At 35.7% G+C, this 63171-nt stretch overlaps 1 protein-coding gene across 1 annotated transcript; it reads right to left on the bottom strand.

Annotated features, from left to right (window-relative positions):
* Positions 1-5166: 5166 nt before the first annotated feature.
* On the bottom strand, positions 5167-61719 carry SYT14 (synaptotagmin 14). The gene is made up of 6 exons (XM_070948634.1): positions 60843-61719; positions 57850-58068; positions 22585-22853; positions 18971-19420; positions 10813-11002; positions 5167-5480 (listed from the first exon to the last, which is right to left on the bottom strand). The coding sequence occupies exons 1-6, from the start codon at positions 61717-61719 to the stop codon at positions 5167-5169; spliced, it is 2319 nt and encodes a 772-aa protein (XP_070804735.1).
* Between the last annotated feature and the right edge of the window lie 1452 nt (positions 61720-63171).

Below are 63171 nucleotides of genomic sequence, written 5' to 3'. Positions count from 1 at the left end.
TGTGCCCTGCGATCTCTACTTCTTCAATCCTTGGGATTTTGAAGCTTTCAAGCCGCTTCTAAGTAGCGAAGCGGCTCTACGGGCGGCGGGGCTGGCGGAGCTCCGAAAGGCACCGCCGTCGCCGAGGCAGAGAAACCGGAAGTCCCATAATCCATTTCTTAATGAATTTGAGAAAGTGAGGTTGATGTTGAACCAAAATGTGAGCCTACCCAGATTAGCTCTCTTAGATCAGTCAGAGGACATTTCCTGATTTCTCTGCTATCTGTGATCCTTTTAATTGGAGTACCAAGGTTTGAATCTGGGGTCTTCTGCATATAAAACTTCCCTTTCCTAGTAAACAAATGGTCTTTCTAACAGGCAAATTGGCATATAGCAAAAATCACTAAAACTAGAAGAATGATAGATCATATTCAAGGGGTTGAGTGCCATAACTTGGCTTTCCAGTCTTTCAATTAGCAGCAACATGCTGAAATTATTGGGGGCGAGGGGCTTTTTTAAACTTTGTGTTTTGAAGACAGAAATTGAATCTGTGAGGCAAACCACTTCCATTTATATCTTTAATCTCATATGAAGCAACCCCAAACCCCAACTTCAATGTCATAAATTAAAGACATTTTCTTCTTTTTCTAGAAGATAGCTTTTTTTGTCGGAATGGAAGAGGTTTGTCTCATTCTTTCATACATAACCTTAATTTTATGGCAGCAATTTTAAAAAAAGTGCCACCAGAAATCAACTATTTTAACTCAAAATTTTTGGTGGCACAAACGTTACTTGTTTAGGGGACCAAATGACACATTGAGAGGCTGCCTGGACCCATGGCAGGATTGAAAAATAGGATAATTTTAAAAAATAGTTAAATTTAAAGCAAAGTCAACCATATATCTAAAGTTTCAAAATAATCCAAAACTGGTACATTAAAATGTGTCAATCCCAAAGACTTGTATAAGAATCTGAAATTAATGAGTGTTGTACATGAGCTTTCAATGACTTTCTAAAAGATCTCTTTAAATTATAAAATGGTCTGATCCATACGATGCTATTGTGTGGATATGGCCACAATTCTACTTCCGTTTGACTAGCTCTTCTGCCATACTACAAATCTAGAAATTCTATAAAGAGGTCAAGAAATCTACTTTTGGAAGCTGTCAAACTCTACCAAAGAACGCATATGTTATTTTTAAGAGTGATTTTCCTGTTCATTTTTATTTGCTGCTTCTCCTGCCATGTAATTAATATTTTATCAATTGGACAAAGCAATTTAACCTCCACCAATAGGTGCTATTACATGTATAGTATTTCAATTCCCAGCATCTCTAGTTAGCATATCCAATAATAAAATGAGATGGAAGTTGTAATCCAATAGCATGAAAGATATCGAAATGGAGAAAGATAAACCAGAATATGTAGGTATTTAAAATACTTACGTGAACTAAATGTTAGCATGGGGTATGCCTATGTGAGGGTCTGTGAGACCAAATTCAAAGGAGCAACTTTATGATGGCAGCTAAACAAGATACCTTTAATCAAACTCACCAAATTTGTGTGTTAGTGCAACCCAATTCTGATCCTGGAAATCATATATAGATATAAATCATATATTTTTCTCTTATGCATTTGCCCCAATGACCAGTACTCTGAAAGCGGCGTCAAAAGGTTCAGTCTTGAACTAAGAAACACCTAGTTGTGAATTAAGTGTTTTGCAGACTGATTGTTTTACTAGGAAGCACACAACTGTCTATTAGGGCTAGTCCAAGTGGTTAAAGGCAAGACTGACTCTATCTCCAGGGTGATAGATGTGGTATTTCAAAAGTACATGTATGACCAACTAAATAATCAAGCTGCACAATTCTGAGAGCTGAAGTCCCAGCTAAATGATTGTGCTGCACAATTCTGAAAGTTGAAGTAAACACATGCAGGGAAGGTGATACAGATGGGTCAGTATGGCTTACCTATATCAAAAAAGCTATATGTAAAAAATATTTTAGGACATCAAATGTATAAAATGTGTGCTTTATCAATAGATCTCATGACCCATTCAGTTGAAAATGATACTACTAAAAAAGAGCAGTTTGTATACAAAACCTCCTTACTGGCAGAAGTCTCTGATCTAACAGAAAGGGAAACGTGTTTGTAGAAATCCATAACAAATAAACCTCAGTAATAAAAGAAACAAAAAAGATCACATTTATACAATGTTGTACTGCTTTGATTTTATGTCATTTTTTGAGTTTTGAATTCACTAGGTCTTCCCAATATCTTGTGGTAAACTTTAAGCTGTTTTATAGAATAATCCTATAAAAAACAACAGATGTTTTCCATTCCCGGCACCCATCCAATGTTTTATGCCAAATCAAAGGTTTATTATGTTTACAAGACCATCAAACATTATTTATGTATACATTGTAATTTCCAAGCAAGGTGTATACCATTTCAAAATTAAGACAAAAGTATTGACATGACAGTGGCAGAAAAACAAATATATATTTTTAATTGCTCCACATCTATCTTGCTTTCCAACAAAACAGTTCAATAGTTGTGTCTATGATAGACTATATTTTAAAAATAAAAATATAGAGGAACAATTCAGACTAAGAAACTTTCAGAATCAGGAATTTCCTGGATCATAATCACAGTTTTTCATCATTTCATTCTTCTGTAAAAATACTTTATCCATTCTTCAAGGCACTGTGATGTTGCAAGTCGTAATTCTAAACATGCATTTCAGAAGTAAATATTTTATGGTAAGCAAGTTTGGAATTGAAGCTAAAATCCATAAATAAAATCCAAATGCTTAAATTTTAACTGAAATGCAACCTAGTAAGGATTTTCAAAATACGAAACAAGGCTTGTATGAAGGCAAATTAACAAGATTTAGAACTGGAAATAATACAATAAATTGTAACATTATTTATATTTAAGTTTGCAAAAGATCCTGAACAGTATTTATTAACAAAGTTACATTTCTTGTGCTATACATTTCATGCAACACAGGAAAAATCATTTGATAAACTTTTAAAATCAATCAATTCAGCATCACATTATAGTTACAAATTTAAGTGGTGAAACATGAAAGGCACTGAATAACAATTTTAAGACTACGGCTGAGAAATTTTAAGGAGGTTGTTAAAAATTTTGAAACTGGGAACGTTACACACCTTCACGTGGCGGACTTGAATCCATTCATGCAAGTCTGCAACGTCTTTGATCTCAAACATAGCAGCATTCAATATTATTGTGGGTAGGAGTATTAAACATGTACTTAATCAGTCTACTTTAAGTATAAAAGGAAATGCATTGATCCTTCTTTTTTTCAGCTTCTCTAGAGCCAAAGCTAGCACTTGAATAGAATTCATCACTTCTGGCTATGTTTAGAACCAATATAGACTCCATAGACATCATGGGTGTTTAAGTTATACTTACTTCTATCATGATCTCAATACTATATTCATGGCAAGCAGTATCTTAACCTTCAACATAACTGAAATCTTGCAATTGTTGAAAAGAAAGAAGTCAAATCATTTATTGCAAGAATTCTTGAATAAACAAGCTCATAATACTTCCTTGGATATATCAACTGTTGTAATTCACAAAACTGTCTTTTTCAAGCTTGTGTGCATGTGTGTGTGTGAGAAAGAAAGCGAATTAACTTCTGGGATTAATTCATTATCTAAAATTACCTACGGTAATTTCTAAAACTTTCTGTTTTAAAAAATATTTATGTGTTTCTCAGATTCTGAACTGCCAATAATCATAATTCATATAAAGACCAAATATCTTAATTAAAAAGCATCTATCAGTGAAATCTTTCCTTTTTTCTTACTTAAACTAAAGCATCTCTCACTAAGAAATCCATGAGAAGAAACTGCCTGCAAGTTGTCATCAGCTTCTCTAAGCCTCTTATAAATGGGTAAAGGGACTACTTTACTTATGTCCAGGAACTTCTGGCTGCCCAGTGAATTGTTTTACCTTTTTCCTTTGAAGAGCAGACCTCCCACTACATCACACTGCTTTGCCCTACTGCATTCATGGAATTTTATGGAGAAATTAGATATTATTGTCTTCTACTTGTAAACCTCCACGCTTTTTTCCTCAGTTTCTCTTTCTTTTTTTTTCTGAGCATAGAAATTTTATTAAGGAAAGATGGAACAGTCATACAATATCTTTTGATTAGTACCATTAGAAACATCTATGTGGAAGCACAGTTTCAAAGAAAAGAATTATGCTTTTCAAAATCACATATCCAAAGCTCCCTTGTGCAAATCTTTGGATCCTGTGCTTTCAAGCTGGCAAATGAGGAATCAGAAAATTGAAAAGTGCTCAGTGCTTACACTGGGTCCTATTTCATTAAGATCCAAAGAAGGCACACAATGAATAATCCTGCATCGTAGATATGTTAAAACTGAAGACACCATCCCAGTAATTTTTAAGAGGTGAGATTTACAGTCTGGTCAAACACGTTTTACAGCTTTTGAAATAATACAAAAGCCTATTTATCAAGAATGAAAGTTATGCGTCTTTACACCATAAATGGTAATTCTCTTTCAAAACAGTTTCAGCTCTCTGGGGGGAAAAATCATGTTTAAAACAGACACCAGAGAGAATCTCATAAGTAGTCAGCATCTAGCTTTCCTTGCATAGCAACTCTTCAAACTGTCAGAAATATTAAATCACTAAGAATTGAAAAAAATAACACTTCTACTATTGCAAACCTACAATATTTCTCTCCTATCCTTGAGCTTTCTTCTGCCATTTAACCATTCTTCTTTCCCCCTCTAGATCTGCTTCTTGATAGATCATCTACAACATGAAGCTTAACACTACTAAAAGGAACGGGGGCGGGGGGGGAACAGTCAGAGAATTTCATACAAATAAAGGATTTACATAAAAGTTACATGTTAACTAAAATAAGAATAGGTGAGAGAATCCTAAATGTTTCATGATAAAGACTTGTGGTTGCTGTCTTCTGTATCTGATGCTTAAAAAAAATATCAGTAATATTAAATGAAAATGTGAATGTTTATACTTCTTCACAGCATTTTGTGCATTTTTTTAAAGAGGAATGTTAATTTGAAATACAAAAACTTGTAATTTCTATAAGAGTCTCTTAGCTGTACGAAAACAACAATCTCATTGTATGTTGACATTCAGTGGAGCTTCAATTCTATATTAAGATTCTAATAAAGAGTGCCACCTACATATTTGTTGTCCTTTTGATTCTTTCATTTCAGTCCAGTGGTTCAGCTCCTCTTCACCAGAACTGTTCAAACCTAAAGAAATCCAGCCTATCATTTCCTTTCGCTTCATGCTGCGTTTGTTATACACAGATAATATAAGTGTAACATCGGAAAGCTGAAAGAGTGCCACTTGAAAAATAAAGGTTTCCTTGTAAACTGGATTTGGCTGTCCTCTTCGGATGGATGTCTTGCATTTGGACATCTCTTGACCCATGGAATTCAGCAATGTCAGCTTAACAAATGTATCTACAAAATAGACAATTTGATACATGAATTGTATTGGACAAAACATTTCACCTACCAAAATATATCAGACTATCTTTAAGATTATGGTGTATACCATATTGGATTTGAACAATTGACTAAACTTGATAATGTGACAGAGAAAAAAATATTTTATTATGACTTTTACTTAATTGTACCTATTCTCTCATAATAAATTGATTTACAGGTATACCTCATAATCCTACTATTATCCCTTGCTCATTTGCACCAAGCAGATACATATAGCATTAGCAAGCTACAACTGGCACAGCACCGTAAAGCATATCAGAGTTTTTAGATCATATAAATAGGTGTATAATGACATGAAAAAAGAAATTACAGGTAAAAGAATGGGAGTGGAGTGCAGTGATAACATCACAGTGTTCATGATGAAATGTTTGCTTAAAAATCTCTCTGCATGGATGTGGTTTCTTATCAAGATTTTTTATTGGACTTTGTACAATTAAAGTGCCAAAATATAAAATTATCCACATAAAAGTTTATATTTACTCATGTGAATAAAGCCATGCATGATTTTTGCATGCAGATATGTGGTGCGATAAATAATTAGTACATAATTCTTTTGTACTAATTCTAATGAATAGTAGTCATACCATACTATTCAAGTACAAAATCTTTGCAATGTTTTTGTACAGGAAGCAGTATAAAATAGATTTAATAAATATAATAGTTAAAATATTCAGAGTACAATAAAAAATCCTAGATGCACAGAGGATACATTCGATACCCAGAGAGGAAAAGGAAGAAACCCCCCTTTGTCTGAAGCTCCATATGCGCACTGGGGCTACTAGACTATGAATATGAATTTAGTGAAATAGCATTGATATTCAAAATTTTCATTGTTACTGTTGTGTGGAAACACTTTGTATGAGAAAATACAGTCATAATTATTGAATTGTGTATGTACTTCAATATTTGTTTTTATTTAAAAACAGAAAGATTTTCTGTCTTTTGTTTATTTTGTTATAGGCATGAATTTGAATTTTTAAAAAAAGAAATTTGGATTGTTTAAAAAAAGAAAAGAAATGCAATAATGAAATTGAATGTCCAGACATTTATTCACATGTTTATTTTATAAATCTTTGAAATACCACCATCCATAGTCAGAGATCAGCTCTGTCTCCAATATAACAGTGAAATAACTACTGTACATCATGGTACATCAGAAACCAACATGGTAGAAAGTGGTGGAGAGCTTTGAAGCTGGCAGATTTCTTTTGCATGAAAAAGACAACATCTAATTAGTCTCCACAGGAACTCACCTCGTATTATATAAACCTGTCCACCTATCAAGTGTTTTAGACAACAGAACAGTCCATCTGACAACGGGGGTGGGGTGGAAAGCAGTAAAAGAAATAATGACCAGATGTCAATAGTTGGGTGACACAGGATCAAAGGTTAAAGTTTAAGAGGAAACACTATTCACCAGAGTGAAAGAAAACAGCACCTTAAGAAATCAATTTTAGAGAAAAGAATTGAGCAAAAGGATGGGTAGGTAGATTAATGAATGAATTTTGTTATGTTCACTGTGTAATCTTTAACAAAAAAAATTACACTGTTTCAAATAATGTAGTATCTTAATAGTAATTTCTGTTGGGTTTAAAACACAAGTGCATGGAGATTCATGCAAAAAATTCAGGCTACCAACTAGAAATCAAATATGTTCTTTAGCAGACCTTCCTCTTTTTCATGCAAACTCCAGCTTTCTAAGTAAGGATCAATTAAACAAACTCAGACTAGAGAAGGTCAATAGAATTACAGTAAAATAAATGATTGCTGAATGGCATTCTGTGTGTACTGTAAACAAAATAATGAAATCTGGTTAAATTAATTTACTTTGGCTACTTTACTCATTTAATGCTACTCTGCTGCATCTTTCATTTGAGAAAATGATTTAGGCTAAAATGCAAGTTTATTAGATCAAAGTTTTTTTTAAAAAAATTCAAAGCTACATGGTTTCCTCAGTGCACATAAAAGCTTCCCATAAGTTCAAATTTCCAATTCAAATTGTAACATTGGGATAGCACTAAATAAACAATGATAATTATTAAACAGACAATGCCCTATGTGCACAAGATTCCCTATACTACTATAGTGTGAGTCCACATGAAATGGAAAATAAACAAAATAAGCAATTTTTTCTTAGTTCTATCAAGAATATCAAAATAGGTTTTTATTGGTTTTGCAACAAAGGTCATTTGCTACTTTTATCTAAAAATGGTGTGGATATTCCCCAGCAATCTCTTTTCTCCGCCATGACAATTGCTTTCATCTTGTCTTCAACCCACACATGTGACAGCTTAAAGTCATCCTTTGCTAGTTTTGGCATTAAACTAGTATTTTAAACAGCCAACAGGCAATTTTAGTACAGTCACAGTTTGATATACTTTACTAATCATTTTGTCAGTTGTGCTGTCAGAGGACTTCTAGGAGTTTTATCAGCTCAGGAACTAATGGCCACTTAAGATGGGTACATGTACACTTTTGTGGGCCCTGGGCATTGTACTCATATACAGCTTTGAGTAACAACGAGTTCTGTGTTGTTTTCTAATGCCACTATGTCTTTCCTCTGTACATGTTCTACACATCTCTCTGATTCAAGGAACTTGAATTGGCCTGAATAATAGTTGACCAGGGATGCCTGTATGATGAAATATACAAAGAGATAATTAATTTTCAGACACTTCTGATACAATTCCTCTCTCACTAAGCCTGTCTATTGCTGTTTAGACTGCTTCTAAACACAGATTTTCAGCATTTGCTGAAAAGTGATAAATCTGTAATTGAAACAATCTGAGAAATATCTAACCAAAAGCGATTATGTACACTGAGAGCATATGCACCAAGACAAATTCCTTGTGTGTCCAATCACACTTGGCCATTAAAAAATTCTATTCTATTCTATTCTATTATGAAGTTGTGAAGGGAAGTGCATGCACGCACACACAAACACTCTGAGCTGATTCAAATCTGGAACGGAGGCAAATGGCATGGGCAATGAGACTGCAGACTTATACCAGTTTAATTTTTTGCTGGCTCAAGGAGAGGAGAACGCTTGTGAGCTATGCAAATATCCTTATAAATTGATTTGGTGTAATGAAGAACTGTGAAATGTAAGATCTTCCTACACCCCCACCCCCCACCCCAGTAATTGGTAAATAGGTAGACAGCCAGACAGGCATCACACCATCTAATATGTAGACTGATCTATTGGCTTTTATTCTGTTCCTGAGTTGCTTTCTCATCTGAAATACATATTCTGAAAGTTTGCATCCAAAAAATGTGTTACACTTTTGTATGTCTTCTAGACAGCTATCTGCAATCTAGCATGTAAGAGACATTCAGAAATTCTAAGGAAGTTTTGATTAGAAATAAGGAGTATAAGAAACAGGAAGCATCTTCTACAAATTTTGTACTTGGCAGACTCAACAAGATTTTTAAAAATATACCAATAACTATGGAGGAGAGGAGATTTTCATTACGACCATAATGCTTCCATTAATAACCTGAATGGAAATTGATCCCTACTCTGCAATAATGTCTAAGTAGGGGAGCGGTGAACCATGAGTGCAAATGAGGACTTCCTTATGCTAAGTAATTTTAGCATGATAAGTTTTGTATTTTGATCATGGCTGGGAAATGAGATATTTGGACTTCCTTCTTTATTAATTCTGGTTAAGATGAAAATTGGACTTCTCCACATTTAACATTAAATGTAATGATGTTGCTAACCATATAATTTAAACAATATCTAGATCAAAAAGCAGAAATGATTAACAAATAACTACAAATGTTATTTTTAGGACAATATAAGCATAACATCAGAAAGCTGAAACTGCCACTTTTAGACATGATTTAGCTGCTCTTCAGACCAACCTGTTTGAGCATTATAGCAACCTTAAAGCACAACCATATGTTTCTTTCAATAAATAGCAGCTTGATGTCATGTTCATATCATTTCATGCATATTTATTAGTATAATTTTCTTGGTCCTATATCATAGATTAAAAATATTTTTTAAAATATTTGCTGTCAAAATGGATAAGCAATAGATAATAGGTCTCAATATTATAAGGGCATATTTCTGTCCTTATAATATTTTGGAAACAGCATCATGTCAAGTGCGCCCTTTGCTCTCATTGTGTTACTGAGAAAGGACCTTGTCACCTGAAACATGCCTACCTGCAGGCATGATAAAAACTACGGTGTACCTTTTCTGTGGCTGCCCTCTGAGACCGGACAGGCTTCCCTTTGAGATTCAAAGGGCTCCCAACCTATTAGCCTTCTAGAGGGCTATGAAGATCTGGCTCTTCAACCAGGCTTTTGACTAGGGGGAGATGGAAGCCCAGCACATCTAAGACTGTGAAGAGTTTATGTGATATTATAGCACCACAACCAGGCTAATCATGTATATAATGGGATTTGGTTAGTTTTGTTTATATTATTTTTATTTAATATTATTGTAAGCACCTAGGATTATGTTATATAAGATAGGAAGTCATATAAGTTTCCTAAATAAAGAAATAAATATTGGTCTTGTTTAATTGTACTTTTTCAAATGGACTTTTGTAGATATATGGTAGCTAGACTGTTTTGTAGTTTTACAGACTTTTGTAGGAAGTCTGGATCCAGATGTCAGATGTACTTCTGATTCCTTTTTGCAGAATCTGGTTATTAGAAATGTACAAAAAGTTACATCAATTATGCCAATTTTAACTATTTTTCTATTTAGCTGTGGTCATCTTACTGCATTATTTAATTTTATTCTTGAAAATTATACATCACACAAATATACATGACCATTCATGCATATTTACTTGGAATGAAGAATAAATACTACTTTTAATCACCACAGAGAATATCAAATGTATATTACCACATGCTGATATCAAATTCTCATAGATTTATAACATCTTATTTTAGTATTATTAACCACAGAAATGGCAACACATTTACATAAACATTTACCACACAACTTTTAAAATACATTATAATTTTCTATAATGGCTTTGTTATATGAGACATTAATAGTTTAGTAGTTAATCATTAAGATAAAGGCAATTTATCAGCCAGTCAATCATAAAAAATTAAAAGGATCTTGTTGAATCGCAACCAATATTTAGAATTTTAGATTACTGCCATTTCCCCAATGAAAACATGAAACAGATTAGCTGATGATTATACTATTTCAGTTTGACTGGGTAAGGCTAAATGATAGGACTGAAGTCCCTACCAGTGAACTCCCCCCAAGTGCAGAAGTATTAAGATGAAATAATATATATATTCTACTCACTGGGTGGTCTGTTTGCTGCCAAGTTTTTGAAGTGGCTGCCTTTTATCACTTCTGCTGCTAGTCTTCCAGTTGTGGCATTATAAAGCAATCCGATGAGAATTTCGGGAGCTGAGCCATGTGCCAAAGATTGACAAGAGGAAATACTTTCACTGCAGGAAGCCTCTGACATACTCATTTGGGACTCACAGCCCTAGAAGCAAAAGCAGCGTTTGCAATCATTTTAAGTCATCACAATAGTGAGGAATCTGCTCCTAGTATTAATTTCCAGAATTTTTCATTCCTAATGGTGCATAACGTAATGGAAATACATAAATAAATGAATGAATAGGGGGATGCTATAAGCCATATTTATAGCATTAAATGCAAACTACATCTCCACTTTATATGCCAAAGAAAGGTGTATCACAAAGACTTACAGAATTATTGGCAAATGCTTAGCACGGCTCTTTGAGTAGAAATGAGTTTATCTGCTTGTTTCTTTGTTTACTGGGGTTAAAGATATATAATCATAATAGATTCTGAATGGTGGCATACAAATCCAATATAGTAATCAGATTAAAAATAAATAAAATATGTAAAGTATATAACTGAAAATATTCAGGTATCATTAACAGGACTTTGCACACAGGCGTTTCCCTTTAGGGGAACCAAAATAACATATGAAGTCACAAAGACACATTATAAGAAAAAAATAGGTCAGAAAGCGGGAATCCACAGCATCATGACATAGGATATCTGCTAATTTGTATACTGTACATACATTCATATGTACATACTGTGCATATGAAATTAAATCATATAGTTAGTGAGGCGTTTTTTTTCACAAACAAGAGAAGCCCTGATTTTTGTTCGCTTGGTTTTTGTTTAATTAACAGCACCTATTCAAAATTCGGGATGCAACATTTTAGCATTTTCTTTATCTTTCTGCTTACGCAAACAGCAACAACAACAACAACAACCCATGTGTCTGCTACTGGTGCTACATAGCTGGCAAAGTCAAGTTGAGCTGAGTCAAATCTTTTTCAATCTTAATTCATCTTCTAGTAATTAGGTATTTTTTTAACTCCCCACATACATACTAAAACTCTTGTTTCTATAATCTTTAACTGTGCAAAACAGTGTATCATAGGGCAACACTTTTTGAGCCTGGGTACCCAAAATCTGTGACCCATGACTCCCAACTGAATGAAATTTGGAAAAGTTGTGACTGCTTCAGCGCTACTGTTACTATGCTGCTGGGTTGCTGCTTCAGTCACACAATCTTCATTTTCAATGTCTGTGACAGTTTCACAATCAGTTTCACAATCCTTGCTTGGGTGTTAGGAAGGGAAGGGGGAACAGGTGAGGAGGGGAGGGAAGTGAAGGAGAGGATAGAAAGGGACAGACAGAGAGAAAGGAATCCCCATGGAACCCCTTGATATATGTCACACCCCAAGCACTTTTCCTGACCCATGTGGCACCTCTTGCACCATCCCTATGCACCTTTCCTGACCTATGCCATTTCTGTGTGCCCTCCCCAATCTGTGTGGCACATCTCTAACATCTCTGGGGTCCTCTTGAACCCTTCTCAACCTGCACTGCACCCATATGCCTTGCCCAATCCACAGAGCATCTCTTGCACGTATCCACACTCTTCTTGCACAGCAACTCTCTAACATACACCCATATATCCTTTGCTCCCTCCCTATCTGGTAGCAGCCGCTTACTTGCCTGATGCCTTAGACTTGGATCTTCCAGCTGACTTCCCCACTGGTTTTCTCCTTAAAAACTTCTGACAAGCAAAGTAAATGGGGAAGCTGGCGAGAATTCTAGGGAGGGAGGGAAGAAAAATAATGACAGAAGAAAGGATGGGAGGGAGAGAGGAAGGATGGGAGAGGAAGGAAGGAAGGAAGGAAGGAAGGAAGGAAGGAAGGAAGGAAGGAAGGAAGGAAGGAAGGAAGGGAGGGAGGGAGGGAGGGAGGGAGGGAGGGAGAGGAGGAAGGAAGGAAGGGAGAGGAGGAAAAGAAGGAGGGAGGGAGGAAGGAAGGAAGGAACATGAGGAAGGAAGGAATGGAGAGAAGATAAAAAGAAAGGAAGGATAGAAAGGAAGGAGGAAGGGAGGAAGGAGATTTTTGAAGCTCCCTGCCAACTTCCCACAAGGAAAGTCAATGGGAAAGCCGGCAGGAATTTGGAAGTTGCCCCCACTCCCACTGCTTTTTTTTTCCTCCTGCCTGCTGTTTTTTTCTGTTTCTCTGTTTAGGTAAAGAAATAGCTTTGAAAAATAACTTAATGGGACACAAGTTACCTAATCCAATTTATAACCCTGGGTTTTCCTGGTAGTCTCCAAAGCAAGTTCTAACCAGATCCAACACCATTTTGATACCCTACCCTACCTCCCCCAAGAGCAGTCATGTTTGCCAATGTGATGCCTCTGATTGTGAGACACAGTGCTTCTACCTGTTATTAGATACATAAAAGAAATCAGAGAAGACCATTAATGGGCTGTCTTATATCAATATCTACCTGCCTTCTTGAAATTCTGTTCCACCTGATTTCAACGGTGTGTTTGACTCCTCAGTAAAGAGCCTTAAAGACATGCTATCTATCTTTTTCAGGCTTCCAACCAAAAGATTAAAGTGCACATGGCATAGGCATAGCCATCTCTTTAGATATTCCCTTGACTATCATGAAACAATGAAATTCTTATATACAAACCTCCCCCTTCCCCATACAAGACTACTTAAGGTAAAATCAAATTTTTAAAAAAACACAGTTCTTTAACTGAGTATAACCAGGAGACTGAAACATTTCAATATTATTATGTACAGGCTTAATTTATTATTCCAGAGTCTATAAAGCTATATCAAATTTTCTTTCTGAAATCATAAGTGATATTGAAAATACATACATAGACAAATTATTCTACAGACAAAAGCATCACACGATTCATAGATTGTTTTATTCCCAAACTTAAACTATTAATGTATGTTGAAAATGAAATGACAAGCAGGCTTGATATACTGCAGTAAATCCGTGTTCCAACTTCCTTAATAAACATTTGATGAGGTAACAATAGGACCCTTGTGCTACTTTTCTCATTTGATACTTGATCTACGATACCTTTATAAGATTTCCAATAAAACTTACATAGTATGTCATAGTGAGATAAACATTAAGAAGATAAATTATTTAATCTCTCTGGAATGTGATGTGACAAGGCAGTGAAATTACTGCTTAACTATTTTTTATATTTTGATGCCTGACAGACATCTATCATATGTTGCAATTTTCACTTATAAGTCACAGACAACTTTCCAAATCAATGCCTGCCCTCCCTTGAGACACATTTTGGATCTCAAACAGGAGACTAGAAAGAGCAGGGCCCAAACCATCCATTACAGTGAATGCACTCACAACTATCTGTATAGCACCATCTACACCAGGGCTGTCAAACTCGCGGCCCGCAGGCCAGATGCATCACGTGCTGGCCATGCCCACACCCAGTTTAGCGAAGGGGGGGAAAGTCCCAATCCATCACGTGATGCTACCATGACGACGTGAGTTTGACACTCCTGATCTATATCTATCTGCTGCATAGTGTCCTCAGAGGCAGAAGAGCCTAATATGTCAACTAGGTTCTCATACAGAAGGAAATGAGTAGATCTCTAGATCAATGTTTCTCATCCTTGGCAACTTTAAGATATTTAAGCATATTGACTGGGGAATTTTGGGAGTTGAAATCCACACACAAGTTGCCAAGGCTGAGAAACACTGATCTAAATAGCTCACATGCTCTCTTTGTATATAAAATGCTGAAGTTGGAAAATAGCCAGCATGTCTCTCTAGGCTGGTCACTGAGGAAGAAAGCAGGTCTACTTTTCAAAATACCTAACAGATGTCTTGTTTTGAGGGACCTTTCCTCAGAAGGAAATACTGTGGACAGGAAGGCTGGCATACTGTCTATGTTCTCAACCTGTGGCTCGTGGAACCCTGGAAAGCCGCAATGTCGTCACAGGGGGTCCACGAATGCTTGAAGAAATGTTATGATTTAAATCTTAAATTATGGCCTGTCTATGACCACAAAAGGTATTTAAAGGGTGGAAAATGTTGAGAACACTGGTCTATGTTACAGCAGCACAAATGGTCTGACAATGCTTCGTTTTAAGGAAGGGTCCCTACAAGCAGAGTACTGAGAGATGGGATTATATGCAATGTGACTAAGGAAGGAGGAAGTATATGTTTCAGGGGGCAGAGTTTCATGTTCTGGCATTGGAGCTGCCTATTGTTTAAAGGAACACAAACTAGAGCTTTTTCTAGGCACTATCTACTAAAATCCAATATTTTAGGTGGTCTCAACACACAGCTAGGTTATAGACTCTGAATATTCATATCAAAGTGGTGGATATCCTAATTATCGTAATTCAGCCTATGAAACAGAGTTCAAATCAGTTCATCTAGGGACCGGAGGTAGCTCTGTATTCCCAATTTAGAAGCACAGTGGAGGTACCTTGTTTCTGTGAAAATAAGACATCCCCTGATAATAAGTCCAATTGGGCTTTTGAGCACATGCGCTAAAACAAGCTTCCCCCAAAAAGTAAGCCCTCTCCGAAAATATTTAAATGTAGAGCTGGAAATCAGGTAAGATGGCAAGAGGAGCTCCATCTTGCTTCACGTGCCCCAAAATAATAAGATCTCCCCGAAAATAAGGCCAAGTGCTTATTTTGGGGTTCAAAAAAATATAAGACAGGATCTTATTTTCAGGGAAACATGGTACTTGAAATCCATTGTCCATTAGTCCTTGATAGAGTCCTTGATAGAACCAGTTTGGTGTGGTGATTAATACATCAGGCTAGAATGTGAAATTAGTCCTGCCTTAAGTACAAGATCAGCTAGGTAACCTTGGGCCAATCACTTTCTCTCAGCCCTAGGAAGCAGGGAATGGTAAATCGTTTCTGAAAAAAACTTGACAAGAAACTGCAGGAACTAATTCAGGAGTCAAAAACTGACTCAAAGGCACAAACACACAACACACAAACAGGAGCACAATCACTCTATCTGAACATATCAGGTGGAGACAAGCAGTCTTCAGATAATCAAGTTCTATGCCACGAAGAGCTCTATAGGTGACAACCAACACTTTAAATTGCACTTAGAAGCTGACTGGCAACCAATGCCATATGTCTATGAGTTATGCCATATAGATATAACAAGATGTATCTATTATGGATCATACTGCTACGTTTTGAACCAGCTACAACTTCTGGCCGATCTTTAAGAGCAACCCCACATAGAACATTTTGTAATAGTCAAATTGCAAAGTAACCAGGATGTAAGTGACAGATTATTTGAAGATTCAATCATTCTTCTCAAATCCTGCTAATATGTATGCCCAATGGCATATCTATCTTGTGCCAACACCTGCTTTGCATTTTGAACTTCTTAGCTGGGCTAATTCTACACGGTTTAGCATTGTATAACTAATCTGAATTTACTTTAGGACCATTGAAAAAGATTTCCTCATGGAGTTCTATGGGAACTGTGCAAGTTTATATAAGGATCTTTTTTATGTCAGTTCAGCACTGTGGAAAAGAGTACAAGACCAGGTAATTCAGAATGTGCCATATGCTTTCTATTCTAAATGTTAATAGCAAGAACATTAAGCTCACATATCTATTGATACGGGGAATTTAACACATAGCAGAAAACTAGGCTTCACTATTTCCATACTAATGAAAAGCAGCAATATGTTTAGAAACAGCAGCTCCCGGTTTCATTTGATTCAATGGATGTATTTTTGCGACAAAAAATTTCATGACTAGAAATATCTGAATAGTCCATATGAAGTATTTAATGTTAGCCCTTACCCCTCTCAAAGGAGAATCAGAGAGAAGCGAGCTCTAACAGAAATATTTACTCTATTGCATGTTTTCAGATATTCATAGAAAGATGGGTGGCCACAGATAGATCAATTTCTTTTTCCTTTGAGTGATCAGAAAATGAGCTGACCAGAAAATGAGCTGAGTCAACCCCTGAGCACTCCACAATTGGGGTTATTTGGGCCTATAGCCCACTGGACAGATTCACTCATTGTTCTGCTACTGAAAAAGCTCTCTTCACAAATTGCTGTCTAAATGAATATTGTAATCTTGTGTGGGGTCTTTAGGGGAAAATGGGTATCACCCCAGAGCAAGGGTTAGGGAACAAAGAGGGAGAAAGGAAAAATATCACTGCTTCCTTTAAAGGCTACTAATGCCATTCCCCTCTACTATGAGATCAAGCTCTTCTTCCTTGTCGTTGCTCAATTGTTTCCTTATATCTCAATTCTTTGTCCAAGGTTGCCTTTGGGACCAAATGATGCCGAGAAGAAAGAAAAGTCCCTCTTTTCTAGATGGCAGAGCTAAGACTGAATTCTAACAGGCTATCTCCATAGAATGCAGAAGACTTAGCCCTGCGGAAACTGAACTTAATTAGAAAATAAATAACTGGAAGAGGTGGACTTAACCCTTTCCTGTCAGCTCCATCTTTAATTATTGAGAATAATCTCCAGCCATCCTGTCAATAGATGCTTAAACTTGATCAAAAGTCTTCTGCCAATAAAGGACACTGATGTAAGAGTTTTGTGCAAAAATTTAAATTAAAAAAAAAAGAATGGAACAGTTGACCAATGAGAACAAATTATCTCACTTAAGAAAAGAAACTATATAATTCAAAACTAAATATTTGTTAGTTTAGAAAACAAACTTATGTAACAATACATTTGTTTATGTTCCATTCTCAGTAGAAAAAACCTGAAACCTAAAAGAACTGGCTGTCCACAAAATTAAGCAATACTATATGATCACATTGGACAGTTTATGACTTCAAAGTAAACATGGAACAGAACAGTTTTTAATAATGAAGAAATTTGTTACTTATGGCTTATTAATGGCATATAAATATATTTGAAGAAATAATAATTTCAAAATAATTCTAGGAATTATTTTTAGGAAGTTTAAAATTTAACCAGGTTCCTCTTTAAAAAACCATTTTCCTACTTTTTATGCCTTTCCCACTATTCCCACTATTTCCCACTATTAGTTACAATTTCTTTTCCTGCTGTCTCCAAATTATTAGCAGCTTTTGATTTCAGTGGTAGTTTTTCACTTATTCAGCTAAGCGATATACTATTACTTCTGGTAGCTCAAACATTCTGCCTAGTAATACATGTAGTATTCTATGTTGTACATCTTATGATTACATTTACAATAGTGGCCAATTTTAAATGTTGGATTTCAGTTAACACTTTCTTCTGCTTGAAATAGCAATCCTTGAATGAACTTTTCCTGAAAGTATTCTCAATGTTAGAAAGGATTAGAAGGCAATTTCTGTTCCCCAGCCTCACATTATTTTATCAAGTCATTCAATTCTTTAAAAGTAGATTGCAGAGGCATGTGGGGATAAAGGAGAAGAGGATACAAGCTGTCCTCATTTCATTCTCTCAGAATCAACATCTGAATCAGAAATAGATTATCTGTTTTTATATTATTATCAATATATTATACAATATAATGAAAAAGAACCAGAACCAATCAACAGAAAGAACCAATCAGCAGAAACAAATGATTTAATCACAGCCATTACAGTAGCATCAAATTGCTTTGAAATGTCTGGGTAAATACCTATGTTTTAGCCAGGCACAAAAACAGCCCTAAGATTAGCATAAGGCATACTTCTAGCAAGCAGCACTTCTTGGGAGCAAGCATTACTCATAACTAGAACACAATACGATAATAATAATAATAATAATAATAATAATAATAATAATAATAATAATAATAATAATAATAGATTTTTATCAATGTGCTTTGCACAGTAGTTGGATGAGGCAAGCTAGTTGGAAAAAAAAGAGAGATCTTGTCTTATACTTGGGTCTCAAATCTTTTAAGGGCTTCCAAATCAAAATCAATACCTTGACACTGACTTGAAAGGAATCTATGACCTTCATGGTCATAGCTTCCAACCAGCATGATCAATGATAAGAGATAATGAAAGGTGATTACCTTTTCTTGTTCTTACAACTACTCTGCAGCAACACTTAGCTTCAAATTTCTAAGATGTGTTTAATTATATTTACTAGTAGCACCTTTGTTCAGAATCAATTGAAAGACTGAACGTTTATTCAATTTGATTTAATACTTACAGAAATGTTGTATGCTGGTTCTAGAGTCACCGGTACTGACATCTTTCCTTGAAGATTTAATTTGGTTAAGTAAAATATCTTTTCTCCTAAAATTCTTTCTCTTTTTACACGACGTATACTGTATAGTCTAAAGCGTATTGCATAATTCCCAATCATCTCAGACTCAATATGATTAAATTTAAATGTCTCGGTAAAGACAGGGCAAGGACCACGCTGGATGCTGGTTTTTGCCCTCTGTTTCTTGATAGGAAGGAGAACTAGGTGTACTTGCCACAGACTTCCACTTGTCTTGCTATAATTTGGAATGTCTGTGACAGCTGTGACTGTTATCAGAAGCCTCTGTTCCTGTGAGTCATAGTCGAAAGTCACATCCAAGGTACCATATTTAGCTTCTGGTTCTGGATCAAAAGATTTAGGGAGCTGTGATGATGATCCTTGAACTGACAGATTCTAAGTGAGTGAGACAAAAAAAAAGTAGGTTTACAGTCATGCACATGTGTTCAAATATTTATATTGCTATTGATATATATGAATAAAAGTAATTTTCATATATCTATATCTATCATATATATATATATATATATAAAATTCAGTGTGTGTGTGTGTGTGTGTGTAGACACACAATATATACATACATACATACATACATACATACATACATACATACATACATATATTTGTTTTCGTAGATTTTCATGGGTAGAGGTATGCAAGTTTTTGTGTATTTGGGTCTTTTCCCGTGTAAGATTGAGCATATCTTGATGACGTTTCGACGAGGTCCCACTCGTCATCTTCAGGCTGGTGTTTTCATCTTCGTGCTTATGCGAGGAAATTCGTGCTTCCTCGCACAAGCACGAAGCCGAAGACACCAGCCTGAAGATGACGAGTGGGACCTCGTTGAAACGTCGCCAAGATACGCTCAATCTTACATGGGAAAAGACCCGAATACACCAAAACTTGCACACACACACACACACACACACACACACACACACACACACATATTCCAAAAATATCAAAATAATATCTTTCCTTGCATTATACAAAGTTTTTGTTTATTTCACATATAGAGCAATCAAACAATCTATTAAGGACAATATATGCACAGCAACAAAAATATACTTTTATAGATTGCAAAAAAAGTAAAATGGGATATGGGAAAAAGAATATCCAAAGTCTTATTGCATCTTAGAACAGAGGGGAAAGTTTAAAGTTTTACAGGAGATGTGTTTAAACCAAAGAGATGTATAAATTGATCATTTATTCTTTAAGTATTTTCTGCTAGAAATGTAAAAAAACATTTTGAGATTGAAATGTTCCACTCCCCAAATATCTAAACTGTCCCATTATCGGAATGGCTCATTCTGACCGTATTAGAATAGGTCTGATTCAAAATAAATTGTTCTTACCTCAATATAGTGCATTTCAAGAATTTTGATAGGATCAAAATGCACCCCCCTCCAACCTCAAAATTGGAATGACGTTTCCAAGGACAGAATAGAACATTTCGGGTTGTAACATAATAACAACAAAACATGTGCACATCTCTACTAATATATCTGCATATATATTTTATTCCACTGCCAATTGTTCACATGGCTTTTGATTTGTGGTGTACATTCTAAGTTGCTTAACTGTTGCAGGACAGAAACTCCATACCATTTGTTTGATCCTAATAAAGATATGTACTAGGCACTAGGGAATGCAATTTTCTTAAATTCTAAATGAAATATAGCATTTTTATTTTGTATTTTAAAGTTAGAATGAGGGCTTCTTGATTTTTAGTTAACTTGTAGAATTTGGATTATCATTATTTATGAAATTAATTAATATTGTAATTTTTGTGTTGACATAAAGCCTTATCTAACAGTTCTAGTTGCTGGAAGACAGGAAGACTCTTCTAGTTAAGAGCTGCTAGCTGACATATTCACGCAGCTATTTCACTGTTAGAAACATGCATGTTGATTCGCAAAGCAGCTTCAAAACATTTTTTTCCTATGAAAATTCATTGATGCAAAACATCTCCTCAAAGCTCTGCGCAGCCCTGATGATTACTATGTTTTATAATCCATGGTTAGAGCAATCAATGTATTCTGATTCTGAATGATAATATTCCCCTTCTATGGATTATGAATTTTTCTCTCATGAAGCCACACAGTTATCAAAATTTCACATAGCTGCAGTATTTGTGCTGAATATAAAAATGCAATAAGGAATAACAAAACACACTGTTTTTAACAAAATTATACTGATTGCTATAACAACAAAATAAATATAAATATAAAACAGAAAATTGCATGGTCAAATTTGGTCAAATTGGTTATTACATAGAAGCAAGGACCACAAAAATAGAAAATTAAAAGAAAAATTAGATAAGATGATATTCACAATAAAACTTTTATGTGAATAGCTTTTAAAAGTTAATGGTGGTGATAATCTGAATTTTGTGTCTATGAAGCAGGCAGGCAGGTTTAAATCATGATTTTGCATATATAAACAAAAGTGACAGATTTTGTATAATGTAAAGCCATTTTGATACAAATGCTGGATCCTACAAATGCCTCTGGATACTTGTATGAATGACAACTTGTCCAACTTTCCTTAATTCCTTGAGTATCTTTTACAAAATATGCATTTAGAGGAAGGAAAGAAAAATAGGCCTAATTTTAAATGAAATATTGTGAAGTTAAAGAGTGAGTATGTATGTATGTATGTATGTATGTATGTATGTATGTATGTATGATAATTTTGTCTTCTTAAGGCTGAACTCCAAATCTCAGCCTGTTATGTAAATGTAAACGGTAATGTTTTATCTACTTCAGCTTGAGTTCTGGTGATTTTGTGGACATACCTACATAGATTTTGAGGCAACAAAGGGAAGTGGTTTGCCGCTGCCTTCTAACAGGATATTTTATAATTTCCATTCTAGTCTATAACCCTGGATTTTCAGGTCTCTCCTATCCAAGTTTTAACCAAGTCATACCCTGCTTAGCTTTTTGAGAATAGCTCAAGTCAGCTGGTGTGACATCCTACTGGGTTGCATATTATGCAAGAGGACAGAAGTAAGCAACATTTTGTTAATACTTGTCTTAACAGGTGTTAAGAAGACAAATACCATATAGTCAACAAGATTTTGTTGTATTATTTTTGTTGCAAATTGTGATAAATATACAATCTGGCATAAAATTAAGAACTTTTATGAGTTTCCTGTTCGAAAATGGCAAGAAAATGCACCAGGAAAAGAGGTAGAGCAGTGGGGGCACATAAAGTAGGGAAATGTAACTCTTAGCTCAGGAGCTCTACTTATCCTATGGTATATTTGTACAGGACCTAGACCTTAATACTTCAATATGAACACTCTAAGACTTTACTATGCACTACAAGCATTGCTTTTACACTGGCCTTCTTTTTGTAAACAGAAAAGACCTTTGACATCTCTGTTAACCTGAGAAAAAATGTTTAATGAGGGTTTTTAAAATTGTTTTTCAGAAAGCACATACGTAGGTCAATCAATGGATACCTGTCAATACATAATAGAAAAGAGCTTAAAAAATTCATGCTTCATTTTATGCTAAACAGTTTTGGGAACTTTTTTTTTTTTTTTTTTACCTCACCTCTGGGCTAAGGACAGCAGTACTATCACTAGGCACATCTTCTTCATATCCTTTGTTATGGAAACTTTCTATTTCATGCCCGTTACTTCCTTCACTTGGGCATTTATAAGAACATCTTGGGCTGTTGCTGCACTGAGAGAATTCACATTTGCTCTCACCAACTTCAGAAGGTGTACAGGAGAGATGCGGAGAGCCACTATCATCCATGTATGGTGGAGGCTGCAATTCATCAAGAGGAGGTGTTTGTCTCATTCTTTGAATACAGTCTGCTGTGAAGAAATGACAGCATAGACTTTCATTTTGTAAGTAATATGACTAGAGGGTAGGCAAAGGATTTGTTTGGCTAGACCTTATTCAAAGTAGAGTTCTGATTTAAAAAGAAACGCATTGAACTTACTCCATGTAACTTACTAAGGCCTGACAGATCCAGATAAGTGTTGTTTGCCCAATCTTCCAAAATGGTCCACCTTTGCTAATTTTCACTGCTGCTAATAGTTTTGTTCAACTATATTTTGACCTTGTATATGAAATAGAAACCATTAGTACATTCTGATATATTTTAACTGTGCCTTGAATAATAAGTTTGTACCTACCCTGTTTCTCCCAAAATAAGACATCCCCTGATAATAAGTCCAATCGGGCTTTTGAGCGCATGGCAATAAGGCCAAGCGCTTATTTCAGGGTTCAAAAAAAATAAGACAGAGTCTTATTTTCAGGGAAACACGGTATCAATATGTATAAAGCTTCTTTGACTATTATTATTTAGCGCATGTCCTGATCCTACATTCAGTCGTAGTTTTGATTTTGCAAAGTATACTAAAGATTTTTGTCTTTGTGGCAAAACCCACACCCAAATGATCATAAATGATTTTATTTATGCTATTAATTAATTACTGAAATGGATCAACTGAAACATTTTTACCCAATTAAAAACATAACTCTGCATAATAAGATACTTTAAAATTTATACTCATTGAACTGGCATTCCACCTTCTATCTCCATTACAATAAAAGGGCTGCATCTTTTAAAATAAATCGCTTGATATATTACACATAAATATGCATATCTAAAAACAAGCATATAATTTCTTTCAAAAACTTTTTTTTTTTTTTGCTTTAATTTATATGTTGCCCTTCTCCAGAGACTCAGGGCGGTTTACAATGCGTTAAGCAATAGCCTTCATACTTTTGTATATTTATACAAAGTCAGCTTATTGCGCCCACAATCTGGGTCCTCATTTTACCTACCTTTGAAAGGATGGAAGGCTTGAGCCTGGTGAGATTCGAACTTGCAGTAATTGCAAGCAGCAGATGTTAATTACAGTGCTTTAGTCCACTGTACTACAGGCTCTTTTTTTTTAAATTTCTTTTTTAATTTTTTTAAATTTCTCATCAAATTAATTAGCACATTAACAAAAATATAGTTAATTCTTCAATTTAACATTAAACAAAACTCAAATAATCTTCCAGTAATTTATAGTTTGCAAATCAGTGTGGCGTACCATAATATAGTTTAAAGCAGGAGACACAGAAGGTACTCTAAGAAATAATCAAGCAAATCTATATGGAGAAATCCATTTAAGAATGCAGAACATTTACCATTCTCCTACCCATTTACAAGCAAACAAAAAATTTAAAAAAATCATTATCTAGGATTTATATAATGAGAGTTTCAACTAAAATGTTTGAGAAAGTTTATTTTTTGAAAAGGTATGTACTGTCAACAATAACTGACTCCTAGTGCTGGCCCAGCCCAACACTAGGTTTATTCACTTGCCAATGAAATACATTCAAATACAGGAACCAAAATCCAATTTTTATTCTGTACAAAAGAACAGAGATGTATTGGAGCAGGTGCCACAAAGCAAGTGTGCAGGTTTGCAATTTTGCAGCATACTTATACAGTTTTAGGCAAAGAAGATAAACGGCTATGATTATTATAGGTTAATGCAAATAGCAGGTCCCTGCTTAACATCAGTCGGCAGATAATAAAAGTATCTTTTCATTATCTAAGTTCTTTACCTCTGGGTGTGATCTTTACTGTTCATTTACTAATGATGAACTTTCATGACCGTGGCACTTTCCAGCTCTTTCTGCCTATTTGACTCAAGTTCTTGCAGTTTTAACTGTCATTCTAAAAGAGGACTAAACTTTTCAAAATGGCTTCAAGCTACTCCATTATTGGCACTTTACAAATATTAGTCCTTTCTAAATTTTGCCTGAGATAATACTCCAGAAGACGTCCATTCTCTGGAGAAAAAAAGAGTATGAGAAACTATTAATGATACTAGCCAATTTCGGAGGGTTGTGTTTATTTATTTTATTAATCAAATTTGTACAGCTGTCCATCTCACCAAAAGTGACTCTGGGTGAGCACAACAATCAGATAAAAACATATATATAAAAACAACAGATAGAAAAAGGTAGAAAATTACATTAAAAATAAATAGTATAGAAAAAAAATATTTTTTCTGCAGGAGAAAAATAATGATCTGTAACTATTAGCATTAATGTTTAAACTGTAATCTCCATACTGTCCCCTCAATTTAAAAATGTTCAGTTGTTCAGTTTTTCTTTAATTTTGTCTTCCATATTAGCTCCTTCCAAAAGCAGAACATTAATGTCAATTATTTTGTATGCCTCGCAGTGCCCCTAAGGTCTCTGTCATCGCTTCCTATTTTTGTTCTAATATTCAGTTTTTGCAAACTATTTTTTTTTTTGTTTCATTAACATCTGCAAACTGTTTCCTTATTATTGTAAGTACCGGTAAATCAAAACTTTTAGCTAAAGAATAGCTATATCAAATCCCATTTTGCATATTAACTTAAGAGGTTTTTTTCTTATTCTTTAAATTAGTATATGAAGACATACATGTTATTTATTATCATCCTGTTTCTATCAGCTACAGTTCTTTAGCACTGTACAGCTTGATTATTTTTGCAAGTAATGCTTTGTAATCAGGCCTATTTTCATTCTCAGTGGTATACTCTGATACCCCTGGCCTCCCTTTTTCTACTATTCTTTCTATGCAGCATTCTTCATGTCTATTTTTAATCTAACCTAAGTTTCAAAAGTTTTAATCCTTCAGGGGCTTCTAGCAAATGTTAAAACAATTTAAATAAAACATAAAATGAAATACATGTTGAAAAATTAAACAAAATCCTTTATTCTGAAATATTAAATATCCACAGAGGTTTCTACTATGCTACACCAGTGTACTAAGTGTAAATGGAATTTTCATTATTTTAATATTTTTGGTGTTCATCTCACCAAATAACCCTGCTCTGTATCAAGTGTACAGGATATCAATGATAAATATTTAATGAAGATATGCAACATTTTATTTCCCCCTTTCTTTTCAAACAAAAAAAATATACAAGTGAAATTACACAAGTATATGCAGATGTCTTATAATGAAAGAGTTATCTCAGGTTCCACTTGCAAAAGTTTTACTTATAAAATCTATTTTCCCAATGAAAATAATAAATATGAAAGACAACTTACAAAGTGAGAAAAATCAATATGTGTTGTGAGAAGTGAAAGCAGGTAATATTGTGGTAGTTGTAACTTAATAAGCAAAAACAATTTAAGAATTATCCAGAAATAAGTTCCACCTAGGGTCAACGTTGGCAAGCTATAGTATTACAAGCCAAATTCTACCTCAAACCTGATTTTTGAAATCTCCAAAGCTGTCCCAGATGTGGGTGCTGCAATTTAATAAGAGAACACAAAACATGGATAATGTGGTTTTATGTGATTTTAATTATTTAGCTGTTTAAAAAAATAAGATAATTTTTAATATTCAACAAAATCCTTTTAAGTGGTTAGAAAAAAAACAACAAGAAAATCCTGGCTACTGTATATACTTGTGACTAGTTTCACTTTTTTTCTGGAGAAACTCCAGTGAATGAATAAAATATATGCAAAAGCCTACTTAGAGGAATAAAAGTCAAAATGGGGATTTGTTTAGCTATTTTTTGTTTGGAAAATCTGCTAAAATGTAAAAAGTATAACAAATACTATGACAGTTTCTTATTTGTTTAACCAAAGAAATTAAAATTTAGTTTTTAAAAAAAAAACTTCACCAAAAGCTAGAAAATTAGTTATGAAAGACATGATATAATAAGTTTTTCCATTACTTATCAATTCTATACTAGGGAGAAGAAGGAAAAGAGAAATTGGCAGAATGAATGAAAAAGGAAGAGAGAATAAAGGAATGAGGGCTGCTTGGAGCTTTCTGAGCTTGGTGGTTTTCTTGAAGATTTGGTACCAAACTAGGTAACATTATCAGTGCTACATATTATCATATTAGCATTGAATTTGGTAATGAAACATCTGCAAGAAAACCACCAACCTCAGAGAGCACCAAGGATTCCACAGTTCAATCCTGAGCTACAAATATTCTATTGAAAGGAACAAGGACAGCCATTTCAGTGCAATTCATATAAAAACTACCTCATTAGTGAAAATATTGAAATTGGTAAGAAGTGTGTACTATGTATGATATGAATTAAACAGTTTAATTTCCAGTTCATTTTCTTATCCCTAAACTTTCTGCATTAAATGTGAAAATATTTATTCTGCATCTAGATTTTAGCACACTCTTTCCCCACTTCACTCACAGATATTTACAAACAAAATCAATTGGATCTTCATCACCAATGCAATTAATTAATATTGGCTAATTAGCAGCAGGGAAAGTCAACAAGAAGGGGGAAGAATCTTGGGAACATCTCTCCCGAAAAACCTTAGCATATGAATCTACATTAAGGGTATTGTCAAGAACTTGCTCTTGTAAAATTTATTTTTTGTAAAATAATATATGGTATGTAGGTTTGTCCCTCAACCCTCAATTAAACTTGCAAGAAACGATTTCATTGGTAGAAAATGTTTTGATGCGTAAATTGAAATTACTGTTTTACACAGCTTGTAAATCAAGCCATTTGAAGGTGGTTGATGAGTAGCTTAAGTGCTAAGAAATCTGATAGTTACAGCTGTAAAATGTGGGAATAATGATTCTGAAATAAACAAACAAAAAGATTTTATTCCATTTATAAGCTAAGTGATTTTATATTTTATTAAAATGTTCCAATGGTCTCTTATGACCAGTTTTATTTTTTCCATTATAATATATTGTTATATTTTGGAACTAATCTGGCAACAAAAAGACAAAAACAAATGGATTTTCTTTCCCTTAGTGCAAGCAAAGTATTATATTAATCTGCTCTAACAAATTTTAAAATGTTTCCATTGCCAATTCTATGCAAATATCAACAAAGACGCAAACTTATTTAACCAAAAATTGTGAAACAATATTAGATAAGTATTTTCTGTAGTGTCTCAAAGGCATAATGACTACTCACAATATTTTCTTCTGAGTATTACGGGGAACATTAAACTCCTCCTCTTTTCTTTATATATATTCAAAAGTTAGGGAGGAAAAAAATTGTAGTTAAGTGAAAGAACACGGTAATATGAATGAGATGGAATAGGTATTGCTAAAGGTATTGCTGAATGTTGTCCTCAACAGATATATTAGATATAAGGAAGAAGTATAAGAAGCTTGAGAAATACCAGGGCTTGAAAAAGAAAGTAAAAAGGATGTGGAGAATAAAAAAATCAAAGTGGTCCCAGTGGTGGTAGGAGCCGTAGGAGCTCTGACTCCTAAACTGGCAGAGTGGCTCCTACAGATCCCAGTAACAGGGTCAAAGTTCTCTGTTCAGAAGAGTACAGTGTTAGGAACAGTTAAGTTATTACAGAGAACCCTAAAACTCCAAGGCCTCTGGTAGAAGACCAGAGATTGAGGAAGACATATACCACCATGGACTGAGATTTATTATTTACACACACAAATTCCGATGAATATTTTATATAATCCTAATTTTCACGCTCACCAAAATAGCAGGACATACTATCCCCATACTTTTTCATGCAGACAATGCTGCTATTATATCATGGACCCCTATGAAACTTAAAAGAGCTATAAGCAAGAAAAACCATCTTGTACCTAATTTCAAAACAATTCAAAACAATTTCTAGTTTTTGCCATGAGAACAAAAGCTGGATAATAGAGGGGAACTGGTTCAAACAAGTCAGTATCTTCAAATATCTCGTGATAGTCTTCTATTCCAAATTATGAGTACACATGATGAAGCACATCTAGTACCTAAGGCTATTAATACTGCATTTGTTTGTTTGTTTGTTTAAATTTCAATACTCTTTTGTTGCTAAAGGTGACCAATTTACTACCAACTTCATTAAAGCAAAATCTTTGGCTCAAAACTTAGAAGGGGTGCAAATAGAAATTTATTCCAAGAAGAACAAACTGGAGCCAGTGCAAATGAAATGTTTAAGAACTCTCTTTTGTGACCCTAACAGGAAAGCCAACATCCAGATTAGATTGGAGATAAGAGTGCCTACAATTCAAAAATGAGCTTGGAGGCTGATCAATTCAGTTCTTCCCAACAGGCTTGCCACTTATAAACTAGAAATTGGTGGTAGAACAAAAGCCTACAGCATTTGGACTTTCAGTACTATTTTTAATGTTTGGTGGGGGGGGGGGGGGATCAGGTTTAGCAAACACTCACCCAAATAATGAATGATATGGAATATCATGCTGAATTAAATAATAAATAAAGTCCCAGAATAACAGAATTTGGCTGGTAATGGATGTATGGTAACTAGTGAACTATTTACATACTGTCACCTTCCCCCAAGCTGAGAAAAGCATTCTTTATCCAGTACTTAGATACATCCTTGCTCCTGCATTGCTGCAAAGCAGGTATGCTAAAATTCCATTAACTGAGCATTTCTGGCATTTCTGGCAAGTGATCTTGAGATAAAGATATAATACAGAATAACAGACTTGGAAGGAATCTTGGAAATCTTCTGGTCCAATCCCCTTCTCAGGCAGGAGACCTGATGCCATTCCATACAAATGGCTTCCAATCTCTTTTTAAAAACTTCCAGTAGAGGAGCAACCACAACTTCTGGAAGCAAACTGTTCCACTGATTAATTGTTCTCATTGTCAGGAATTTTTTCCTAGGTCAATTTCTCCTTGATCAGTTTTAATCTGTTACTTCTTGTCCTGCCCTCAGATGTTTTGGAGAATAGGTTGATTCCCTCTTCATTCAAAGGGTCTTCATCCCAAATTGTATAACTAAAGGTCTGTAGAGATTCTCAGTCATCCAGCTCAAGAGGCAATTGGACTTTCCTGTTGTTTTTTTCTTTGAACATGTTTCAACAACAAGGAAAAAAAATAAGAAAGTCCAGTTGCCTCCTGAAAAAGTAGGAGACAACCATGATCTGGATGACTGAGAATCTCTACAGACTTTTAGCTATACAATTTGGGATGAACACCCTTTGAATGGTGTGGGAGTAGGAATGGATTTCAGGGGGGGGGGGGGAGAATGGAGACTACAGGAACCAGGAGCACTACTCAGGTGACCCAGAGGACACAGATAAACCTCCAAGTGCTTCAACAACCCTCTAAAAGGATGCAAATGATCAGCTGTCTGCAAGGAATATAAATCCTTCCATTTTCCACTATTCTCTCAGATCTGAAGAAGCTTCTTGGATGAGAAGCAAAACGTCTTCAAAGAAAAAAATAACAAGAAAGACCAGTTGCCTCCTGAAAAAGCACTTTTGGGACAACTATGACCTGGATGACTGAGAATTTCTACAGAAATATGATTCAGTGATTCCCAGGTCATGTCTGCCAGATCCTTCAGATTTCTGGGATATAATCCACCTAGTTCTGGTGATTTGAACTCATTTAGAGTGGATAGATGTTATCTTACAGTCAGCCATGTTTGCTTAGTTCACCCCAGTTATGCAAGCATGCTGGAAGACTGGACTAGCAACTTGTGAATTTATTTTAGAAGATTTGAAACTGCTACAAGACTCTAATAATAGAGGAGGCTTTGGGTTGCCAGATTGGGAATTGTATTACCAAGCATCAGCACTTACGTGGTTAAAAGAATGGATAACTCTGAGACACAGACAATTATTTTGGAGGGACATGATCTGCAACTGGGGTGGCACGCCTTCCTATGGTATGGGAAAAACAAAATACACAAATATATCCGAGGACACTATATTAAAAATGTTCTGTTCTGAGTATCTGCAAAAATTAAGGAAAAATACTATTTGAAAATACCAGTCTGGCTCTCTGTGATGGAGGCATTGATACATCCAAATATGATTGATATGGAAAAAATTATAAGATGTAAAGAGATTTTGAATGAGAAAGGAGAACTGAAAAACAAACAGGAACTGAATAGTCAAGGGATAGATTTAGCATGGTGGTTGCAGGTACAAATACAATCAAGATATGAGAAAGACATTAATACATATGGTTTTTACAAAGAACCAACAGAATTGGATGAGATTTTAACAGGAACTGATGAGAAACTAATTGAAAGAATTTATAACCACTTAATGAGCATTAGAATGGAAGAAGAACAAGTAAAGGAAACAATGATAGTGTGGGCTAAAAACTTTGGTTATTCTATAGAATTGGATAAATGGCAAAAGCTGTGGGATAGAAATTATATATTAACAATGTCTACTGCATATAAAGAAAATTTATATAAAATGTTTTATAGATGGCATTTCCCACCAGCAAGACTAGCTAAGATGTTTAAAGATATGTCTGCAAAATGTTGAAAGTGTAATCAGATTCCAGGCTTGTACTACCACATGTGGTGGACGTGCCCAAAGGCAAAAGCATACTGGACAAAAATACATACTTGGATAGAAAAAATGATAAAGGAACATATAGATCTAAAATCAGAAATATTTTTGTTGGGCATTATATCAGAAAAATATAATAAAGGGATTATGTATCTAATACTACATATTTTAACAGCGACTAGAATTGTATTTGCACAGCATTGGAAAGGTGTGGAGATCCCTTAAGAGAAGATAATAGAAAAAATACTAGAATGTGCAGAAATGGACAGACTAACACTTGAAATTAAAGAGAAGGAAGATATGGAATATTCTGAAATATGGGATTTGTTTTATCAATGGTTAACTAACAAAAACAGAAGTTTCAATGTAAATTATAAGAGAACTAATTTTACTTTGAGAGAATTATGACATGTTTACTATTAATATGAATTAGTATTAACAATTAATAAGTATTATTATTATGATGAGAAAACACTGTTATTGTAGGACTACTATTAAGGAACATTATTACTATAATGATGTTGATTGCTCCAACTAAATTGTAACCAGACAATATACTGTTTATATAGATATTGAAACTGTTGCTCTTTCTTTATATAGCAAAAATAAAAAATTAATTTGTAAAAAAAATAAAAAAAGATTTGATATCCTACATCAGTCACTCAATAGCTAGGTTTTGTACTGCCTCAGTCAAAATACTAAGCTGGTTATAATGATAACCTTCCTTGCTTCCTATTTCATTATGCTGCACTTTTTTAGATTATAGTTATGTATTTCAAAAAACATTATTTTTGGATTTTGGTCTATTTTATAATGGTCTTAGGTTCATTGTGCTTTAGTCTTATATAGCATTAATATTATCCTTGAGAATAACTCTGGTATAAATATGCTCTAATATACTATCACAATACTCTCTGCTGCTATGTGAGGTGTTTTTCGGATTAGGGTTGTAGTTTTGTATTTTCTATTTGTTGGTGACAGATTTTATTTTCCTAGGATCCAAGCAGATTAGGACTACAGCCAAGAAATTAAAAGACACTTGCTCCTGGGGAGGAAAACCATGGCAAATCTAGACAGCATACTAAAAAGCAGAGACATCACCCTGCCAACAAAAGTGCATATAGTCAAGGCTATGGTTTTCTCAGTTGCAATGTATGGCTGTGAAAGTTGAACCATAAGAAAGGCTGAGCATCAAAGAATTGAGGCCTTTGAACTATGGTGCTGGAGAAGACTCCTGCAAGTCCCTTGGACTGCAAGGCGATCAAACCAGTTAATCCTAGAGGAGATCAACCCTGACTGCTCTTTAGAAGGCCAGATCCTGAAGATGAAACTCAAATACTTTGGCCACCTAATGAGAAGGAAGGACTCACTGGAGATGACCCTAATGCTGGGAAGGATTGAGGGCAAAAGAAGAAGGCGCACAACAGAGAATGAGGTAGCTGGATGGAGTCACTGAAGCAGTCAGCGTGAGCTTAAATGGACTCCAGGGGATGGCAGAGGACAGAAAAACTGTCCATGGGGTCGCGATGGGTCTGACACGACTTCGCAACTAACAACAACAACATTTATTGGTCTCTTATTTTACTCTGATCAAAAATAAGATTACTATGTCTATGGTTTCTATCAGTTCTACTTATTCAACTTGTTTAAAAAAATACAATTTCCTTACAAACTTGCTAAACATGTAGAAAAGCATAGTTCTGGAAATATTCAAAAATAATTACATTAACACTTTATGCACTCAAATTCATTTGAAACATAAAGGCCATGGTTTAACCACATAGAATACAGCACTTTGCTTGACTTATACTGAGAAATACGTATTGTAACATCACTTTAGTTAATGTTACAATATTAAGAGGTGATCACACAGCTGCAACAGAATTAGTTTCTATAGCAACCAAGAAGAAATGATGTGATGAAGTGCATTGTAATGTATAAAGATGGGTTCTTTACAAACAGGATTATTTTGATAATTTTTAGCTGGGAATTTTTTTTCATTAAAATATTTCCTCTAAATTACTCTTCTATCTTTTAGATATCCCAAAGATGCTTTTCCAAAAGGCAACTGGACTTTCTTGATTTTTTTCCTTGAAAACCTTTTGCTTCTCATTCAAGAAGCTCCTTCAGTTCTTTTAGATCTTTAAATCTGGTTCAGCTGCCACACATAGTAGCTTGCAATTTATTTTCTCTCAATTAAATTCAAGACATCCTCCTCCTCCCTAGTGAGGCACTAACTTGATGGGGCTATGGGGTTTGTGCTTTCTGAAGAAGATGAGAGCAATGCCAGAGGTTCAACCATACTACACATGTCTTATCAGAGGTTCCAGACAAAGAATGCCTCTCCTGTAAAAAAAAATATATATGGTGAGATACAATTACAGAAACCCATGACAGATCAGTCATCACTATGGTCAACAAGGACCATGGTAGGTGTTCAAGCTCCCATTGTCACATTTGGTGGCAAAAGGGTTACAGGACTGAGGACTGTTGACTTAGCAACATGGGCCAGCAGGTGCAGAACTACTGTGGAAAGGGCATTTACTCATCACAAATAGACAGAGACCAAAAACAAAGAAATAATTATCTGTTATAACAAATCAAGTCCAATAAGAGAATATTTGAAATGAATGCACCAGTTCTGGAAAGAACAACATCTATAATAATAATAATAATTTTAAAAAAAACGGAACAGAGACTAGCTGACTAATAATATGAAATAAAGAATTCACTGAAACAAAACAGAATAGAAAGAATTGCAAAGATCTACCCAGGGCACAAAAGAAAACTAATTAAAATGCCCTCTAACTAAAGAAGTAGAAGAATTGAAAGAGAATAACTGAGTATCTGGAACAGTGCAGAAACAATTGAATAAGGTTAATTACACTGAAGCTTGTTCCAAAAAACTCAGCTAGCACAAGCATTAAAAGATGCCAATACTGTAATATCAAATATGAGGACCAATTCATCACAAGAAGGAAACTAACTAATGCATAGCACAGCTGCAATTATAATTGAACACCTAGGAAGAAGGAGGAGGAGGAGGAGGAGGAGGAGGAGGAGGAGGAGGCCAACTAGTGCATCATCAAAGTGGAAGTTCAAGCTGAAAAATAAATTCAGCAAGCTACGACCAGATCCAAGCAAATTAGAACAAATGAAAGAAAAGAAGGTGAAGAACCAAATAATACCTATTTTTTAAATGATATTTCTTTGAAATGAAAGAACTTGTAATAACAGCAGAAATGGTGGAAAAAAGAGCAAGGAAAATCAAAACTTGATCAATACCAGGTGAAGATAAATTATGTAGTCTTTGGTTGAAACATCAACTCATTACTAAGCTTAACAAAATTATTGCAGGAATGTGAAATTGAAGATGGGTTAACATCTGGCAAAACCTACCTGATAATGAAACAAAAGTGGCAATATCAGGCAACTATAGATCAATTATCTACTTATCAACAACTTTCATATTACTAACTAGTGTGGTAGTCAATGTAGTTCAATAGCACCAAGTTGAAAACAAGAACTTCCCACCCGAGCAGAAAGAAAACTGCCCAAATACCAGAGGAACAAAAGATCAGCTCCTAATTGACAACATGACTTTGGAAAATTACAACAGAGGGAAGACCAATTTGAATGTAGCTTGGATTGATTACAAGGCATTAACACCCTGTCACATAATTGGATAATAAAGTGATTACAAATAACAGGAGTTAGTAGAAACATTAGTATTACATCAGAAACATTGATATAAAGATAAATGTCTCAGTAGAAGACACAGTTGTTGGTCAATGGTGACAACATAGGAGAGATTAATAAAAGGATATTCCTAATAAAAATGAATCTTTTAAGGACATTATTACCATTACTGTTTGTCATTGTACTAATCCCTCTGTCATCAATACTGAACAAATCAGACCATGTATATCAAACATCAAAAACATCTGCCAGCTATCTCACCTCCTTTACATGAACTATCTAAAGTTACATAGAAAAAGAACATCTGAAACAGAATTGCTGCTCAACACTGTTGATATATACAGCCAAGATATTGCAAGGGAATTTGGATTGAACAAATGTGCTGTCCTCACCATCAACAGTGGTGCAGCAGACTAAAGTGCTGTTAAGTAGCACCAGCTGCCTGCAATTACTGCAAGTTCAAATCTCACCAGACTCAAGGTTGACTCAGCCTTCCATCTTTTCAAGGTAGGTAAAATGAGGACCCAGACTGTGGGGTATAAGCTGACTTTGTATAAAAAAGAACACCGCTTAGGGAAGCCGAAAGCCCTACTAAGCAGGTATATACAAAAGTATGAAGGCTATTGCTTAACGCATTGTAAGCCGCCCTGAGTCTCCGGAGAAAGGGCGGCATATAAATCGAACCAATAAATAAATAAATAAATAAACAGGGAAAAAATAGTGAAAACAGAAGAAATCAAGATGCCTTATGGAAATAACATCAAGAGACTGGATTAAGTCAATCACTATAAATAACTCAGAATCCTTCAATTGACAATATCAAGCACATTGAAATCAAAAGGTTAGAAGTGAGTATACATCATTAGAGTAAATATGTTAAAGTCCAAAGTCAGTGGAGGAAATAACATCAAGACAATTAACACCTGGCCAATTCCAGTAATTAGATATACACCTGGAATAATGAACTGGGTTGATTAGAACTAAAGCCCGTGACAAGAGCAGAAAAATAATGACAATAAATCATATCTTTTATCCACACAGCAATGTTGATAGGCACTACTTACTGATGAAAATAGGTGGGTGTACACCAATAGTTGAAGAAGAAAAAAGGGCATTAGATGAATATCTGAAAGACAGTGAAGAAGATGCACTGAAGCTAGTATACCCTGAGGGCTTACTGAGTACTGGAGAGACCAAACTAGCCTACAAGAAAGACTAAATGAAAAACAGAAAAGAGACATGGCAAGGTAAAATATTACATGGCCAGAACATTTTTTAAAAATAGCAGGCAAAGCAGATAATAATGGCTAAAAGCAGGAAAATTGAAGAAAGAGACAGAGAGGCTAATTCTGGTTGCACAAGATCAAGCCTTAAGAACAAATGCATGCATGTATAAAGCCAGAATTGAGAAGACAGCAACAGACAGCAAGTGCATCTCTGCAAAAAGCTGAAAGAACAGTGGACCACCAAGTTAGCTGCTGCAAGAAGATTGCATAGATGGCATGACAAAGTAGCAGCAAAGGTGCTTTGGAAGATCTGCAAGAAATATTGTTTGCCTGAAATCAGAATAGAGCTGGAAGGGACCTTGGAGGTCTTCTAGTCCAACTCCCTGCTCAAGCATGAGTCCCTATATCATTTCAGATAGATGGCTGTCAACTCTTTTCTTAAAAACCTCCAGAGATGAAACACCTACAATTTTTGACAGCAAACTGTTCCATTGGTTAATTGTCCTCACTGTTAGGTTTCTCCTTAATTCCAGGTTTCTTCTCTCCTTGGTTAGTTTCTAGCTATTGTTTCTTGTTTTGCCTTCTGGCGCTTTGGAAAATAAGTTGACCCCTCTTCTTTGCAACAGCCCCTCATACACTGCTATATTACCCTTAGTCTTTTTTTCCAGACTGCCCATACCAAATTTCTGCAACAGTTCTTCATACATTTTTCTCTCCAGGCCCTTAGTTAGCAACTAATCATCTTTGTTGCTCTTCTCTGCACTTTTTCCAAAATCTCAGCATCTTTTTTGTAATGTATTACAAGGATTGTACTAGCTTTTCTGGTTGCTGCTGCACACTGCTGGCTCACATTTAAGTGATTGTCCGCTAAGACTCCAAGATCCCACAGTTATTGGTTTTGAGCCAGGTTTCACCTAATCTGTACTAGTACCTTTGGTTTTTCCTGCCTAGGTGAAAACCCTTACTTTTCTCCATATAAAATTTCATGTTGTTGGATAGGGCCCATTTTTCAAGTCTGCCAAGATCTTTTTGGATCCTGAGCTTGTCTTCTGGGGTGTTGGCTATTTGTCAGATAGTTAAAAATCCATCTGGTGGTGATGCTGTCTATTCCACATTTTTCTAGTTTGCCAAGAAGTAGATTATGGTCTACTTTGTTGAATGCCTCACTGAAGTCTAAGTATACTATGTCCACAACATTTGCTGGTCTACTAATTTAGTCACTTTGTCCAAAGAAAGAAATAAGATTGGTTTGGCATGACCTGTTTTTAACAAAGCCATGCTGGTTACTAGTTATAACTTTTGTCCCCTCCACCCACCCATATCTTCTCAGATATTGATGTTAGGCTTTTTTTTTTTTTTTTTTTTTTTTTTTTTGAAGATGGGAAGCACATCAGCTCTTTTCCAATCCTCTGGTAGTTCCCTGGTGCTCCAGGATTTTTTAAAGATATGGTACAATGGTTCTGAGATAACATCTGCCACCTCCTTCAGAATTCTGGGATATAAACCATCAGGTCCCGATGATTTAAATTCAGAACAGACAGGTCTTCTCTTACCATTTTCTTATTTTAATTTTTATTTCTAGTCTGTATTCTAGTCTATGTTTTTGGTAGGTTGATCTGTAGTTTCTTTTTGCGTGAAGATTGATGCAAAGAATGAGTTAAGCAGCTCTGCTCTCCCTCGACTGCCTGTTACTTCCTTGCCATTTTCTCTCTTTAGTAGATCGATTGTATTCTTGACTTTTTTCTTGTTATTTATATGTTGAAATAAACTTTTTTTTTATTTTATTTGACTTTTGTTCCAAGTCTTTGTTCTTCTGAGCCTTTGTTTTCCTGACTTCATCTCATCTGATACGTATGTGTATCAAACACACCTATATAATCTTATATACTAATAAATTGGCTTGCTTCTAATATATACAGTATATTTTAATAGCAAGATTTTAAATTTATTTATGAATCTATTCATTTTTAAAACCAGTATATCTTTAGGCTCTTAAATGCCATTTAAACTGGCACATCTTCTTGTTATCACAATTAATTACAAGCATGTCTTAAGCCTTTTATGAATTTTGCCCTTATAATGTGACCCATTACTGTGGCTCACTTTATCCCCTTGAGTTCTGAAGTATCTTTGGAGTTGCCATGGATACCAGTGACATGCTTTCTCCCAAACTGCTTTGTGTGTCTTATCAAATACTAGAAACTCACACAGGAGGAATCTGAGCCATCTATGTTTTCTGCTCTCTTGATACCACTCCTTAAATTTGCTACCCCCTCTCAGAAACAAGCTGCACAATACCTACTTAGGTTCTAGATTAAATACATCAGTAACTGTTTTTGTTTTAAAAAACAGAATTAAATAGATTTCAGAGATAAAATTGATAACATTGATCCCTAATGTGCCAATTCAATGAGAGATTGAGTTTTTACTTTCAATACTGCTGTTTCTTTTGGTAGTAATTTGTGAATTTCAGAAATAACAATGAAGTTCTCAAGTAAAATACAAGCAGCGTTCAATTTAAGACTCAGTTTAGAACATGGGTCACCCACCAGTCCTACTTATAAATGTAACAGCATAGAACATTTTACATATTATTCAGTGGAACAAACTTAACAGATTCAGATTCATCTTCAACAAAATCTGCCTTTTCAGGCTATATTCTGGAAGCCAAAATCATTTTCATCATTCTTTGTCTTCCAAACTTTCTTCTAAAAGCAGAGGTTTTACCCAATGTTATTTTCATACCTTTTAGAAATTTTGTTCTCTTTCTCTTAAAGTTAGATACTTCTCAGGGGTATCTGAGTGGGACAATACAGTTAAGGTGGTAGCTGAACCATACAATTGAATTCCAATCCTTTTTCCACACACTTGTGGAAACCCCTGATCTTCCTATACTGATTTGCAAATTGATCCTAAAACTACCTATTACATGCATCTTCTATAAAATATGGATAAGAAGAGACAACATTTATGTATTCATTTTTGCTTTATGTCACCCTTCAAAAGGAGATTATAAGAACATTTGATGATCTGAATTTATTGTATATAAACAAACAAGAATAGTTAACCTTCTAGATTAAATTGCAACAGATGGTTTATTTTATGTAGCTATAGCATTTGTGAAGAAAGCACACACTTTGTCTCTTTCAGGGTTACATGAGTGGCGATCATTTTTTTCAGATTCAACAGCTGATATATCTAAGAATGCACTCTAAATAGTAATCCTCATTGTATTCTACAAGATTAACTCTCCAATACAAAAATGTGTGATATTTTAAGGCCTAAGGGATACACTTGGCATCTGAATCACAATGAAAAACAAAACAAAATCTATAGTTAATTTAATTGTATTTACATTTCATTAAAATTGAATTATTTCTATGGTATTGGTTACTCCAGGGTATTTCATGATTCCAGAACTGTAAATTAAGAACTGTAAATTTAATGGCTACTTTTTGATGGGTTTGGAAAATCATATCAAAGGTTCTATGAAGTCCCAGGCAGGAACATCTACAACAAGCCGATTTTATCAAAATACACAATAGGCAACAGGCTAGCACAATAAAAATTCTGTCTCTTACATGTGTACATTGTGATGCAAGTACAAAAGGGGCCGAGTTTGCATTACCACATGCTCATATACATTTTTTTCATTTGCACTATGGATGTCCATACCCCAAGGCCTCAGAATGTATAACTGTCCTCTATTAAATAACCTGATTAATCCATAAATGGATAATAGCATAGTAGGAGCCAGGTGTACAATGATTTGTCCACCATAATGAAGTGGAATCAATGGAATCAAAGAGTTAATGTACTTTTCAGAGAATAAAGATGATCTCAAGACCATTTCAATTTCTATTTGTTTTTATCTTAATCAGTTTTAGAGCATATCTAAATGCAATCAGTTTTTTGGAAGTTGTCATTTGCATCATCTGCATCCAGCTAATGAGTAAATGTATTTCCTGGATTCATAATGAATGTATTGAATAATTATTATATTAGGGATTGGTAAAGTGAAAATTTATTAGGACTATATGAAATTTGGATGACACTGACATTACACTTAAGACTGTATTAGAGTTACTTAATATACAATTGAAGTTTGTCAGCCTTAGAACATGTAGCTAAAATTCTTCTGCCAGCTCTGACTGAGGAAGTGAAATGTCAAACAGAATTAAAGATAGAAAAACTCCAAAACCAGGTTGCCTTGAAACCCACAGCCACTCAATCTTGACAGGCTAAAACCTATTTTCCTCTGTTCAGACCCCCACAGCTTCTGGGCCAGTGGTGGGTTGTCCCCGGTTCGGACTGGTTCTATAGAACCGGTAGTGAAACTGGCAGGAGTTCCACCCACTGACCCTGATGTCATCAGAAGCGATCTGTGCATGCGCAAGCGAAGCAATCCCGTTGTGAACCGATAGTAAAGTTAAGTAGAACCCACCCCTGCTCCAGGCACCAAGAAAGGACCTTGGTAACCCAGGGCAATGATATATAGTTGGCTATCATCAGCATACTCATGATCGTGCACTGTCAACAGATAACTTTCTTCTGAGGCTTCATGTAGATGGAACCACTATAACATTGTACCTCCCAATTCCCTGAGCCAGCTCAGGAGGATACTATGAGCAATGATATTAAATGCTGCTAACAGGTTGAGGGCCAAGATGGATGCACTATCCCTATCCTAACCATACCAAAAGTCATTGACCAGTCTTGAACAGTACCATCTCAGTACTATGACCAGGCCTGAATCTTGATTGAAAGGAATCCAGATAATCTGCCTCTTCCAGGTCCTACTATAGCTGTAAACTGACCACCTTCTCAACAACTTTTCCCAAAAAAGGATTTGTTAGGTCCAGCAATATCCACTTATGGAAAAGACAACCAACCGACTCTGACAAGGAGTTTGTAACAGTCTCTTCCCACAGATAAGCATTCACTATTATCTGGACCCAATCACCTGTTATGTCCTAGAAGAACATAATCATCCAGGAAAAACAGGGGTTTAAAAAAGCTGAACTCACAGCTCTAGGGACCCTGTCCGCTTTATCAGGACAAACATTTTCAAATTCCTCCCAATTCATAGGACCTGTATAATCTGAGTCCAACTGCAAGCAAATCTGAGCAATTTAATCCTCACTGTGACCCTGCAGTTGTTCTCATCACCCCTCCTTATCTTTATCTCTAGTTTTTCTGGTTTGGGGAAAGAGATCCAACTTCTCTTGTGTCCAGAGGCAAGAAACGATTATCCCTTCATCCTACTAGAACTACCAGAGAGCAGATAATAGTCACCTGGATAGTCACTCCATATTCAAAATATTGGTAGTGTTCAGCTTTCTATTCTTTCAGATTTACATCTCACTAAATATATACTGTTATGAGCTCTATTTTTATCTGCCACTCATACAGTATACTTAAAATTCTGAGCATGTTTACATTATCCAAACAGCAGGCTAATGGATCTCCAAAGTAGGCAGTCATGCATAATTCAAATAAGTATCCTAAGGCTTGCAACTTCAAGTAAAAAGTGCTTCTAAATTAGGTAGGGTGTGACTTTAACATTAAAAAGTGTAACTAATTTTCTTCTTTATCTGACAAATTGATGCATTTTGTAAAGAGCTGACATTAATGTGCAGTATCCATATAATGGTGCATTTGTACCTTTCTGTTAAAGTGATGAACTGCTACAAAATAAAGTAAACATGATGGCTGTAAAACGAATCAACGAACTCTAACTATTCAAAGTTTAAAATAACTTAGCAAGTAAAACAAAAAAGGACATTTTAAGAAAGCACTGTACAAATTCCTAGATTTCTGGATAGCCATAGAAAAAACAGTACATTCAAAAGTTCTGCACAACAATATGTCATTCAAATAATTTGCAAAAGCCTAGATTGTTTTTTTTTTTTTTAATTAACAGAGGAAGTGTGGGAGGGAGAGGGTAATCCAGGTTGGAAGGCGTTACCATGCTCTTCCCTGTAGCAGACCTTATTTGGATGAAAAACTCCACTGATAAGAAAGGGGGGAAAGGGATAAGGCTCCATGCAAAATAGGATCTCCACTTGATTTAGTTTGGAATTGATTTGATATAATAGATCTGTGAAGAAGTAGAATATGGTCAAATAGCAATAGATAAATGGAATGATTTCTTCACATTATTATTACTATTATTTATCATATAGCACATACCTTTACATAGAACTTGGTGAATACCAGATGTAGTAATGACCATCAATTTAGATTACTTTAAAAAGAATTTTATAAATCATATTTATTACTGAAGGTAATCAGTATTATTTTCAGTTGCAGTGGAAATAAATTTTTTGAGTAAGTAGGACTTTGATTTGATTTAGTATACTATCATACTAATGGCCTAGGTCAGTGATGGCGAACTTATGGCACGCGTACCAGAGGTGGCACACAGAGCCCTCTCTGTGGGCACGTGTGCTGTCACCAGCTGCTCTTATGGTTTCCGGCACACACGTGTGCTGACCAGCTGGTCTTTGTGCATGCCAGAGTGCTGGAAACCTAAAGACCAGGTGGCGGATGCGCATGCATGCACCAGCCACATGGGCTTTGGGTTTCCAGCATGCACATGCACACCGGCTCCCTGATCTTTGAGTGCGCTGGAGTGCCAGAAACCCGAAGCCAACATGTGCACCAGCCACCTGGTCTTTGGATTTCCGGCACTCTAGTGCGTGCACGTTCTGGTTTGGGCACTCGGTGCTGAAAAGGTTCACCATCACTGGCCTAGGTATTAACAGATCCAAGCACTGGAGACTATATTAAGAACATAAACTCAAAAATCTAATAGTGAAAAGAACTATTATAAAGAAAATAATTACTTAACTGCCTTGATACAAAGGCAGAAAAGTCACATAGTAAATGCAAAACAGTAGATAGCTACCTGAAAAACAAAAACAGAAAAGCAACAAAAGGAGAATACATTTTATTAGGGCAAAGTATAATAGGTCCTTAATTTTCCAAATTGGATTTTTTGACCTCTTTGCTGTTTTCCAGCAAAAAATGATTTTAAAAAGTTTATTGGATAAACTTTATCCAATAAAAATTTTATTGGATTCAGGCTAACAAACATGTGATTCATTTAATGACCACATCATTTGCTTAATGACCATGGTGACTCAATTGATGATTGTTATAAAACTGTCATAAAATTGAGTTGGATCACATGGTGATTCAACTTATAACCAACAACTTACAACCAAAATTCCAGGCTCAGTTGTGATTGTAAGTTTGAGACTACCTGTATTTAAATCCTGTTGTTATTTAAACAACACTGTTTGTGTCCAGCAAGGTTAATTAATTAATATAATTAATTAATATATGTCACAAATAGACAATGTTTAGAGCACTTGTTGGAAAATACGGAACCTGACTATTATTGGAATGCTTTCAAAGTAGCTCTACACAAAAAAACAATTTAAAATGAAGTACAAAGGAATGTAAACATTCAAGTATCTTCCTGAACAAAAAATATACGGTACATTTGTGGTAAATAATGAATGACAAAGATGCCATTTACAGATCATGTAGCTTTTTTCATACGCTGGTCACCAGTTCACTATACAGGGATTCCTTTAAAATTTCAGAAAACCACAAGAAATAATTAGGATACTGAAAAAGACATAGGGGGGAAAAAACCCCAGAGAGGAGCTGTACAGAAATTTAGACCCCAATATATGTGCATAGGTGAAGGGGACAAAATCTTTTTGGCTTCTTTTGACCCACATAATTTCTCACAAATTCCAAAACCTGAGCTACCATATTTTTCAGACTGTAAGACGCAGTTTCCGCCTCCCCACCAAAAAAAATTGTTTGGAAATGTCAGTGCGTCTTATAGACCAAATAAGTCTATAAGTTTTTGGCCTCCCGAAACCACAACTGCGCGTCCCGTTTTCACCAAAAATGGGCCAGGCAGAGGGTTTGGGAGGCCTGCAGAGTGGTCCTGGGGGCCGGGGAGAGCAACATTTGGACATGTGGAGGCCAAAAACTTTTTTTTTTTCTTGTTTTCCTCTTTGAAATCTAGGTGCATCTTATACTCCGGTGCATCTTATAGTCTGAAAAATACGGTTCACCATAATACAGTCGTATAGTGCTTGAAACTCCAAATGATTTTGTGAGTCTTAAAAATCACATGGACACTATAGTCCTCTTCTGTTTAAGATATATTTCATAACCTCGAGCAGAGATGAATAGAAGTCAAACAAGTTGCTCAACAGTAAAAAGAGAAGTGAAGAAAGAAAGATTGCAGACATAATAATCCTTTACCACAGAATTAATGGAAGCTGACAGAATCTTTAAATCCCCATAAAGGCATAGATTATGAAAACTGCTTGACTGGAATACAATTCAGCTTTAAACAATCTTCAAAAACTTCAGATCAATTACAATAAATAAGAGCTATGCAAGTGACTCCGATGGAAGGTGACCTAGTGTAGTAGAAATATTCTAATGTTCCTAACTATAAATACATTACAAATACTGTACCAGCGTTCTCCAAAAGCCTGCAATCTATTGTTGCTTTTAATTAAGACAGCTTGTAGCTAGAAAACTTGAATGCTGAATTGTTTGAAGGAGGGGGGGAAAGACAGTGGGAAAGAAAAAAGACACTTGGTTATGAGAAATGGTTATATTTGTTTTTTTTTCTTTGCAAGTCTTTCTATTTTAAAATCTGAACTGTCATGAAAAATGTCTTAAAAGCATTTCAGATATCCCTTTGTTGTCTGATCTTTCATTTCATTGTTATTCTCATCAATTCTTTTTAATCAGGCCTGCTTCTGCGCCATGTAATAATAATGACTGGCAAATCTACAGTTGAAAGACTGTTTCTAAAGATGAAAAGTAGTTATTTTATTAATGTACTTATTAATTATTATACATGTTCCTATATAGATTTTGTGTGAAAATAAGGACATATAATTTATATACAAATTTATAATGCAGCCTGTCAAGAGTGATTTCATTTAAGGATTCGAATGCAAACTGAGCAAAACAATTAAAGCAGAATGCTATTTTAAACTCATTCATTTGAATTATATGCCAGTAGACAAATTAGATGTAAAAATATACTTTTGTTAGTTGAATTTTGGCTATATGTTCAAGAGCAAATCTAGTCAAGATACAAATAATTATCTCAGAATACTGAAATGAGAGCGCTACCATAAGACTCAGCAATGCTGCAAACCTTATTCTTCCTACATTTCCAGTTAAAAGACTGAGCTACTACCAAATAAATGTTGGGAAAGGGTGGTGGAGTGGCCAGAGGATATGATAGCAAAGGCAGGCTACCCCACTCAGTTAAAACCTATAATACTTGTAAGCATGAGATTAAGGTACTTGAGCATGAGATTAAGACAAACACAGTACCTGGGTACAATGCAGCCAAAGACCCAATAATATCAGCCACTATTATCCAAATTTAGGCTTTAAGCACTGATAGTATATACACAAATATCGCCAGATGGAATGCAGTTAGTCTTCAACTTGTGACTATTGAAAATTATGATGGACCTCCACAGTACTACTTATGACCCAGATTTCAAGTTCCAACAGCTACCCCTGTGGTCACATGATCATGTTTTGGGTGCTTGGCAATCAGCCCATATTTATGGCCGTTTGCAACATCTCACAGTCCCATGACCACAAGTTACAAAGCTTTTTGCCAGAATCCAGCATTGACTTCCAGTTTCTAGCAAAAAAACAAAACAAAAACCCAATGGAGAAAATGGATTTACCTAATGACCTTGGTATTCGCTTAATGGCTATGGTGTTAGTTTAAGATGCCACAAAAGTAGTCATAAAATCAAGCATGGTCAATCACATAACTGGCATAATTTACAACTTAAACAATTCTGGGCAGTTATGATTGAGGACTATCTTACATAGAAGTCAAATTGAATATGTTGTTGATTGAAGAAAAATAAGAGCTCAGTCACAACAGCAAAATCATGGCCAGGGGGTGATATGGAATAAATTGTGAACTGTTCATATAGAAGCTCTGAATCAAGCTAATGCAGAAAAAGGAAATCAACCAATTTCCAGCTATGATCTTGAGCATTTTCAAGGAGAACATCATGAATTGTTTTCTAGTCCTGAATCTCATTAATAATATACCAGAAGAACCATGGAATGAAATCAAAGTTGTTAAAGATGAATGTGAAACAAAACTGCCAAAGAACAAGAAAAAGAAGAAAGCAAAGCTATGTCAAAACAATCAAAACCGCTAAGTCAAAAAGCCAAAACCAAGAATTTCAGAGAACTGTTATAAGAGAGAAGAAACAGCACTACAATGACATTTGTAAAAATATTGAAGATGGAGACAGGCATCGATATAAGGAAAGTCTTTCAAAAGATCTCTGAACTCATAAGATTTCAATCTCAAACAACTATGCTAGAGAAATCAATAGTCAAATATTAACTGATTCAAAGTAAATCAAAGAGGTAGAAGGTGTATACTGACATTCTGTACAGTAGATATCAATATCTAAGATACTTAGATATTAGAAGTATTACTTACTTATAAGAATCTCTTTTATTAGAAGATGAAACACTTTGGTCAAGACTTTGTAACCAAATCAAAAGGCTAGTTATTGAGGGAAGGGGGTGTGATGACTCAGTGGTTAAAGAGGCTGAGCTTGTCAGCTGGAAACCTGACAGCCTGGGTTCAAGACCCAAGCACTGTATGACAGAGTCAGCTGCCATTATTTTCCCCAGCTGCCCATTTAGCAGTTTGAAAACATGTAAATGTGAGTAGGTAAATAGGTACTACTTCGGTGGGAAGGTAACAACATTCTGTGCACCTTGGCATATAGTCATGCTGGCCATATGACCATGGAAAAGTCTTCGGACAATGGTGGCTCCCTCAGCTAAGAAATAGACAGGAGCACTGATCCCTAGAGTTGATCACAACTGGATAGATCACAATGATACTTTCATTGAGGGACTATCTATAGAAATATAACAACAGATTAATGTAAAAGTTCTAACCAAACTATGTCAGCAAATCTAGAAAATGAAACAGTGGCTAATATACCAATACCAAAGAAAGGAGACCTGACAGAGTGTGCAAACTATCATACAACATCCTTAATTTCATATATCAGCAAAATAACGTTCAACATCATTTAGTACAGTTTAGAGTCCTACATGAAAAAGGACATTCCAAATGTTCAAGTGATCTTTAAATAAGACTGGGGAACAAGAGACAAAATTGCTGTCATACGTTGGGTCATTTAAGTTAAACCCCAAAAGGAATCAATATATACTTCATTGTTTATAGAAAAACCTTTTATTGTGTCTATCATGTCAAGCTGTGGATTATACTCAGGAAAATAGGAATCTCAAAACAATTCAAAGCACAGATGAACTAGACTCATATTATATTCTAAATACATGATGCAAAAAGCATTGGGAACTCTATAATGCTGGGAAAGGTGGAAGGAAAAGTAAAAAGAGAATGAACAGCAGCAAGGTGGATGAACCTGAATCTATCTACCAATGGATACATCATTGGTAGATCAGAAGGCTGAGGTCTATTTTGTGGCCACTGGGTCAACATTGTCTGATGGCATTTAAATGAAAGTGTGATATATTATTTTTCTCAGTGTCTTCCATTAGCTTTCACAGAAGTTCATAGATGAAGTCCAATATTTAATATACCCAATATATAACAGCAATATTTTTATTTGCTGTTTATAGTTATTTAGATCTAAGACATATACTCTTATCTTCTGCATACAATTATTATACAAAGCTGTATCAGAGTAAAACCTCAATTTAACAGACTTGAGTAGCAGATTTTGGATACAATGGACAATATCCTTATCAGGAGAGCATGCCAAAATAATGGACTTGTCCATTATTTGGAGAAGCACTTTCAACAATAGACTTTGTTTTCCCACAAAATGGATATCTTTCAGTCCATGTTTGATTTCCAAGTGAAGAAAGGAAATTGCTAGGAAAATTGGATACATTGGTGAGATATTCTGATACTTTATGTTTATATTCCTCTTAGTAGGGAGAAATAGAAGGTACTGTGAATATGAAGTAAGGTGATGAATAGTATACTGGGATAGTGGTGATTAAGAATCAAGAAAAGGAGACTGAGAAGCCTGGGAAATTGGTCAGGTAGCATCTTGGGAAATGTGGGTGAAAGCAGCATGTTGGAATAGCAGCTAATATGGAAAGTAAGTAAGCTGCTGGGAACACCAACCAATTAAAAAGCAGGCTAAAGGATATATGGATGATATAGCAACAACAGCAATGTCTTTCCTCCAACTGGTTCCTATTCTGAACAATGCTTTGTTGCTGATAGACATTTGAGAAAACTTGTTCTTAAAGTCAGTCCTGAGAATGAGTTCTATTAGAAGGCTACCTCTGTGACTGGAAAGAGAAAGGAAAAAAAGGAAAATATTTGGATTTAAGATGTACTGGAGTTTAAGCCACCTGTTTCCTAAGCAGTCCATGAAACCAAGGTTTGGCTATTTAAATACCAATTTAATTAACATACAAGGTCACATCTGGACTGCAAAATTCTAAATAGCCAAGTAAGAAATAAGTCCAAACCCTCTAACAGTGTATATTGTTGAAGCTTATATGTGATAGTTCATCTGTCTTGTTTTTTGTACAAACTGCTGTCCATTGTACTGTGACAGATTCTGAAAAGTCTTTCCAAACTACAATTCTCAGGATTCTTTTTAACTTAATATCCCATAATGCACAAGGCTTTCCTAGTCTATAAACTGATTTTTTGAGGGGGAGTTTATAATTACTTATAGAACAGGCCTAATTTTTTAGGACAGGACCAATGTTGGTCATTACCTTTAAAGCCCTATATGGCTCAGGGCAGGCTATCTTCGAGACCGCCTTCTACCACATAGCTCCCAGTGACCGGTAAGATCCCACAGAGTCGGTCTCCTCCAGGTCCCGTCGGCTAAACAATGTCGGCTGGCGGGCCCGCGGGGGAGGGCCTTCTCTGTGGCTGCCCGGCTCTCTGGAACCAATTACCTCCTGAGGTCCGGACCGCCCCCACCCTATTGGCCTTCCACAAAGCGGTGAAGACCTGGCTCTTCCGGCAGGCCTGGAGCCATTGATTTCGTTATAATGATCTTGGGAGACCTGGCCATGAATTGGAGTGCATGTGTTTTAACATTTTTAAAGTTTTTAATGTTATAATGTTTTTGATTTTAACATTTTTTATGGGATTGTTTGCATTGTTTTATTCTTTGTTGTAAGCCGCCCAGTGTCCCTTGGGAGTTGGGCGGCATAGAAATGCGACAAAATGAATAAATAAATAAATAAATAAATAAATAAATAAATAAATAAATAAATCAATCATTGAGTCAAATTCTGCATACAAACAAATATGATCCAGCCAATTTTCAGTGTGTAATGAGGGACAATTGGGTACTTACAAGTCCATGACATCCATCTAATGTTATTAAAAACAACACTGTCAGGTGTTTTAACAATCTGAGTCAGAACCACTTAAGGTATTATAGGTGGCATAAAATTCTGCTTTTTTTGGTGCAACAGACAAATTAGCTGGCAATCGCAGGCCTATGTGGTGAACAGGAGCAGCTCTGTTCCCAAGTCAACTCCTTTTACAGAAAAGCCCATCTGAGACCTTTTCATTTGTTAGAATTGCTTGTATCAGTATTCTATCTTCCAAGGCATAGCAAAGGCCCCTAAAATCAACTTCACTATCTGCAGAAAATCGCTGAAGCTACGTTTAAAATGTGTTATTTTACACCCACACATATACAAATACCATTTATGCATGAAAAAATATGTGGGGTTGAAATAAAGCATATATATCTTGCATTATAATGTGTATTTTTAATACATAGCTGTTCTTAATGAAATTATACTAAGTGTGGTAACTTTGTTTTCATCAAAGGAAACTTTTTTTCTTCATTTGTATGTGCCAACTGTTAAGGACTGTATAGTTATATAAAATCAGTTGCAGATGGAAGGTACTCCATGCAAATTAATTTCTTAAAATCCAAACCAAGCAGATATCCTTACAAGAAGGCTACAGTTTAGTGGTTGTGGTTTTTTGTTTTTAAAAGCAAAATGCCAGAGTGTCTGAATGAGGAATTCAGTCAGGTGAACCGCTGAAGTTTAGAGAAAAATCTCAAAAGCTTTCTATAGTAATAATGTGATTAGACTATTCAGATTGGGGGGAAAAAGATATAGTAAAGTAATACATATATGTTTTCAGTTATATATAGACATCCATTTTGTAGCAGAGAACCCTTACCCTTTATCTTATCTGTTGGCTTCTTGACTGAGCCAACTTTCCAATACGGTCAAAGATTGATAGACATTGAATATCTTCTATAAGAAAGCCTGACAATATAATTCACAGATTACATTAAACAGAGAAATTGCAATTTTCACCATGTCATAATGTGCTATAACTAAAAACTCAACTGAAGCCTGTTATTATAGCAACTTTAAAAATATTTTATTAGCTACTAAATGCCTTATGATATAAAACATAGATATTAATTTTTCATTAACTGTGTATTCTGACCTAGGCTTCCTTTATCTTCTTTGACACGCTGCCAAAGACCTAATTGGCAATTATCTTGGCAAGGCCACACGGAAACACAGTCAAAAACCGACACCATCCACAAAGTTGCTTCCTGCAAAGGCCCACATGCCTTTGCTCTTCCTTTATGTCTTATGGGAGGGGCCAATCATCTCCAAGTCTTACTCCCGAGTTGTCCCTTTGTTTTTACTATTCTTGCCTTCTGGCAGCTCTGCACATGCGTGCACTAGGAACAGGCTCCCCCTGTTCCTCTGCCTCTCTGATGTCCAACTCTGGAGGCTCCGGAGTCCGCACATAACTCCCAGATTGCCCTGGCCCCATCTCTGCTTCCAATGCAGAGCCCTTGTCCGAGCCTTCCCCAGACTCCAGGACTGACCCATGTTCCTCCCCAGCCTACTCACTGTCCGACTCTGCTGCCAGCTCCACAGACTGCTGGCGGACCACAAAACTGTGTTACTGCACTGTATTGTATTGCATTGCATTGGAGGGGGGAGCAAAAAGCATCAGTCAGAATGGCCAGGATACAAAATGGACAATGGCATGCCATTCATACAGGCATCTTTCTAATTCTGAATTTTTTTCTTCTTGAGTTTTGGGCAGTTTTGGGGAGCTAGTTTTTTATCCTAAGTGTGGTAAGTCTACCTTAGGCCTTCTATCTCAATTTTTATCCCAAAGCGGCAAGAAAAGTTGCTACTGATTTAATTTAGCAAGGAGGCATTTGGATGGTAGTAAAAAAGGATATCTGATTGCTCATATCAGGAATAAAAATAAATGATCTCTATTTCATCACTTATATTTTAAATTTTATGACATATTCCATTTTTCTTTCCAGGAACTGAAGCAAGATCCTTAGTATACGTAATTTTTTAAAGTTTGTCTTTAAACATTATCTCAACAGCCAAGGTTAATCTGCAAATCCACCATTTTAATACTTTCAAACATTTCTCAATAACTTTTATTTGGAATTTCCCTTGAAGTGATATAAACTTCCTTTAATAAGGGTAACAGTACTTTTTTATCTGTGTACTGATTATCATTTGGAAAAAGATCCTTGAAATACATAGTGGATATACTTCCTAAAATATAAAATCCAAGATCCTTCATGATACAGTATATACACAGAATAAAAACTACTGTAGTATCTGTAAAACCCTAAACAATTTAAGAAACAAACTGTTATTAAGAATAGATAAATAAAAAAGTAGTTCACTATTTTATATCTATAGTTATAAAAGCTAGAAAGGATGCTATATTGTTAAACATTTGTTTTATATCAATCTTTATTTTATTCAGAATATATGTCAAAATAATACATATTTAAGGCGTAAATGTTGTTTTATAGACTTCATTTCTAATGTGAGAAAAAAATTTCAGAAGTTCAGCTCTGATAGTTCATGAATAGGCTAGTGGTATTTTCATCTTGTTAATGATGTACTGGTTACTGCTCTTTCTACCATTATGTCCTAGGATGGGCAGATATCTCTCCATTGCAAATCAGATGGATAACTGAATGTTCTTCATTAATGTTTTCCTGCATTCAAAGTAAATTCATTTGTAATATGTCATATTTCAACATGTTCTTTCTCTGAAATAGAAATAAACCTAAATAGGCTTTGAACATTTTAAGACACTGTGTATTGAGGCTTTTGATAACAAAATCAGTACTTATGAAATACCAACAGCCATATTGTGCTAAACATCTATTTCTATTATAAGATTTAGTCACTTGAGTTGTTAAACATTAAAACTGCAAATTCTTGGAAAACCACAGTTCCATTTTTATTTTCATAGCAAAAAAATCAATGAAAGAGGAATTGTGATCATACAGGATTTAACTTGTAAGAGCCGAAGTGGCGCAGTGGTTAGAGTGCAGTACTGCAACTACTTCAGCTGACTGCTAGTTCAGCAGATCAGTGGATCAAATCTCACCGGCTCAAGATTGACTCAGCCTTCCATTCTTCCGAGGTGGGTAAAATGAGGACCCAGATTGTTGGGGGCAATATACTATTTAGTATACTGTCTTTGGTGTAAGCCGCCCAGAGTCCTTGGAGAGTGGGTAGCATAGAAATAATAATAATAATAATAATAATAATAATAATAATAATAATAATAATAATAATAATAACAACAACAACAACAACAACAACAACAACAACTTTCTGATGTTATACTTTATGTTGTATTCTGATGTTATATATGCAAGGTGACCAAAGGTGTTTATATTCTTTTTGAACACAAAACAAATAAAAATAGATGCCTGCCTGCTTATACCATAAGCTAAATAATTCCAAATTCCAAAACAATCAACCGCTTTGCTTGAAAATTATTACTATTCTCCCTTGTTAAAAAAAATCAAATATTGATGAAAAGTGCATGTCCTGTAGGTCACAGGTTCCCAACCCCCAGGCTGCAGACCAGCATCAGTCTGTGGACTGCCAGGAATCAGGCCGTGCAAGGGAGTGGAGCCCCATCTGCACTCGCGTGGGATCCAGGCAACACATGGAACCATGCCCCCCCCTCCAACCGGTCCACAGAAAAACTGCCCTCCATGAAACCAGTCCTTGGTGCCCAAGACATTGGGGGGCCACTGCTGCAGATACTTTATCAGAACTAAAATGAGTCATAAAATCAGATACCAAAAAACATACAATATGGAAGTTTAATTTAATTTCATTAATTCAATTTATATGCTGCCCCTCTCCGAAGACTCAGGGAAGTTAGTATTTCACATTGTTAAAATGTCGCTTTTGGTCTGCCACTTGAATGGCTGAGAAAAGAAAATTGAATGTACAGTATTTTTGCTGTTTATCAACAAGAAAAATAGAAACATGAAATATGCAGACAGTCTCTTAGGACTCTAGCACTATGGCTTGGCCTATAAAGTGAAAAGCTGGAAATCTCAAATATCCTCTCCCTTAAGCCCTACGGTATACACATTGGGTGGCCAATCTTTTAGCTTGCCTGGCCACATTGCATGAAGAGGAATTGACTTGGGCAGCATATAAAATATATAGTTTTATAATATAAAATCACATAATAATGTTATAAGTTAACAATCTTGTGGGTTGCATTACTAGCTGTACAGGGAATATATGTGACAATTGGACTGGGGGTTGGATATGCCTGGAATACACATTCTGGCTCTCCCTTCCTATCTGCATATAGCAGCTTGGTAGACCTCTCCTTAACCCTAGTCTAAAATTCTTTTCACAGTCGGTGCTGTTATTCTGATGAGAGGTAAAAATAGGGAAAAAATGAAATAATTTCTACAGAACCACTATAGTAACATGTTACTATAAATTAGAAGCTCCAGCTATTTCTTTTGGGGAGACACACCAATTCATAAAAGTGTTCGAAAGGGGGGGGGAAATCAAATTTAAAAAAATAAAATTTTAACTTCAAATTCTAACATAGAACAACATACTCTGATGTGGAGAAGGATAGATTAAAGGTAGATTAAGGGTTTTGACTGCTATTTTCAACTGAGAAAAACAAAGATGCAGCATTGCAGTTCGACCACAAGATGGTACTGGTCAGCTACAAACTGCTAATTTAATACACAGTTCATAATATTATCATCCTCTCTCTTATCAAAGAAACATTATTACGACAGACTGTAAAACTGAATTCATCCCAAGTACTGTATATATTAATTATTCCCCAAGTTATACAGAGACAAGAAACAAAAAGTCTTATCTAACATTTATAAATCAGCACAAATCAAAATAAATCTAAACATTTATCTATTTCTACAGAAAAAAATGAATAAATAAAATATACAACAATATTCACACGATAAAAGCAATTCTAAAGACTTGAAATAAGCAGAAGCCAAACAACTCCTAAGAAAGCACATTCCACTGCTTAGGAATGACACATCACAGTGTCTTAGATAACAGACAACAGATCTGGTCCATCAGCTTTCCAGATTCCCACAATATAGTTTCACTATGGAAACTATGATGGGAAAAAAAAGAGAAAATAGCAGTTGAAATTTTACACAGCCCAAGCAAAGTAACTGATATAGAAAGAATATTAAGCTATTTATCTCTTCCTCTCTTCCTTTCCTTCCTCTCTTCCTCTCTTCCTTATAGCTACAGTAGGATTTCTCTTACCAGCATTGTTAGTGATTCCTTACAGTCTACTTTTACTAACTTCATGCCTTCCAAAAATTACTCCTAGAAAAAGTACTGAGGTTCCATATTGCAGATTAAACTAATTTTAGTAAAATAAACATATTTTGATTGTTTATATTACTACTAATATTTTTATTTTATTATGTGCTCTACCTTCTGAAGAATCTACAACAATGAACAAAATAATACACTCCTTAACTTAAAAAACATGACAATGACTAAATCCTGTAAAAGACAATAAGAATGCAAAAAATAATAATCAAAGTTTATTTTAAAAAATCTGTCTAAAAGGCAATCTCCTGGAGCAGCTATTATCTTACAAATATCTGACTGCTCCTTAAAAAACTACAGGCTTGGTATCCTGCAACTGATTACTATATCCTAATAATGCAACAGTAAACATTTGTTATGGCCTTCGGACAGTGGTGAAATCCTCCGCAGGTTGTCACTGGTTTGCTGCCCACGCATGCACGGTGCGCACCAAACACACGCTGTGCACGAATGCGCAATGCGCACCAAACATGCGCTTTGCATGGAAAAGGAGCCTTTTGAAGGTAAGTAGAACAGTGAGGGGGGGAACAGCTGTACCGCACAATTTAGATTTGCTAGAAAGCAGGATTTCCTGCTTTCTAGCAAATTTAAATTGCGTGGCACAGCTGATCATCGGAAATACTGGTTCAGACAAACTAGTAGCTTTTTTTTATTACCGGTTCGCCCAAACCAGTAGCTTTTATTATTACTGGTTCACCCGAACCGGTGCGAACCGGTAGCATTTCACCCCTGCCTTCGGACTCTTAGCATGCTTGCCCAACACTATTCCCACTTTCCATTTCATACCATAACATAAACAAGTAGAGCTTCACTCATAGCCTGAAGCTATGACATAATCTATTGCTATAAATACAGTGTATTCTAAGAAAAAATAATATTCTAGGTTTTCTAGGTATAGATCCAGATAACCCACTTCCTCCTGAACCTTTTGAAGGTACAGACCTACCACTTTCTCAATAAAATTTTAGCTCCTCTCTTCCCCTTAGGGTGGAGACTGGAGTCTCTCCCAATCCACATAAATAATCCAGAAGTATATTAGGTCAGTGGTAATGAAAGCTACTGGCTGATATAAGAGGTTAGGATAGTTGCATCACCATCATTCCAGCTCCATTAGAGATCACTGACAAGCATGAGCAATTTTGCCTCAGTATTATGCTCCAGACTGAAACTTAACTGATAATGCAGATAATTCATTTCCTCCAAAAGGGGAACAAAAGAAGGATGAAGATTGGCAAAAAATTGTCCAGTACTATTGGGTCCAGGCATGGCCTTTTAGGAGAGGCAGACTATCACTTCCTTTAAAGTAGATGGAAATACCATTCCAGCAAGGAAGCATTTACTATCGCTTGAATCCAGCTGTGTGTCCTCAGGAGGCCTTAATCAGCCAGGAAGAACATTGGTCTAATACACTGGTACCAGGGTATTACACAGTCCCAAGGACTCCGATTCATCTTTTCAAAAGCCACACAATCAAATTGAGCCCAGATAACCAGACAAGACTAAGGTCATCTCCCTAGGTTTAGAACAGCTGGAAGTTAGCTTTGAGTGGATCCTAAAAAAAATTTTCAATAGGTGTTTGGCATAATTTTCACAGTGGCCCTAGAAAGGTTTATCTAACCACTTTCTTATCCAGAAAGGACCAGATCACCTGAAACAAGGTCACCAGGCGACTAACTGCAGGTTCAATGTCAAAGAAATATGCATGTTTCACCACCCTTATTACCACAAGTTAATCCTTAATAAAGGCTCTTATTTTATCTATCTGGTCAGAATCATTCTTCATCTTCCACCAGAGGTAATATAGGCATCTCTTATGCTACTTCATCTCCCAGAGTTCCTCTGAGAACCAGGAGTACATCTTGGCTCCAACCACATAGAGACTTTAATAGATCCAATCTAAGGCTGCTGTCCCTTGTTCATGCTAAGCAGTGACTAAGGCCTCAATTGAAGCATAAACCAGAGCTTCAGAATTACCCCAAGTTTCCTTTGGAATTCTATCAGGTCTTTCAGGCAATTAGGATGGAAGAGGTTGCCCCTCCTCTTGCAGGAGGGGCAACTTGATAAGCTCCAAAACTAGCAGAAAGTGATTCATCGGTAATTTTAAAATTCAGTGACACCTTTATTTTACAATGAAGTTTGTATGCAGATTTCTATAGCAATTTATGTCATTTGCAATATGACATTGTTACACAAATTTGTCATTTCTATATTGAAAATGAAAATTTGAATGAAAAATTGTCATTTGTGTAAATTATGAAATTGACAAAAATTGACATAATGTAAATTGCATCAATGCTTATAATGTTGTCCTCATGCAATTGACAGAAAATTGTTATGATGAATGAACAGTCAAAATAACAGACATCCTTCCTTACCAACTGGTCTTTTAAATCAAGATTTCACATTTGTTGCTTGCTTTAAAGTTGACTTTACATACACTAAGCACTTAGAAAACAAACAACATATTTTTTTACCCACAAATCCTAAACTCAGGGTGAAGGTTCGTTCCCCGAGCTTGTGAGTTGGTTTCCGAACATTCGTTAGCAGGCTAGATAACATCTTCAGCGAAGTTTAGGGAATGTCAGTGTCAGTGTTCCTTCTGTTCTAAACTCCACTGAAGATGTTACCTAGCCTGGTAACAAAACATTCGGAAACCAATCCACAAGCTCAGAGAATGAACCTTCACCTTCATCCTATACCCGAGCTACAGATATTCGCCACTATTGCAAATCCTAAACTATTTCAAAAGAACACTCATTTTTAGGGGTACTGTCATCTATAGTTTTTAAACTTACAAATGCAATGTCTTTAAAATACATTTTAATAAAATGTATTTTAACAATACATGAAAAACAAGAACTATAGCAAATCATGTCATACCTTCATCTACAGAGGCTTCACTACTATACCCATCATACTCTGCAGACAAAGGGCTATATTTTTGTCTGGTTTCCCAACGATAATTTTTCTGTTGTCTACTGTTGCCTGCTGGTGGCCATGAACTCTGGGTTCTTGACAAGGCTTCATGGTATTTACCCAGTGCCTCATCTTCACTGTCCGATGATGAACCATGCTGGTCTTTATTTATATATAAGTTATCTATTTTGGGAAAAGAGAAAAAAATTAACAGATGGTGCCATCCTAAAGTTATATTTAGTTAAGCACTGACAATCTTAAATATCAAAATAACTGGACAATCAACATAAATGTATTTCTATTAATGCTTCAGAAAGCACAAAATGTCTAGTGAAGAAATAATCAGGTTCTCAATAATTTAATTCCTCCATTTGTGTTTTATTTTATCCCATCTAAGTCATTTCATTGGCATCCTTCAATCTCAAGAGGCGATGGTATCGTGCTCTTGAAAGAGGTCCTAAAACAGCATCTGGTGTGACTAAAAAGGCCAATTCGAGAGTGGCAATCCCTTCCACACTGAGGGCAGCTACATTCTGTCCCCTGCCCAGCCCCCAGATTTCGCTGGTTCCGGGACTGCCTCTTTGCCTAAGTATTTCACTGAATTTCTCATTTTTCTTTCTAAAAATCTGGGTATCAGATTTATAAATAACATTGAAACAAGCTGTTTACATTATTCTGTTTGTTGGATATATATATCCTTATTAAGAAAACATGTTTTTCTTTTTGAGCAGAAAACCTCAGTAGGATCAGATCCTATTAATATTTGAAGAGAAGATCACAAGAAAATTGCAAGGTTGCAAGTTAGATTGGGAAGTCAAAAAATACAGTGCAAGAAAACAATAGGAAATAGTTCTATATTGTTGCTATGCAGATTAATGGATGATTCCAGGAAGTCACAACTTCCAGGAGTTGTGTGTCTAAAACAAGTCTTTTTCTTAACAAGCAGGAAAAGAACTGCATTATAACATCATATTTTTTATGTTGGTGGTTCTCTTTTACTATTAAGTTTTCAGAAACTACCTCTGGGTTAAGCTTGTTACATTGTAAGCCTTATGCCCAGACTTTCTTTATGTAGACTGAGCTTCTCCAGAGTGTGTGTGTCCCCCCCCCCCCCCGAGTTTTTTGTGGTACTTTTATTCCTGGGGCTTGACTTTCTTAACTATTGTTAAAGGGTTGTTTTAAGCTTTTTGGAGTATACTTCCAACACGGCTGGAACAGCTTTTTACAGAAGGGTTGGCATAGCCATAGAAGAAATGGCTGAGAGGCAGGATGCAAGCTTGGCATTCTGATTTTTTTTTACTGCCTTTCTGAGGGCATGTGATCTTTCCTTAAATCTGGATGATTACCTAAGGATAACTTGTGAGATGAGTGAGACCAGCTGGTATCTTTAAGTGGTGCAAATGGATCTAAGGATTGCTTCTGCTGGGTGTGAAAGGGTGCTTTGTCAGTTCAATGAGCACAGGAGTCTCTTGTCTATGGGGATTCTTCAGTCATCCAGGTCATGGTTGTCCCAAAGGTGCTTTTTTCAAGAGGCAACTGGACTTTCTTGGTTTCCAGAAAGTCCAGTTGCCTCTTGAAAAAGCACCTTTGGGACAGGAGTCTCTTGCATTGCTTCGAAGTGGGCAAGGCACATGATTGCTCACTGATAATAAGTGGATCCTCCTTCCAATTTGTTTTAATTTTCTCTCATGATAATATGCATAGTAACATGGCAGCAATTGTAGAAAGTTATCAGCCACCCCTCTCCTAGAAAAATGAAATATTTTGAGAAATATTAAAAAGGAAGAATATATTTCCCTGAATGAGAAATGGAGAAACATGTTTTCTTAGAGGGAGAAAGCAGCCCCCACCTTCCTTAATAGCCCACAGAAAATGTCAACACTTAAAAGAGATAAAGAGTTAGATAGCTATATTCATAGGCAAAAATTCCCTGCAGCAAGGTCTGAACAAAGGCAGAATGGGATTAGCCCTCACTCAAGATGTTAATTTGTTAATTTGTCTCTTTAGCTGGACATTTTGTAGCCCAAATATGCCCAACCCAGTTTCTGGATAGCTTAAATGACCTCTCTACTAAAGGGTTTCACTTTATGAGCAAGAGTAACTTGGCTGCTGATAGTTATCTTTATATTTTAACTATTTTAATTCCTCAATGTGCTCTGGCAACCTGCCTGATTTGTAACTCCGAGTTGCAGGTATTGCTGAGGAAAAGGAAGGCATTCAGATAGAATGGTTTAGATTTTCCATGATGGCTGTGACTCATTGATCTTCAGTGTGTATTCACCCATTTCTAATCTAATGACCGGTATTTATGGCAGCTTTTTGCAAGCAAAGAAGCTTTTTGTATTTTTGTACAGGTAATCCCTGATTTACAACGGTTCATTTAGTGACCATTCAAAGTTACAAGGGCACTGAAAAAAGTTACTTATGACCGTTTTTCACATTTACGACCGTTGCAGCATCCCCACGGTCATGAGAGAGCGGGCAAGGTGAAGTGCCCCTCAACGTAAGTGACATTGAGTTGGCCACGTCCACCCAGCCAGTCATTAGGGCAGAGAACCAATTGTTAAAAAATTTGCAGACCACCACTGCTTTACAGCATATTTTTCTACAAAAACATTGCTTATTTTGAGGAGTGGCAGGAGACAGATATTACATTTGTGCTGCTGCATTACTCTGAAGCACCTTTTTGCCTTCAAATCCAAATATTACATAGTCTTATAAGAGAGCCCTTCTGAGCCACAGGGATAAAATTTGGAAGTGGTGAAAGAAGAGAAGAAGACATTTTATGAATTGTACTTTCATTCATAAAAACAGAGCTACAGCTCTAGAAAAATATATATATCATAAAAAGAATTGTTTTATAGATAAATGAATTCCATAAAACACCTAAGAAGAATGTAGTAAAAGATCCAGGAAAGGTTGAACGTATAAAGCATGGCTATGATATGACGCCTCACCTTTTTCTGGTGTCTTCTTACTACTCACTTCTTTTAAAAAACTTTCTGAGTACTTAGCCTTTTCCTTTTCGCTTTTCTTTAAAAGATCAGATGTTACATTTTCTTCTTGCTTTGTCACAAGTGTCTTGTATTTCTTTCCTTTTACTTGATGAAAACGGTTTAGTTTTTCAGATCTTGAGTCTGGCAGTTCTAGTGTTTCTTCCTCAGTTTTTTTCAAACTCCTGAATGAAATACTGTGTACTTCTTTAGTGTTTTTCAAGTTAAGTTCTGTTGGTTTTTGTTTTATTTTTTCAGACAAACTTTTATTAGTTTGATTTGATACAGTATGTGACTGTCTATCTGGTTCTTGATTAAGAAATTCTTCTGGCTTATAAGTACTATAATTCTCTCTATTATTTTTTGATATATGTTTTTCTAAGTAATTAATTTTGCACTGAGCATGTTTTACATGTGTCTCGCATATTTTTGTCTCTTTAAAAACATTCTTTGGTTCAGGAACATTTTGCTGAGAATCTACTTTGCCTTTATTAGGACAAAACTCCCTACCATCATTTGTACATTCTTTTGAAGAAGCACTTTGCCTGTGTTTTTCTTCTGGTACACATTCTTCTCTCACAAAATTTTCTTTAATGTTATTTAGTGATGTTACTTTTTTATCTTTGTCTAATAGAGGTTTATCTTCTTGCACTGTAGTTGTGCTTTCTGTCCGAAAATTGCTGAACATGTTTGTTACCTGCTCTGTAACGGAGTCAGCTACTGTGTAGCTGACATCACCAACTGCACTAGTAAGATCATCTACAGCATTACTTAATGTGTCAACCAGAGAAGACACAGAAGGAAGACTCAGATTTTGTTGCAAATGTTTGAAAAATGACATATTTCAATTCTATATTAATAAATTAATATTACAAGAAAATTACAATATTGCGAATGTCTCACTCCTGCAATTTATTTTCCTTTAACTAAAGGGCAAATAATATTAGTCCTCTGATTTTATTTACGTAAAAAAGAAGAACAAATATTTTCTTTATGAAGCCAGAATCAATCCTTTTCTAGGATTCTTACAATATTATAGTAAAACGTGAACTACTTATAACCAGATATTTAAAATATTGAACAGCAGGTGCTGAATTTTATTCTACACCTGCAAAGGAAACATTTAAATATTTAAATAATATACCAAAATGAATATGTTTTGGGCTAGTACAAAACAATAATCAATAACATACATCCCCTGCCTTTTCCTAGCATAAAGAATTTATAAAACATAATTTCATTCCAGATTACAAACATTCTAGAGCCGTGATGGCGAACCTATGGCACGCGTGGCACAGGTGGCATGCGTAGCCATATCACTGGGCACGCCAGCTCAGCTCTGGCACGCATGCGCGCACCTGCCAGCTGATTTTCGGGCCTTCTGGGCCCACCAGAAGTAGGGAAACAGGCTGTTTCCTGCCTCCGGAGGGTCTGGGGGAGGGGAAAGGCCTGTTTTTCTTTCTTACCTGACTCCAGATCCTCTCTATGCATCTGCGGAAAGCGAAAACAGCCTTTCCCACTCCCTTAGAGGCCCTCCAGAGGTCTGAAAAGGCCCATTTCCCAACTCCCGGTGGGACAGGAAGTGACTTTTTTGCTGTCCCCAGCCTCCAGAGACTCGAGGCTCTGGAGGCTGGGGACAGCAAAAAACGTCACTTCCTGTCCCACCGGGAGTTGGGAAATGGGCCCTTTCAGGTCTCTGAGGGAGTGGGAAAGGCTCTTTTCACCCTTCCAAGATGCATAGAGAGGATCTGGAGCCAGGTAACAAAGAAAAACGGGCCTACCAGGCCATCACGTGCCAGGAGCAGGGGGGGGGGAGAGGGCGGTTTGCACGTACATGCGCAGGGCAGGGCACATAGAATTGTGGGCACGCATGCACGTGAACGTTCCCCACCCACCCCCTCTCCTGGCACGCGATGGCAAAAAGGTTAGCCATCACTGTTCTGGAGGAATGGATGCGATCTAAAGAAATACAAACAAAAAAGCCTAATTTAAATTAATGTATTTATATAATTTCTGGTTGCACTCAATGTAAATAAAAGGCAAAACCCATCCACCCTACTCATCAATGAGATGTTTTGATACACTGCAGCAACATCCAGGTCAGGGCCATAATGGTGCACTCAGTAGTCAGAAAGACCAATGTATCAGAAAGGAAATAACTCAATAACTAATCTTATCTTCAGCTGGATAGTCTCTTCCATCTCTAGCTTTTTATATTGAGGAATCTCATATATTTTGGAAAATATATTTGTTTTGCTATATATTAACATGATGATATAGTTTATTAATTGTA

This window comes from Pituophis catenifer, unplaced genomic scaffold (assembly GCF_029215685.1).
Source record: "Pituophis catenifer annectens isolate HBS135680 unplaced genomic scaffold, rPitCat1.0.hap2 SCAF_1, whole genome shotgun sequence".
NCBI classification, from domain to species: Eukaryota; Metazoa; Chordata; class Lepidosauria; order Squamata; family Colubridae; genus Pituophis; species Pituophis catenifer.
The sequence above is the reverse complement of the archived record's forward strand: the minus strand, read 5'-3'. Positions and strand labels throughout refer to the sequence as shown.

Bases quoted from the DNA above. Each gene is read 5' to 3' on its own strand.
- SYT14 (XM_070948634.1), bottom strand. From the start codon at position 61,719: ATGTCATTTTTCAAACATTTGCAACAAAATCTGAGTCTTCCTTCTGTG. The intron at 58,069-60,842 runs GTGAGGCGTCAT...TTCCCAAAATAG, and splicing joins TAAGAAGACACCAGAAAAAG to ATAACTTATATATAAATAAA. The intron at 22,854-57,849 runs GTATGACATGAT...ATTTCTTCACAG, and splicing joins TGAAGCCTCTGTAGATGAAG to CAGACTGTATTCAAAGAATG.